General features: G+C 41.5%; 2 protein-coding genes and 1 long non-coding RNA gene across 4 annotated transcripts; all 3 read right to left on the reverse strand.

The window, feature by feature from the left end:
* Positions 1–20,836: 20,836 nt before the first annotated feature.
* chrnd (cholinergic receptor, nicotinic, delta (muscle)) lies at positions 20,837–35,139 on the reverse strand. The gene is made up of 12 exons (XM_020508982.2): positions 34,985–35,139; positions 34,124–34,269; positions 27,807–27,851; positions 27,571–27,680; positions 26,824–26,979; positions 26,593–26,702; positions 26,261–26,461; positions 26,043–26,154; positions 25,759–25,873; positions 25,374–25,584; positions 25,136–25,254; positions 20,837–24,885 (listed from the first exon to the last, which is right to left on the reverse strand). Exons 1-12 carry the CDS (start codon positions 35,040–35,042, stop codon positions 24,703–24,705), a joined length of 1,566 nt encoding a protein of 521 aa, XP_020364571.1. The 5' UTR covers positions 35,043–35,139; the 3' UTR covers positions 20,837–24,702.
* A 6,428-nt stretch (positions 35,140–41,567) lies between these two features.
* LOC109909903 (uncharacterized) lies at positions 41,568–44,775 on the reverse strand. Its single transcript, XR_004204036.1, has 4 exons — positions 44,311–44,775; positions 43,949–44,032; positions 42,697–43,317; positions 41,568–42,024 (listed from the first exon to the last, which is right to left on the reverse strand). It is a non-coding gene; the product is annotated as an uncharacterized LOC109909903 (long non-coding RNA).
* A 6,947-nt stretch (positions 44,776–51,722) lies between these two features.
* si:ch73-264p11.1 (SH2 domain-containing protein 1B) lies at positions 51,723–60,659 on the reverse strand. Of its 2 annotated transcripts, none has more exons than XR_004204037.1 (4): positions 60,131–60,639; positions 53,374–53,926; positions 53,060–53,228; positions 51,723–52,910 (listed from the first exon to the last, which is right to left on the reverse strand). XR_004204037.1 is itself a non-coding variant. In XM_020507410.2 (4 exons), the coding sequence occupies exons 1-4, from the start codon at positions 60,268–60,270 to the stop codon at positions 52,870–52,872; spliced, it is 414 nt and encodes a 137-aa protein (XP_020362999.1). In that variant the 5' UTR covers positions 60,271–60,659; the 3' UTR covers positions 51,723–52,869. The 2 variants fall into 2 exon arrangements, 1 of the variants encoding a protein (XP_020362999.1); XM_020507410.2 differs by having other exon boundaries at positions 53,374–53,437; positions 60,131–60,659.
* Between the last annotated feature and the right edge of the window lie 11,430 nt (positions 60,660–72,089).

The following is a 72,089-nucleotide window of genomic DNA, read 5'->3' on the forward strand; positions in this document are numbered from 1 at the left end:
ACCATACCTACTGTGAAGCATGGGGGTGGAAACATCATGCTTTGGGGCTGTTTTTCTGCAAAGGGACCAGGATGACTGATCCGTGTAAAGGAAAGAATTAATGGGGCCATGTATCGTGAGATTTTGAGTGAAAACCTCCTTCCATCAGCAAGGGCATTGAAGATGAAACGTGGCTGGGTCTTTCAGCATGACAATGATCCCAAACACACCGCCCGGGCAATGAAGGAGTGGCTTCGTAAGAAGCATTTCAAGGTCCTGGAGTGGCCTAGCCAGTCACCAGATCTCAACCCCATAGAAAATCTTTGGAGGGAGTTGAAAGTCCGTGTTGCCCAGCAACAGCCCCAAAACATCAATGCTCTAGAGGAGATCTGCATGGAGGAATGGGCCAAAATACCAGCAACAGTGTGTGAGAACCTTGTGAAGACTTACAGAAAACGTTTGACCTCTGTCATTGCCAACAAAGGGTATATAACAAAGTATTGAGATAAACTTTTGTTATTGACCAAATACTTATTTTCCACCATAATTTGCAAATAAATTCATAAAAAATCCTACAATGTGATTTTCTGGATTTTTTCTCTCATTTTGTCTGTCATAGTTGAAGTGTACCTATGATGAAAATTACAGGCCTCTCTCATCTTTTTAAGTGGGAGAACTTGCACAATTGGTGGCTGACTAAATACTTTTTTGCCCCACTGTATATCCAAAATTTGATCCAGAAAAACACTGCTTCCAACTTACGCAACATCGCTACAAAATATCTCAAACGTTGCCTGTAAACTTTGCCAAAACATTTCAAACTACTTTTGTAATACAACTTTAGGTATTTCTAAATGTATATAATCGATCAAATTGAAGACGGGATAATCTGTGTTCAATGCAGGAGCAAAACTAACTGACGCTACTTTTCTGGTTACGCGCCTCTATCAAAAGGTACACATGAAGTGTCGTTCGTTCTGAGCTATAGTACTTCTTCATTACACAAAGGAAAAACCTCAACCATTTTCTACAATCTGGTGACAACCAGTGGAAGCAGTAGGAACTGCAGGAAAGTCGATTCGAATTCTGGATTCCCCATCAAAAAATATTGAAAAGACAGTGACTTAAAAAAAAAGGATCTGAATGGTTTGTTCTCGGGGTTTCGCCTGCTAAATAAGTTCTGTTATACTCACAGACATGATCTAAACAGTTTTAGAAACTTCAGAGTGTTTTCTATCCAATACTAATAATAATATGATGCATATATTAGGATCTGGGACAGAGTAGGAGGCAGTTCAGTTTGGGCACGCTATTTATCCAGAAGTGAAAATGCTGCCCCTACCCTAAACAGGTTTTAACAAACTATAGTTTTGGCAAGTCGGTTAGGACATCTACTTTGTGTATGACACACGTAGTTGTTCCAACAATTGATTACATACAGATTATTTCACTTATAATTCATTGTATCATAATTCCAGTGGGTCAGAAGTTTACATACACTATGTGTAGACACGTCTAAAGAAACATATGCAAGTATAAACACCATGGGACCACGCAGCCGTCACACCGCTCAGGAAGGAGATGCGTTCTGTCTCCTAGAGATGAACGTACTTTCGTGCGAAAAGTGCAAATCAATCCCAGAACAACAACAAAGGACCTTGTGAAGATGCTGGAGGAAACCGGTATAAAAGTATCTATATCCACAGTAAAACGAGTCCTATATCGACATAACCTGAAAGGCCGCTCAACAAGGAAGAAGCCACTGCTCCAAAACCGCCATAAAGAAGCCAGACTACGATTTGCATCTGCACATGGGGACAATTGATCTGTTTGCATTGATGTCAGAGATGATACTTTTTGGAGAAATGTCCTCTGGTCTGATGAAAAAAACTGTTTGGCCATAATGACCATCATTGTGTTTGGAGGAAAAAGGGGGAGGCTTGCAAGCCAAAGAACACCATCCCAACTGTGATGCACGGGGGTGGCAGCATCATGTTGTGAGGGGGCTTTGCTGCAGGAGGGACTGGTGCACTTCACAAAATAGATGGAATCATGAGGAAAGGAAAATTATGTGGATATATTGAAGCAACATCTCAAGACATCAGTCAGGAAGTTAAAGCTTGGTCGCAAGTGGGTCTTCCAAATGGACAATGACCCCAAGCATACTTCCAAAGTTGTGGCAAAATGGCTTAAGGACAACAAAGTCAAGATATTGGAGAGGCCATCACAAAGCCCTGACCTCAATCCCATAGAAAACATTTGGGCTGAACTGAAAAGCGTGTGTGAGCAAGGAGGCCTACAAACCTGACTCAGTTACACCAGCTCTGTCAGGTGGAATGGGCCAAAATTCACCCACCCTATTGTGGGAAGCTTGTGGAAGGCTACCTGAAATGTTTGACCCAAGTTAAACAATTTAAAGGCAATGCTACCAAATACTAATTGAGTGTATGTAAACTTCTGACCCACGGGGAATGCGATGAAAGAAATAAAAACTTAAATAAATCATTCTTTCTAGTATTATTCTGACATTTCACAATCTTAAAATAAAGTGGTGATCCTGACCTAAGACAGGGAATTTTTACTAGGATTAAATATCAGGAATTGTGAAAAAACGGAGTTTAAATGTATTTGGCTAAGGTGTATGTATACTTCCGACTTCAACTGTAGGCCTATGGGCTAGGCTACATGAGGTGTGCGACAAAGATTCGAAAAAGTCAAGAAAAAGTGTAATTGTTTCTTGCCTTATGCTGGGCATCATTCACAAGTGATAATATATCATTCACAAGTGATAGGCTAATATTGTGACCCAAATATATGTGTCATTTGTTTTTTGTAGAATGGACCATTATCATGGACCTGTCTCGAAACAGGGGATGGGGGGAATAGCAGAGAACGCTTTTCTCGTGGTTCATTTTCATGTCAGCCAGGTAGGCTATACTCCTGTTGTAAAGCAAAGCAATGTGCTTAATATTAGGAAAGTTGATAGATACATTTAGTAGGCCTAGCCTATAGAAAGCTGATTGGATCCTTCTCTTTTTAATAGAGGCTATCACTCTGTTTTCTCTCGCAATTGCATAGCCTATAGAAATGTTACGATAACATCAGCTCACATGTTAGGCCTACTCATCTTGAAGGGTCAGTTGTACAACTGAATGCCTTCAACTGAAACGTGTCTTCCGTGTTTAACCCAACCCCTCTGAATCAGAGAGGTGCGGGGGGCTGCCTTAATCAACATCCACATCTTTCCACATCCACATCCAGATTTTTGTCACGTCCTGACCTTAGTTCCTTTTTTATGTTTCTATTTTGGTTTGGTTAGGGTATGAGTTGAGGTGGGCATTCTATGTTTTGTTCTAGGTTTTGTACTTCTATGTGTTTGGCCTGGTATGGTTCCCAATCAGAGGCAGCTGTCAATCGTTTTCTCTGATTGAGAACCATACTTAGGTAGCCTGTTCGCACCTGTGTTTGTGAGTAGTTGTTTTGTGTGTCTTCACCTGTCAGAACTGTTTCGTTTCGGTCACGCTCTCGCTTTGTTGTTTTTTGGTTATTGCAGTGTTCCGTTTATTTATTAAAATCAACATGGACACGTACCACGCTGCGTTTTGGTCTGATCCTTCCTATTCCTCATCAGATGAAAAGGAGATTTGTTACAGATCTTTAACTTGTCAGCTCAGAGATTCAATCCAGCAACCTTTCGGTTACTGGCCCAACGCTGTCGCACCTAAGTGTTAGATTAGATTTTCAATTACATTTGCATTGATGTCAGAATGATTAAAGGGACAACAGAGTGCTGAGTACCAGGCAGTTAGCAAGTTTGGTAGGCTACTAATGATCAAATCAAATGTTATTTGTTACATACACATGTTTAGCAGATGTTATTGCGGGTGTAGTGAAATGCTTGTGCTTCTAGTTGATTTATTTTACCTTTATTTAACTAGGCAAGTCAGTTTAGAACAAATTCTTATTTTCAATGACGGCCTAGGAACAGTGGGTTAACTGCCTTGTTCAGGGGCAGAACGACAGATTTTTACCTTGTCAGCTCAGGGATGCAACCTTTCGGTTACTAGTCCAACGCTCTAACCACTAGGCTACCTGCCACCCCTAGTTCTGACAGTGCAGCAATAGCTAACAAGTAATATGTAATAATTTCACAACAAATACCTAATACACATAAATCTAAGTAAAGGAATGCAATTAAGAATATATAAATATATGGAGGAGCAATGTCAGAGTGACAGACTAAGATACAGTAGATAGAATACACTATATACATATGAGATGAGTAATGCAAGATATGTAAACATTATTAAAGTGACAAGTGTTCCATTCATTAAAGTCTTGATGATTTCAAGTATGTGTATGTAGGCTGCAGCCTCTCTGTGCTAGTGATTGCTATTTAACAGCCTGATGACCTTGAGGTAGAAGCAGTTTTTCAGTCTCTCGGTCCCAGCTTTGATGCACCTGTACTGACCTCGCCTTTTTCATGATAGCGGGGTGAACAGGCCGTGGCTCAGGTGGTTGATGTCCTTGAAGATCTTTTTGGCCTTCCTGTGACATTGGGTGCTGTAGGTGTCCTGGAGGGCAGGTAGTTTGCCCCCAGTGATGCGTTGTGCAGACCGCACCACCCTCTGGATAGCCCTGCGGGTTGTGTGCGGTGCAATTGCAGTACCAGGTGGTGATACAGCCTGACAGGATGCTCTCAATTGTGCATCTGCAAAAGCCACATTTCTTCTACCTCCTGAGGTTGAAGAGGCGCTGTTGCACCTTCTTCACCACACTGTCTGTGTGGGTGTACCATTTCAGTTTGTTGGTGATATGGACGCCGAGGAGCTTAAAACGTTCAACCTTCTCCACTGGTGTCCCGTCAATGTGGATCGGGGAGTGCTCCCTCTGCTGTTTCCTTAAGTCCCCGATCATCTTCTTTGATTTGTTGACGTTGACTGAGATGATATTTTCCTGACACCACACTCCCAGAGCCCTCACCTCCTCCCTGTAGGCTGTCTTGTCGTTGTTGGTAATCAAAGCCTACTACTGTTGTGTCATCTGATGATTGAGTTGGAGACATGCATGGCCACACAGTCATAGGTGAACAGGGAATACAGGAGGGGGCTGAGCACGCACCCTTGCGGGGCCCTAGTGTTGAGGGTCAACAAAGTGTAGGTGTTGTTTCCTACCTTCACCACCTGGGGTGGCCCGTCAGGATGTCCAGGACCCAATTGCACAGGGCGGGGTTCAGACCCAGGGCCCTGAGCTTAATAAGCTTGGAGGGTACTATGGTGTTGAATGCTGAGCTGTAGTCAATGAACAGCATTCTTACATAGGAATTCTTCTTGTCCAGATGGGCTAGGGCAGTGTGCAGTGTGATGGCGATTGCATCGTCTGTGGACCTATTGGGGCGGTAAGCAAATTGGAGTGGGCCTAGGGTGACAGGTAAGGTGGAGGTGATATGATCCTTGACAAGTCTCTCAAAGCACTTCATGATGACTGAAGCGAGTGCTACTGGGCGATAGTCATTTAGTTTACTTACCTTTGCATTCTTGTGAACAGGAACAATGGTGGCCATCTTGAAGCATGTGGGGACAGTAGACTGGGATAGGGAGAGTTTGAATATGTCCTTAAACACACCAGTCAGCTGGTCTGCGCACACGTATTTAGCTTGTCTGGAAGCAAGGCGTCAGTGTCTGCGACATAGCTGGTTTTCATTTTGTAGTCCGTGACCATCAGCAGCATCAGAGCTTGGAGAAGTCTAATTAACGTGACTAAACGGTCCCGTGGAATTTGACTGCCTTCATGACTCGTGACCGCAGGTGTGGCGGTAATAAGGTCACCGCGACAGCCCTAGCATATGCACACTAGGCCAATTCAGGACACAGATTGTAGTTTTAATGCCCTGATATAAGGAGGTGGTGGTGAAAAGTTAGATTGAACAATTCAGAAACTGAAATTAATATATCAGATGTCAAATATTTAAGGACAGCGAATCGATTTACAATCCAGAAATCAACTAAGTGTGAACAGTAAAACAAAGCTTAAAATGGACGTTTGCGTGAACCTGAATCCAGAAAATGAATGGTGAAGTAGTTTCCGGACCAGGTAGACTCCTCTCCCTCACCACTCTATAGTATATACTACAGTTTTCTTTTACTACAGTGTTTATACTATAGTTAATATTACTACAGCGCTTATACTATAGTAAATATCACTGCACACTACAGTGAATACTACAGTAAAGTCAACAAATACACTACAGTATACATGTGGGTCTGCTTGTTCCACTCTGCTTCAGATGCCCATTTAACTTGTGTGTGTATGTTTCTGTTTACAGACGTCTCTGTAACCTGTGTGTTCTCTGAGGATTGTGTCATGCCCTGCAGCTTTATGCCTGGGAGTGAGGAAGTCATCCACTGGCTGAAACCAGTTGCGGACCTGACTGTCCACTCCTACTACTACAGTACAGATCAGCTCCAACAGCAGAGCCTGCATTACAGAAGGAGAACAGCCCTGTTCAATGACCAGATACACAAAGGAAACGCATCACTACTGCTGAACGCGATCACTCTCCAGGACCAGGGTACATACAAGTGTTACACCAGCACTGTTAAAGGCAACAAGGAGTCCTTCATTAACATATCAGTGGAGGGTAAGGAATGTCTATCTGTCTGTCTGTGATGATCACTTTATGGCTGCTCCATGTGTAATGTCTACTTTGTTGCAGCTCCAGTCCACTTTGTGAACATACAGTTATCAGATGACATCATCACCTGCAGCTCCAAAGATATCTACCCCGAGCCTAAACTCACCTGGTCCACTAACATTCCCTCGGATATGCCCTTGGACCCCGGAACCATCCAGACCAGCACCAAGGTAGATGACCGGGGCCTTTATGACATCACAAGTAGGAAACAGTTCAGCAGAGACCGAACCAACATCTGTACCGTGACCTCTGGGACACGAGGGGAGACAGCAACCCTGAGACAGCAAGGTAATCAATCAATCAATCAACTAATTAATTAAACAATTTATCAATCAACAAAATAATTCCATAAATGTATCTGTCTGCAAACTGTACAAAAACCAGTGGTGGAAAAAGTACCCAACTGTCATACTTGAGTAAAAGTAAAGATACCTTATTAGAAAAATGTTCAAGTAAAAGTGAAAGTCACCCAGTAAAATACTACTTGAGTAAAAGTCTAAAAGTATTTGGTTTTAAATATACTTAAGTATCAAAAGTAAAGTATAAATCAATTAAAAAACCTTATATTAAGTAAACCAGATGACACCATTTTCTTGATTTTTTAAATTAACAGATAGCCAGGGGCACACTCCAACACTCAGACATATTTACAAATGAAGCATTTGTGCTTAGAGAGTCCGCCAGATCAGAGGCAGTAGGGATGACCAGGGTCGTTCTCTTGATAAGTGTGTGAATTTAACCCTTTTTTTGTCCTGCTAAGCAACGAGTACTTTAGGGTGTCAGGGAAAATGTATGGAGTAAAAAGTACATTATTTTCTTTAGGAATGTAGTGAAGTAAAAGTTGTCAAAAATATAAATAGTAAAGTAAAGTATGGATACTCCAAAAAACGACTTAAGTAATACTTTAAAGTATTTTTACTTAAGTACTTTAGACCACTGACAAAAACACAGTGAGACAGTATACACAAAGAACATGCTAAAAAGGTACTTTCTCATGACATCATTTCAGATCCGGTGCAGTGTTCTCCTAGCAGTGAGGTGTCTATCCCCTGCAGGATCCCTCAGTCTGACCTCCTGACCTTCAACCTCACCTGGAGGTTTAACCAGATAGTCAATATCCTCACCGCTACCTACACCAAGGGCACACCTCAGATGTACATTAATGACCAGTGGAAGGAGCAGGTTCAAGACATGTCAGAGTCCGGCAGCCTTCAGCTCCACAGGCTAACCGTGATTCACCAGGGGAGCTACAGCTGTGAACTCTATACTTCGAGAGACACACACCTGTTCCTCACTTACCTAGAGATCACACCGGATAAACTATCTGCTGGTAATATACTGTAAACATAAGATTCATTTAGACCAGATATCTGCTTACAGTTCTGCCCTGATATCATCTTGATTTATTTAAGGGCTAGATTCGAACCAGACCACAGAAGATTTGCGTTACAGTTTGATTGGCATTTAAAGGTCATTTCCGATTGAGCCGACATATGCAGCATTTACTGTGAATGTGGTCTCTGCGAACGCAGGAACATTGCTGTTAAAAGGTGCATAGCCGAAAAGGGGCGATCGGATTGAATCTAGCCCTAAATACTCATGCTTATGGTTGTCATCGGTATACATTGGCACTGACAGAATCATTGGTAATAAAGTGATAGACATTCTCTCTCTTGTCACTGTCTCAGGCACCATCGTTGCTGTAGTGTTTGTAGTCACTATAGCAGCAGTAGCAACAGCAGCAGGGGTATACATGTATCTTAAAAAAAGAGGTAAGATGGACATCATAATCAGCCTCTACTGATCCATTTAACACCATAATGTCGTGTTTGTACTAGTCAAGGAGATGACAGTGATTGTTGAATTTGATTGTATTATGCAGGCCGGGAAGATACTTTATAAGAAGAGGGCATTTCAGGTACAGTAGGATTGACTATTATGTGTATTTGCATCAAGTGATAGTTTAAAGTGGCAATGTGTAACTTTTTGGGCGACCCGACCACATTCACATAGTAATGTGAGTTATAGATGTATCATTCTACTTGAAAGCAAGTCTAAGAACAAGTATATATGTTCTATGTGTGCTATTTCTATGCTTCCCATTCTTAAGTTTTGTTTTTGCTTCTTTAACTTTCAGTTTTGTACACCAGCTTCAAACAGCTTAAACAAAAGTATTTTGGGTTATGAAAGATATATTTCATAGCGGTTTGGGTGATCTATTAGAGTTTTAGAAACCAGGAAATGGCAGAGCAATTTATGTATAGTGAAACTTTAAGATCTGTTTGGGTGATATATTAGACCATGTTCATGTAACTGACTAACAATCCCTCTTGTGTAGTTAATCATCTCAACAAGCCCCTGATTAAACGAGGGGAGGAGAGGAAGACAGAAGGACAACAAGTAGCGTAGGTTGATGCAGTGACAGAAAATGGAGAATGACTGGGGAGGAAGTGTCTCAGTGTTCTACAGGAAGCGGTTACACTCATTTACTTGGCTTATAACCTTTTGCTCTTTGGGCAGCATATGTCACTCACCAACTTCTTCCATCAGATTTGGTGTTGAGAGGACGTAGGAGGTGATGAAATCTAATTGATAATACACTGATAGCGAGTTTATCTACTGTACCATCACATCTTGATGAGAGAGATGAGAGAGAGAGAGAGAGAAGGTCAGAGGCTGGAGTAGGGCTGTTATGGTGACCATATTTCCGGCACACCAGCGGTCCCGAGTCATGACCGCAGTCAAATTCCACGTGGCCGTTTAGTCCAGGTGTTTAGGGTTCTCCAAGCTCTGATGCTGTTGGTCATTAGTAGTCTACCAAACTTGCTAACTGCCTGCTACTCAGCACTCTATTGTCCCTCTAATCACTCTGACATCAATGCAAACATTTTTGAAAATCAAATCAAACACTTCATGAGAGCCCATGTTGCACAACCTTTCTATAAGCTATGCAACTTCGTGAGGATCCCATCAGCTTCCTATAAATATATATATTGTTTTTTTAACTGTTGATGCAATATGAAAAAAATGGGTGGAGGAGATTAATCATAAACCCAAATTGAGAACCTTTTGTTTATGGGTGAATTCGTGTGTGAGATATGTATAACCTACCTAAAAGCAAGAGATCGCTATGTGCACAGGTAAGATCAGGGATATTGTCTCTGCATATTGAAACAGGTAAGATCAGGGATATTGCCCCTGCATATTAAAACAGGTAAGATCAGGGATATTGCCCCTGCATATTAAAACAGGTAAGATCAGGGATATTGTCTCTACATATTAAAACAGTTAAGATCAGGGATATTGTCTCTGCATATTAAAACAGGTAAGATCAGGGATATTGTCTCTACATATTAAAACAGGTAAGATCAGGGATATTGCCCCTGCATATTAAAACAGGTAAGATCAGGGATATTGCCCCTGCATATTAAAACAGGTAAGATCAGGGATATTGCCCCTGCATATTAAAACAGGTAAGATCAGGGATTTTGCCCCTGCATATTAAAACAGGTAAGATCAGGGATTTTGCCTCTGCATATTGAAAGACAATGTAACTATTGTGACCTCGAAGAAATAGAGAATGAAACAAATTTTATTCTCTATTGCCCTTTGTACCACGATATACTCTTGATCTTATTCCAGAAAGCACACCAGACATACCCTGGCATTATGTGGCTGATCCATGAGGAGAAACTGCATTTTTTTTGTTGTCCATTGTATATTTCCCTTTGCAGAATATTTAGACAAAGCCTGGAATAAAAGGAAAAATGTCTGTCTATAATTAAAATATTAAAATATTTAGCTTCTATGTGGTAAATGGCACGTGTGAATATAGATTGTGTATAGGCTTGTCTCCCACATGAATCTTCTCTTCGTGCCTGACTGCATTCAAACGCCTTCTGTTTCCTTTTTCTGTATTTGTTATGTATGTATGTATGTATGTGTTGATATACAGTGTATATGTATGTATGTATGTATGTATGTATGTATGTATGTATGTATGTATGTATGTATGTATGTATGTATGTATGTATGTATGTATGTGTTGATATACAGTGTATATGTATGTATGTATGTATGTATGTATGTATGTATGTATGTATGTATGTATGTATGTATGTATGTATGTATGTATGTATGTATGTATGTATGTATGTATGTATGTATGTATGTATGTATGTATGTATGTATGTATGTATGTATGTGTTGATATACAGTGTATATGTATGTATGTATGTATGTATGTATGTATGTATGTATGTATGTATGTATGTATGTATGTATGTATGTATGTATGTGTTGATATACAGTGTATATGTATGTATGTATGTATGTATGTATGTATGTATGTATGTATGTATGTATGTATGTATGTATGTATGTATGTATGTATGTATGTATGTATGTATGTATGTATGTATGTATGTATGTATGTATGTATGTATGTATGTGTTGATATACAGTGTGTATGTATGTATGTATGTATGTATGTATGTATGTATGTATGTATGTATGTATGTATGTATGTATGTATGTATGTATGTATGTGTTGATATACAGTGTATATGTATGTATGTATGTATGTATGTATGTATGTATGTATGTATGTATGTATGTATGTATGTATGTATGTATGTATGTATGTATGTATGTGTTGATATACAGTGTATATGTATGTATGTATGTATGTATGTATGTATGTATGTATGTATGTTATGTATGTATGTATGTATGTATGTATGTATGTATGTATGTATGTATGTATGTATGTATGTATGTGTTGATATACAGTGTATATGTATGTATGTATGTATGTATGTATGTATGTATGTATGTATGTATGTATGTGTTGATATACAGTGTGTATGTATGTATGTATGTGTTGATATACAGTGTGTGTGTATGTATGTATGTATGTATGTATGTATGTATGTATGTATGTATGTATGTATGTATGTATGTATGTATGTATGTATGTATGTATGTGTTGATATACAGTGTATATGTATGTATGTATGTATGTATGTATGTATGTATGTATGTATGTATGTATGTATGTATGTATGTATGTATGTATGTATGTATGTATGTATGTATGTATGTGTTGATATACAGTGTGTATGTATGTATGTATGTATGTATGTATGTATGTATGTATGTATGTATGTATGTATGTATGTATGTATGTATGTATGTATGTATGTATGTATGTATGTATGTGTTGATATACAGTGTGTATGTATGTATGTATGTATGTATGTATGTATGTATGTATGTATGTATGTATGTATGTATGTATGTATGTATGTATGTATGTATGTATGTATGTGTTGATATACAGTGTATATGTATGTATGTATGTATGTATGTATGTATGTATGTATGTATGTATGTATGTATGTATGTATGTATGTATGTATGTATGTATGTGTTGATATACAGTGTATATGTATGTATGTATGTATGTATGTATGTATGTATGTATGTATGTATGTATGTATGTATGTATGTATGTATGTATGTATGTATGTATGTATGTATGTATGTATGTATGTATGTATGTATGTATGTATGTATGTATGTATGTATGTATGTGTTGATATACAGTGTATATGTATGTATGTATGTATGTATGTATGTATGTATGTATGTATGTATGTATGTATGTATGTATGTATGTATGTATGTATGTATGTATGTATGTATGTATGTATGTATGTATGTATGTATGTATGTATGTATGTGTCTATATACAGTGTGTAAGTATGTATGTATGTATGTGTATATATGTATATGTATGAATGTACAATATATTTATTACTGCTCTAGGGATATAATTATTGTTTGGATAACCTTATTTACTATTATGTATTGATTTCTATCTTACATTTTTTCACTCTTTATGCAATGACCACTGATTATCACTGAATTATCTCAGTGAATTATTGTAATGTTTGTGTCAATTAATCCAATAAGGGATTGGTTGCCAACTGACGATTTGACACTAAAATAAAATGTAATCCATTCATGTCCTTAATTCCTGTCATTCATTCATTCAGTATTCAGACCCTTTGCTATGAGACTCAATTGAGCTCAGGTGCATGCTGTTTCCATTGATCATCCTTGAGATGTTTCTACAACTTGATTGGAGTCCACCTGAGGTCAATTCAATTGATTGGACATGATTTGGAAAGGCACACACCTGTCTATATAAGGTCCCACAGTTGACAGTGCATGTCAGATCCAAAACCAAGCCATGAGATCGAAGGAATAATCTGTAGAGTGCCGAGACAGGATTGTGTCAAGGCACAGATCTGGGGAAGGGTATAAAAAGATGTCTGCCGCATTGAAGGTCCCCAAGAACACAGTGGGCTCCATTATTCTTAAATGGGAGTTTGGAACCACCAATACTCTTCCTAGAGCTGGCCGCCCGGCCAAACTGAGCAATCGGGGGAGAAGGGCCTTGGTCAAGGAGGTGACCAAGAACCCAATGGTCACTCTGATAGATCTCCAGAGTACCTCTGTGGAGATGGGAGAACCTTCCAGGAGAACAGCCATCTCTGCAACACTCTACCAATCAGGCCTTTATGGTAGTGGCCAAACAGAATCCACTCCTCAGTAAAAGGCACATGACCGCCTACTTAGAGTTTGCCAAAAGGCACTTAAAGGACTCTCAGACCATGAGAAACAAGATTCTCTGGTCTGATGAAACCAAGATTGAACTCTTTGGCATGAATGCCAAGCGTCAGGTCTGACGGAAAACTGGCGCAATCCCTACGACGAAGCATTGTGGTGGCAGAGACTGGGAGACTAGTCAGGATCGAGGGAAAGATGAACGCGATCCTTGATGAAAACCTATCTGGCCGGCCGGACCTACTAAATTAACTACTGTAGCCCACAGCCATATGGCATAGCCTAACATAAGGACAACTCAGAGTATGCTATTCTGTTCTTCTGAAATAGACTACATTTTCTTCATATCATGTTTCTTTCCTGTTTAAAATAAATCATTGATTTGTCATGGTGCAGCCTATATTAAATGGATTCATTACACTTTTTAAAATGTAGATGTTCCAAAGGTCTGCGTCAGTGCCTTGTAGGCTAGGTACAGTTGAAGTCAGAAGTTTACATACACTTAGGTTGGAGTCAATAAAACTCGTTTTTCAACCACTCCACAAATTTCTTGTTAGCAAACTATATATATATATTTATTTTGTATTTTTTAATTATTTATTACAAAAAACACAAGGAAGGGGTAACATTAAAGTATTAGAACATGAAGGATAAACAATACAGCATCAAGTCTTTCCGCAACAGAGCCACCCTTATGTGTGAGGGTGCGTGTGCATGATAGTGATATAAAATATATGTCATAGTTTCCTCTTTCATGATCACAATCTTGTGAAACCCGAACCCCCCAAGATCCCCCCCACAGTTCCCCAATAGCTGTCCCTCAACCCCCCCCCCCCCCCCCCCCGGAAAAAAGACATACAGTTAATTCCAATCCCCCAAGAACCCCCGATGCACCAACAACCAAGAGAATGAACTAAAGAGAAAAAAAGGAAAAGACAGAAGGAAACAGCAAACAACAATGCAACAATAATAATAATAATCAATTTAAACAAAGGACATCAAGGACAACTGGAATCATAACAGCAATGCCAACTTTATATGTTTGTGTGCATATCTGGCACTATTACATGTATGTGTGTGTTCTTGTATGTGTTTATTTGAATGAGAGTGTGTGTATATGCATGTGTACAAACACCTGCATGGCATCAGCCTCAGGCAAACCGGCATTAGTTGTAAAAACACTGCCACTTAGTGTCATTCAAATGTACTTTCATTATGTTTCATTTGGACTTTTCCCCCCCTTTATCTTAGACTCTGTGTCATGTACCATATGAGTACAAGGTACATGGAGTGGAATGCAGCTGAACTGAGGGTAGCAAACAAGCTATCAGTTCTTGTCCAAGAGTTTGAAATGGCAGTCCTGGCATGACTCTTGACACACTGGATGGGCAACATTCTTTTACTTGGTAAACACCCAGATGAAAAAATACTATAGTATACTATGGTATAAATACAATAGTGTTCACTGTAGTGTTTTTGCGAACTTTACTGTCCTATTCAATGTGGTGTTTTTACGCACTAAATTCGGACAGGACTCACGCTGGCCAGCCACACTGAGCTGAAGAAAGACTACTGCACCTTATTCCTCCCTCTTACTCACTCCCCTACTCACAGCCCCACCTATTCCAGGAAACTCAAGCTGTATTTACTTATACTGGATAGTAAATAGCTGTGCTAAGTTCCCTGGCTATGAAGTGAATGTGACCATTCAGACTGTGCACTCACTCAGTATAACGGGTTCCTTTACCATGCTCCTTTTCCGAACGTCACAAACATTTTCACAATAATTAGAATAATGCAGTCTCCACCACACTGATTCAACTTACAATTGTAAGGATACACACACATACACACCTAATCCTACTGTATAAAGGTCATGTTACAGCCAATCAAAAACACTTGTTTTTCCTATGAAGATCAGTCACTCTGGGTGGATGGTCTGGCTTTGATATGTGTGATGTTCAGTCTCTTGATAATTTAGGCTAACTACTGATTTCTGACATTTACATCTATACGTTTGTGTTTTTAATAAATATTTACAACTGACACACTTGTGTGTTTGAATACAGATACCATAGGCAAATCCTGTGGTGTGTTTGAAATCAGATACTAAAGGCAAATCCATTTTTTTGTGTGTGGTACTGTCATGATGAGAAAGATGGGGCCACTAGAGGGTGATGTTCAATTGTCTTTGACCAGCGACATCTTTGGGTAGGAGTTCCCTTTAGACACAGATCTAGGGTCAGCACTGGTTTCCTTACCTAAAGTATATTCTAAACCATGAAGGAGATACAAAACTGACCTCAGATTATTGTCTAGCAGAACCTTCATCCTACTCTAACGCCAAATTTAGTACACATGGCCCATAAGGATGCAAGCCCCCTCCCAGAATTCAGGTTTCACTGACCAGTCTCAAGCAGGACAAATGGTATTAGATTAGTCACCAGTGGTTACTGGTTACTGGCAGGTTGCTATGGACCCAAGAGATCAGGAGAAGACTGCATTCACCTTGCCCCGTGGGCTCTGTAGGCTGGTGCAGTGGTCAATTGATTGTTTCAAGGACAAAATTACATGATATTTAACTGTCATTGTTAGTATTCTCAAAAAAGTATACTTTAGGAAAATGTTTTAATATATTTTTATGTTCAGTTCACATACTATAATTTAATACTATGCATTAAGGTGTCTGTAATATAACATTTCTCTACAGCTTTACAATGGTGTAGGAGTATAAAAAAGGCTTCACAACAGCGCCTCTTATCTGTCATCTAGGGTATATTATACACATCACATTTTAGTTATTTAGAAGACATCTTTTCACTCCAATATAATAAAATCCTGTAAAAACTTCCTGTAAACATCCACAGATAATAAATACATCTAGAAAGTAAAACACAAGCGTTTAATATAGATCAGTTAAAATGAAGGCTATTAAAGTACCTATTTCTTTTACTTATATTTGTATTCGTTTTCAAGCATAGGTTTATAGTTCAGTAATTCATCATAGAGGTAGTGGAAAAATCATGATCAACATCGTCATTATGATTGTCCAGCTCCCCTACCCATTCCCAACCACTGCGGAATGAATGTCAATACTATGTGTCTGTGCTATGTGCAGTCCACAAACCAGTATACTATAAACCAGAAACTATACAATTAAGCAACAAAAGGAAATAAAATAATTTGAAAAAATAAATACACAGTCATCAAATGTATCATATGTATAGGTTGCTTCGAGACTAATGAATCTTACAGTATGTCTACACAATATTTCTTACTAGGAACAGTTCCCATTTTTTTCACATCTGTTAGCGGTTTTATTTTAGGCCCACACAGACGCTATTGAATTAAATATAATTATATGATTAGGCCCCACAGCCAGCCCCACAGCCGGCCCAGCCATCAGGATAACATGCTGATCACACTGCCCACTTGAGCCCACGAGCGTTGCAAAATAAATGTACGCATACATGTTATTCAAATAATTTCATCCAAACTGCTTGCGCTAGTCAATGAGCGTCTGTGTAGCCAGGTACTAAAATAGAACATGGATCAGAACATGCAGGTTGAAATATAAAAACAAACCTGGAGGGCGGGCTGGCCACACCTAGCTGGTCGCGTCGGCCGGCTGGCCAGATAGGCAGGCCTGCCAGATAGCTAGGTCGGCCTGCCACATAGCTAGGCCGGAACTACCTGTCTGTCCAGCCGGACAAGACCAATCTGGCCAGCCGGACAAGACCTATCTGGCCTCCCGAACCGGACAAGACCTATCTGAACAAGACCCCCCCCCCCTATCTGAACAAGACCTATCTGGCCGCCCATAACTACCTATCTGGCCAGGCCGGCTGGATCTACCTATCTGGCTAGATAGCTAAGTCCGGTTGGCCAGTCGGCCAGATAGCTTAGTTTGGCATGCCAGATGGGTTGGCCGCACCTACCTATCTGGCCGACCGGACCAAGCCATCTGACCAGACCTACATATCTGGCCGGCTGGGCCTACCTATCTGGCCGGCCGGACCTACTTATCTGACCAGCCGGCCGCACCTACCTGGTCTGGTCGGCCAGGTAGGTCTGACAGGCCAGATAGGTAGATCCGGCCAGACAGCTGGGTCCAGACTTAGCTATCTGGCCGGCCAGTTAGCCAGACAATACCAATCTGTCTCTGTGCAGGCAAGTCAAGTTCTTCCAAACCGATCTCGGCAAACCATTTCTGTATAGACCTCGCTTTGTGCACAGGGGCATTGTCATGCTGAAACAGGAAAGGACATACCTATCTGGCCGGCCAGACCGAACCTATCTGGCCACTGGGCCCACTGGTGTAACTACTAAACTGCTTGCTAACAGTACACTGTACTGCATGATTGTAGCGGGTTTACTAACGCATCGGTTCTAGTAGCTATTTTGCCTTGACGTTAGCTAATATGGTGACAATGATGTAGGCTGTGTGTAGCAGTAAGCTGTTATATGATATTAAAGTTTGGCTTGGAAAGGTTTTTTACCTGGTCACTGACAGCAGATGTGTTGTACACTGAAGTCCACTAGCGAAGGGAAAAGGTGAGAGAAGGAGGGCGCGTAGATATGAGAAAGAATTATCCAACAATCAAAGGGATCATGCTGTTTTTATGTGGCTGCTTTGCAAGTGAACTGTGCTTGCGTGTGATCAGGGGTGTATTTATTGAATGTGTCACTCTCTGTCACCTTGACTACTCAAATGTCTTCTGGATGATAGCGGGGTGAACCGGCCGGTTGATGCCCTTGATGATCTTTTTGGCCTTCCTGTGACATCGGGTGGTGTAGGTGTCTTGGAGGGCAGGTAGTTTGCCCTCGATGATGCGTTGTGCAGACCTCACTACCCTCTGGAGAACCCTGCGGTTGTGGGCGGAGCAGTTACCGTACCAGGTGGTGATACAGCCCGACATGATGCTCTCAATTGTACATCTGTAAAAGTTTGTGAGCGTTTTAGGGGTCAATCCAAATTTCTTCAGCCTCCTGAGGTTGGGTGGACCATTTCAGATTGTCAGCGATGTGTACACTGAGGAACTTGAAGCATTCCACCTTCTCCACTGCGGTCCCGTCGATGTGGATAGGGGCGTGCTCACCTCTGCTGTTTCCTGAAGTCCACGATCAGCTTTTTTGTTTTGTTGACGTTGAGTGAGATTATCTTCCTGGCAAAACTCTCCCAGGGCCCTCATCTCCTCCCTGTAGACTGTCTCGTCATTGTTGGTAATCAGGCCTACTACTGTTGTGTCGTCTACAAACTTGGTGATTGAGTTGGAGGCGTGCATGGCCACGCAGTCATGGGTGAACAGGGAGTACAGGAGGGGGCTGGGCACGCACTCTTGTGGAGCCCCTGTGTTGAGGATCGGAGAAGTGGAGGTGTTGTTTCCTACCTTCACCACCTGGGGGCGGCCATTCAAAGTCCAGGACCCAGGTGCACAGGGCGGAGTTCAGACCCAGGGCACCGAGCTGAATGATCGTGGAGGGTACTATGGTGTTGAATGTTTAGCTATAGTCAATGACCAGCATTCTTACATAGGTATTCCTCTTATCCAGATGGGATAGGGCCGTGTACAATGCGATGATGATTGCATCGTCTGTGCATCTTTTGGGGCGGTAAGCAAATTTAAATGGGTCTAGGGTGTCAGGTAGAGTAGAGTTGATATGATCCTTAACTAGCCTTTCAAAGCACTTCATGATGACAGAAGTGAGTGCTCAGGGGTGATAGTCATTTAGTTCACTTACCTTTGCTTTCTACGGGAACAATGGTGGACATCTTGAAGCAAATGGGGACAGCAGACTGGGAAAGGGAGAGATTGAATATGTCTGTAAACACCCCAGCCAGCTGGTCTGCGCATGCTGAGGAAACAGCTAGGGATGTCCTTTGGGCTGGCAGCCTTGCGAGGGTTAGCACTCTTAAATGTCTTACGTCAGTCATGGAGGAGAGCCCACAGTTCTTGGTAGAGGGCTGCATTGGTGGCAGGCACTGTGTTATCCCTAAAGCGGGAGAAAGAAGGTGTTTAGCTTGTCCGGAAGCAAGACGTCGGTGTCTGTGTGGCTGTAGACCCTGCCACATACGTGTGTTGAGGCGTTCAATTGCGACTCCACATTGTCTTTGTACTAACGTTTTAACTGTTTGATTGCCTTACGGAGGGAATATTTGTTGGTATTTGGCCATATTCCCAGTCTCCTTGCCATGGTTAAATGCGGTGGTTTGCGTTTTCAGTTTTGCGCCGATGCTGCCATCTATCCACAGTTTCTGGTTTGGGTAAGATGAATAGTCACAGTGGGTACAACATCTCCTATACACTTCCTGATGAACTCAGTCACCGTATCCGTGTATTCGTCGATGTTATTCTCAGAGGCTACCCGGAACATATCCCAGTCCGCGTGATCAAAATCTTGAAGCATGGACTCCAATTGGTCAGACCAGCATTGAATAGACCTTAGCATGGGTACTTCCTGTTTGAGTTTCTGCCTATAGGAAGAGAGGAGCAAAATGGAGTTCTAATCAGATTTGCCAAAGGGAGGGTGGGGGAGGGCCTTGTAGGTATTTTGAAAAGTTGAGTAGCAGTGGACCAATGTTTTACCAGCGTGAGTATTACAGTCAATGTGTTGATAGAACTTTGGTAACATTTTCCTCAAATTTGCTTTGTTAAAATGCCCAGCTATAATAAATGTGTCCTCAGGATATGTGATTTCTAGTTTGCACAAAGTCCAGTGTAGTTCCTTCAGGGTTGTCATGGTATCGGCTTGAGGGGGAATATACACGGCTGTGGCTATACCCGAAGAGAATTCTCTTGGGAGGTAATATGGTCGGCATTGGATTGTGAGGTATTCTAGGTCAGGTGAACAAAAGGACTTGAATTTCTGTGTCATCACAATCACACCATGAGGGGTTAATAATGAAACCTACACCCCCGCCTTTCTTCTTCTTCCCAGAGAGTTCTTTATTCCTGTCTGCATGATGTACCGAGAACCCAGATGGCTGTATGGACGGGGACAGTATGTTTCCGTGAAACAGAGCATGTTACAATCCCCGATGTCTTTCTGGAAGGAGATCCTCGTCCTGACCTCGTCTACTTTATTATCCAGAGACTGAACATTAACGAGTAATATACTCGGAAGCGGTGGATGGTGTGCATGCCTCCTGAGTCGGACTAGAAGTCCACTCTGAATACCTCTTCTCCACCGGTGGTATTTAGGAGCTGCCTCTGGAATGAGTTCAATTGCTCTGGGGGTACGAACAAAGGATCCAATTTGGGAAAGTCGTATTCCTTGTCGTAATGCTGGTAAGTTACTGCCACTCTGATATCCCAAAGTAATTTCTGTCTGTATGTAATAACATAAAACAATTATTGGCTAATAATGTAAGAAATAACACACAAAAAACGAAATACCACAAAGTTGCTTAGGAGCTAGAAGCAGAGCTGCCATATCTATCGGCGCCATCTGTGAGACCCGTCTTTCACCCGTCTTTTTACAACCTCTTCACATGATAATACCACACCGAACACAGATACAATAGGCAAATTGCTTTTTTAAACACACCTGTTGTAAATATTTATTAAAAACGCACACATATATTAGTCATAAACAGTCAAGTTAATCCAAATTGCCAAGACACTACCCAGGGGAAGTTTTAAGTAAAAAAAAAAGTCTAGGCACCTAGGCAGTTAAAGATTACACATTGAAAGCAGGCCGTCAACCCAGAGTGACTTAGCCTTATAGGAAAGACAACAAATGTTTTTGATTGGCTGTAGCATGGCCTTTAAGCCTTTAAGTGTCTTGCGTGTGTGTGTGTGTGTGTGTGTGTGTGTGTGTGTGTGTGTGTGTGTGTGTGTGTGTGTGTGTGTGTGTGTGTGTGTGTGTGTGTGTGTGTGTGTGTGTGTGTGTGTGTGTGTTTGTGTGTGTGTGTGTGTGTGTGTGTGTGTTTGAGTGTTTGCGTGTTTGCGTGTTAGCGTGCGTGTGTTAGTGATGCACGGTTGACTCAACCTGTATATATATATACGCGGATCGGGCGGGATTAGGGTCATGAAATATTGTGTGGTTGGCGGGTTGAATAAAGAGGAAACAATGCATTAACATTCATATCTATAGGCCACATTGTTTTCTATTTCAGAATTTGTATCTGCTGTTAGTGTGTAGCATCCCCTGTATATAGCCTCCTTATTGTCATGTCATTTTGTATCTGCTGTTAGTGTGTAGCATCCCCTGTATATAGCCTCCTTATTGTCATGTCATTTTGTATCTGCTGTTAGTGTGTAGCATCCCCTGTATATAGCCTCCTTATTGTCATGTCATTTTGTATCTGCTGTTAGTGTGTAGCATCCCCTGTATATAGCCTCCTTATTGTCATGTCATTTTGTATCTGCTGTTAGGGTGTAGCATCCCCTGTATATAGCCTCCTTATTGTCATGTCATTTTGTGTCTGCTGTTAGTGTGTAGCATCCCCTGTATATAGCCTCCTTATTGTCATGCATTTTGTATCTGCTGTTAGTGTGTAGCATCCCCTGTATATAGCCTCCTTATTGTCATGTCATTTTGTAGAGTTACTTTTTTATCAAATTTTTTTACTTTAGTTTATTTAGTAAATAGTTTCTTAACTCTATTTCTTGAACTGCATTGTTGGTTAAGGGCTTGTAAGTAAACATTTCACAGTAAGGTAATACCTGTTGTATTTGGCGCATGTGCAAATAACATTTGATTTGAAGCCTAAACATTAGGGCCCAACTGTAGCGCTCCAAATTGTCCAACACGCCAATAGCGAACTTCTTTTAAAAAGTTAACGTCAATCCACTGAGGCAAAAAGGACAATGTCAGAGTTAATTCAATAAGAGAAAAGCTGCGAAATAGAGAGTTGAAAATAAATAGATGGAGGGCCAGAACAGTAGTCTAATGTTTGGGAAAGATTAGGTGAAGTGGTAAAAGAAGATGATTGCAGTGGTAACTATGTTATGTGTGATGATTGTGAGGCGCTATACAAATTCAACAGTCACAGGACGGGGACTTCAAAATGGCACGTCAAGAGAATTGTACTGTTCAGATGGGTTCAATGGAATAGTAGCCTGACTGAAATCTGGACACTGACTGTAGGTCTATAACCTCCCACTTAGCCTAATATAATATGAACTCCTGCAGAGTAAAGAATTGCATGCAGTAAAATGATACACAACATTTTGACTCAGGAACAGAATTAGAAAAATGGTATTTACAGTGCATTCGGAAAGTATTCAGACTTTTTGTTACGTTACAGCCTTATTCTAAAATTGATAAAATAATTATTTTCTGTCAACAATCTACACATAATACCTCATAATTACAAAGTGAAAATATATATATTTTTAAATGTTCGCTAACTAAAAAACCATACCTTATTGATATAATATTCTGACGCTTTGCTATGAGACTCGATTAGTGTCCACCTATGGCAAATTCAATTGATTGGACATGATTTGGAAAGGCACACACATCAATATAAGGTCCCACAGTTGACAGTGCATGTCAGAGTAAAAACCAAGCCATGAGGAATTCGAAGGAACTGTCTGTAGAGCTCCGAGACAGGATTGTGTCGAGGCACAGATCTGGGTAAGGGTACCAAACATTTCTGCAAGATTGAAAGTCCCAAAGAACACAGTGGCCTCCATCATTCTTAAATGGAAGAAGCTATGAACCACCAAGACTCTTCCTAGAGCTGGCCGCCCAGCCAAACTGAGCAATAGGGGGAGAAGGGCCTTGGTCAGGTAGGTGACCAAGAACCTGATGGTCACTCTGACAGAGCTCCAGAGTTCCTCTGTGGAGATGGGAGAACCTTACAGAAGGACAAACATCTCTGCAGTACTCTACCAATCAGGACTTTATCGTAGAGTGGCCAGACGGAAGCCACACCTCAGTAAAAGGCACATAACAGCTCACTTGGAGTTTGCCAAAAGGCACCTAAAGGACTCTCAGACCATGAGAAACAAGATTCTCTGGTCTGATGAAACCAAGATTGAAATCTTTGGCCTGAATGCCAAGCGTCACATCTGTAGGAAACTTGGCACCACCCCTACGGTGTGTGAAGCATGGCGGTGGCATTATCATGCTGTGGGGATGTTTTTCAGAGGCAGGGTTTGGGAGACTAGTCAGGATCGAGGCAAAGATGTACGGAGCAAAGTACAGACAGATCCTTGATGAAAACCTGATCCAGAGCTCTCAGGATCTCAGACTGGGGTGAAGGTTCACCTTCCAACAGGACCACGACCCTAAGCACATAGCCATGACAATGCAGGAGTGGCTTTGGGACAAGTCTCTGAATGTCTTTGAGTGGCTTATCCGAGCCCGGACCTGAACCTCTGGAGAGACCGTAAAATAGCTGTCCAGCAACGCGCCCCATCCAACCTGACAGAGCTTGAGAGGATCTGCAGAGAATAATGGGAGAAACTCTCCAAGTACAGGTGTGACAAGCTTGTACCGTCATACCCAAGAAGACTCATGGCTGTAATCGCTGCCAAAGGTGCTTCAACAAAGTACTGAGTAAAGGGTCTGTATACTTATGTAAATGTAATATTTCATAATCATTTTTTTTATGGAGTATTGTGTGTGTAGATTGATGAGGGAAAAAACTATTTAAGTAATTTTAGAATAAGGCTGTAATGTAACAAAATGTGGAAAAGGTGAAGGCGTCAGAATACTTTCTGAATGTACTGTATTTCTTTCAGGATCTTGAGAGAATGAATGCACGGTTAGGGAACGTCTGTGAAGGTGGCGGTGCTATCTTTATCAGCATCATAAAAGCTGATAGCATTTCAATCACATAAAATATGCATCCAAGCCGAACTGAAATCTTATCAAAAACATGTTGGGTCTTTTTAATAGCTTTTACATTTCTAAAAACCGGTCAAACTGATGTCATTTGGAAATTTCGCAAAAAATCTTTCACGTTTTTTTTGATTGTTATAGAATTTTCTCCCGGGTCCTACATGTCTTTACTGCAAAAGAAGCAGAGATGAACGAGAAAACAAACTTTACCGATGTCAAGTAGACTGAAACATTAATTCTATGGATTAATTACATTTTGGTTCAAGGGTTTACTTAGTCTTCTAGGTCAACTAGTAATGACAGTAGAGGAGCTACATTTAGGCCTATCTAATTACAAACAAGTTGACTAACAAATAACCTACCAAAATGTTGGAAATGATAAGCAGAAACATAGGCCTATATAAAAAGGCCTGTCCAAAAATAGTTCTGCCATCTGACTGTAGGCCCACAGTGCATTCTTTATATTTGTGGGTTAGGGTCGGGGGCAGGCCTCATATTTTATATTTGGGCGGTTGCGGATGTGTTAGTGAAGGTGAAGGTGAACAAACAGCAGAACCACACTTCACATGTGTGCGAACGTGTGTAAGCGTTGGTGTGTATCAGACGTAGCGCTTGTTCTCCTCCAGGTAGTTGTAGGGGTCTCCCTCGAAGGGCAGGGGCGGAGGGTGGTTGTAGATACCCATGAGGAAGATGACGATGGTGCCTGCTGTCATGACTGGGGTGACCAGGAACAGACACAGACGGTCCACCGTACGAGCTATACCAATCCAGTTATCCTTCTCCTATGGGGGGAGCAGAGAGAAGACGAGAGGAGGGGGGGTCAGAAAGCATTACATTCACGTATGTCATGATCACCTTTGTTGAGCCGTAATGACACACACTAGTGACTGAAGCCTTTGTTACAGATCCAAGTTCCACTGGGGAGTTTAACATGAATAGGATAATGTATTGTATTATATCTAATGTTCTGTGCCTCCCTCCTTTCCCCCTGCCCCTCCCCCTCTTTCTCTCCATCTCCCCCTCCTCTCTTACCTCGTTGTAGTCATTCTTGTCATGCATGTGTTTGACAATGTAGTTGGCTCCATCCACACCAGGCTTCATCTCAGAGTACAGCTGCTCTGTCACCTCTCCATCTGACTGGGGCTTCACAGCTACACGCACACAAAGTAAGGAATCATATACCTTCCCGTACATAACATTCACTATAGAAGATTGTGCATGTTCATGTGTCTGTTCTCTGTGCCTATATATGTGTGTCTGCTCTGTGTACCTGCCGCAGGTGTAGCCCGTGTGGCCAGTCCATGTCTCTCAGACTGTTTCTCAAACATCAGCTCGCTGCGTGACTTCACACTGTAGTACTCTTCCGCCTTAGCAATGTAACCAACGGAGCTAGATCGCCTTGGCAACGCCCCCTCCCAGCTAGACTCTGACTCTGCAGGGCGGGACATCCGCAGCAGGCGGGGCAACCTCTCCAGGAAGAACTAGTGGAGGAGAGGACACAGACACACACAGAGACACAAACACAGAGACACACACACACAGAGACACACACACACAGACACACAAAACCATGTCACATTTTAGTTTAAATTGCAGTTGCAGGTATCCATGGAGTAACAATTAGGCCTGCTCTACTCCTTGTGTAGTCTGTGTACCTCTCTAGTCCACTCTGTCATGATGTGTGTACTGGGGCTCCTGAAGTGCAGGTTGAGGACCACCACACAGTGCAACACCACCACCGTAACCAGAACCATGATGAACATCAGATACCTACACGCATGTATGCACACACAGACAAAAGACACACACACAAACACCATGATCATCATGGGGATTCTTCTCAAAATCAAACAACTGGTAACTGACAGTCTGCAACACAAACACACAAACAGTGTGTCTATGAAACACAAACACATACAAAAGGGTGTGTGTGTCCTACTTGACAATAAGTGGTATAGCCATGGAGGTCTCCGGCAGTCTCTGTGAGATCAGCAGCAGGAACACAGACTGAGCCAGCAGCACCGAGATGGACAGAGTCATCTTCTCCCCACCTAGACACACACACACAGTAATCACTGTGGACGTAGTGTGGTAGTTAGGTAGTAAGGTCAGGGTTCATGGTAGAGGTAAGGGATAAGAGGTTAAGGGTATACTTACTGTCAGCTGGTAAGTAGTAGACCAGTGTAGCCATGAAGGAGATGAGGACAGAGGGGATTATGATGTTGACGATATAGAACAGAGGTTTGCGTTTGATGATGAGATAGAAGGTGATGTCCTGGTGCTTGTTGCTCTCTATAGGGATATTCTTATAGGTGTTCCTACGGGCCGGTTTATGAATGATCTCCCACTCTCCATTCTCTATAGGGGGAGGGAGAGATGAAAGTGAGCGATGACTGAAAGAGTGGTTTATATACTCGCACTTCTATGGGCTGGCTTATGGATGATTCAGCAGAGAGAGAGTGTGTGTGTGTGTGTGTGTGTGTGTGTACCTGTGAACCCTGCAGGGTCTATGATGATCCACTCCACCTTGTAGGACTTGTCATCTTCCAGCTCCTCTTTCAGCTGCATGGTGATCTCCTTAGCATTGTAGGTCAGGGAGCTGCATCATGGGAAACAGAGTTTTACGTGTGTGTGTGTGTGTGTGTGTGTGTGTGTGTGTGTGTGTATGCCTGCGTTTGTGTGTATGTGTGTTGGGGGGGGGGGGTCAGACCCTTCCTTACGTGAACTTGAGAGTGCAGTTCTGCCAGTCGAAGGGGAAGTAGTTGACGTTGATAGCACAGGAGGATCTGAAGATGGCTGGCGGCAGCCAGTACACATAGCCTTCCGGATTGATCAATACGTTACAGTAGTACGCCACCTGGAACTGGGCATCGTTACTGACACACACCCACAGCAATATATTAGCGTAGGAAACAGTCTGGAACTGGGCATCGTTACTGACACACACCCACAGCAATATATTAGAGTAGGAAACAGCCTGGAACTGGGCATCGTTACTGACACACACCCACAGCAATATATTAGAGTAGGAAACAGTCTCGAACTGGGCATCGTTACTGACACACACCCACAGCAATATATTAGAGTAGGAAACAGTCTCGAACTGGGCATCGTTACTGACACACACCCACAGCAATATATTACAGTAGGAAACAGTCTCGAACTGGGCATCGTTACTGACATACACCCACAGCAATATATTAGAGTAGGAAACAGTCTCGAACTGGGCATCGTTACTGACACATACCCACAGCAATATATTAGAGTAGGAAACAGTCTCGAACTGGGCATCGTTACTGACACACACCCACAGCAATATATTAGAGTAGGAAACAGTCTCGAACTGGGCATCGTTACTGACACACACCCACAGCAATATATTAGAGTAGGAAACAGTCTGGAACTGGGCATCGTAAGACAGAGGAGAAAAGGATAACAGACCCAGAGAAGATGAGGGTGTGTGTTACTTGTTCTCTAGGACGATCTCCGGCAGCCACACCATGCTGGGCGGGAGGCGCAGGACATCGATATCATCAAACTCAGTGGTGTTCCAAGACAGCCTGGTGTCATACCAGCCCTGGACACACACAGTGAATAATGTGAGCGTGTATGTGAATAGGAAACTGTTATAGATGTATTATATTTATAAAGATACACAGTGATAAGACCAACTGGTTGAAATAAAGCAGAAGAATATACTCACATGTTCCATCCACACATTGGTCAGCAGAGTCTCGGTTACCTCTTTCTACAGAGAGAGAGAGAGAGAGAAGGCAGTGTCTGTTTTTCTACATTCTCCAGGTTGTTCAGGCTGACTGGATCGTGGTCCTCTTTGTGACATACAGTACCAGTCAAAAGTTTGGACACACACAGGGTTTTTCTTTATTTTCAGTATTTTCTACATTGTAGAATAATAGTGAAGACATCAAAACTGTGAAATAACACATATGGAATCATGTAGTAACCAAGAAAGTGTTAAACAAATCCAAATATATTTTATATTTGAGATTCCTCAAAGTAGCCACCCTTTGCCTTGATGACAGCTTTGGCATTCTCTCAACCAGCTTCAACCAGCTTCTCAACCAGTCACCTGGAATGTATTTCAAATAAAAGATGTGCCTTGTTAAAAGTTCATTTGTGGAATTTATTTCCTTCTCAATGCGTTCGAGCCAATCAATTGTGTTGTGACAAGGTAGGGGTAGTATACAGAAGATAGCCCTAATAGGTAAAAGACCAAGTCCATATTATGGCAAGAACAGCTCAAATAGGCAAAGAGAAACGACAGTCTATCATTACTTTAAGACATAAAGGTTAGTCAATCCAGAAAATGTCAAGAACTTTGAAAGTTTCTTCAAGTGCAGTCGCAACAACCATCAAGCGCTATGATGAAACTGGCTCTCATGAAGACCGCCACAGGAAAGGAAGACCCAGAGTTATCTCTGATGCAGAGGATACGTTCATTAGAGATACCAGCCTCAGAAACTGTAGCCAAAATAAAAGTAACAGACATCTCAACATCAACTGTCCAGAGAAGACTGTGTGAATCAGGCCTTCATGGTCAAATTTCTGCAAAGAAACCACTACTAAAGGACACCAAGAAACACGAGCAATGGACATTAGACCGGTGGAAATCTCTCCTTTGGTCTGATGAGTCCAAATGAGAGATTTTTGGTTCAAACCGCTGTGTCTTTGTGAGACGCAGAGTAGGTGAACGGATGATCTCCGTACTTGTGGTTCCCACCGTGAAGCATGGAGGAGGTGGTGTGATGGTGTGGGGGTGCTTTGCTGGTGACACTGTGTGTGGTTTATTTAGAATTACTGAACTAGCATGGCGACCACAGCATTCTGCAGCGATAGGCCATCCCATCTTTTATTTATTTATTTTTATTTAACCTTTATTTAACCAGGTAGGCTAGTTGAGAACAAGTTCTCATTTGCAACTGCGACCTGGCCAAGATAAAGCGTAGCAATTCGACACATACAACAACACCGAGTTACACATGGAATAAACAAAACATACAGTCAATAATACAGTAGAACAAAAGAAAACAAAAAGTCTAAATACAGTGAGTGCAAATGAGGTAAGTTAAGGAAATAAACAGGCCATGGTGGCGAAGTAATTACAATATAGCAATTAAACACTGGAATGGTAAGATCGTCAGAAGATGAATGTGCAGGTAGAGATACTGGGGTGCAAAGGAGCAAAATAAATAAATAAATACCAGTATGGGGATGAGGTAGGTAGATGGGCTGTTTACAGATAGGCTAAGTACAGGTGCAGTGATCTGTAAACTGCTCTGACAGCTGGTGCTTAAAGCTAGTGAGGGAGATGTGAGTCTCCAGCTTCAGAGATTTTTGCAATTCGTTCCAGTCATGGGCAGCAGAGAACTGGAAGGAAAGACGACCAAAGGAGGAATTGGGTTTGGGGGTGACCAGTGAGATATACCTGCTGGAGCGTGTGCTACGAGTGGGTGCTGCTATGGTGACCAGTGAGCTGAGATAAGGCGGGGCTTTACCTAGCAGAGACTTGTAGATAACCTGTAGCCAGTGGGTTTAGCGACGAGTATGAAGCGAGGGCCAACCAACGAGAGCGTACAGGTCGCAATGGTGGGTAGTGTATGTGGCTTTGGTGACAAAACGGATGGCACTGTGATAGACTGCATCCAGTTTGTTGAGTAGAGTGTTGGAGGCTATTTTATAGATGACATCACCGAAGTCGAGGATCGGTAGGATGGTCAGTTTTACGAGGTTATGTTTGGCAGCATGAGTGAAGGATGCTTTGTTGCGATATAGGAAGCCGATTCTAGATTTAATTTTGGATTGGAGATGTGAGTCTGGAAGGAGAGTTTACAGTCTAACCAGACACCCAGGTATTTGTAGTGGTCCACGTATTCTAAGTCAGAGCCGTCCAGAGTAGTGATGCTGGACAGGCGAGCAGGTGCGGGCAGCGATCGATTGAAAAGCATGCATTTAGTTTTACTTGCGTTTAAGAGCAGTTGGAGGCCACGGAAGGAGAGTTGTATGGCATTGAAGCTCATCTGGAGGTTAGTTAACACAGTGTCCAAGGATTCATTTTATGTATACATCATTGATGTATACATAAAAGCCTGTGGCACACCCATAGAGACTGTCAGAGGCAGTCAGGCCCTCCGATTTGACACACTGAACTCTATCAGAGAAGTAGTTGGTGAAACAGGCAAGGCAATCATTTGAGAAAACAAGGCTGTCGAGTCTGCCAATAAGAATGTTGTGATTGACAGAGTCGAAAGCCTTGGCCAGGTCGATGAATACGGCTGCACAGTAATGTTTCTTATCGATGGCGGTTATGATGTCGTTTAGAACCTTGAGCGTGGCTGAGGTGCACCCATGACCAGCTCTGAAACCAGATTGCATAGCGGAGAAGGTATAGTGGGATTCGAAATGGTCAGTTATCTGTTTGTTAACTTGGCTTTCGAAGACCTTAGAAAGACAGGGTAGGATAGATATAGGTCTGTAGCAGTTTGGGTCTAGAGTGTCACCCCCTTTGAAGAGGGGGATGACCGCGGCAGCTTTCCAATCTTTGGGAATCTCAGACGATATGAAAGAGAGGTTGAACAGGCTAGTAATAGGGGTTGCAACAATTTCGGCAGATAATTTTAGAAAGAGAGGGTCCAGATTGTCTAGCCCGGCTGATTTGTAGGGGTCCAGATTTTGCAGCTCTTTCAGAACATTGGCTATCTGAATTTGGGTAAAGGAGAAATGGTGGGGACTTTGGCGGGTTGCTGTGGAGGGTGCCGGGCAGTTGACCGGGGTAGGGGTAGCCATGTGGAAAGCATGGCCAGCCGTAGAGAAATGCTTATTGAAATTCTCAATTATAGTGGATTTATCAGTGGTGACAATGTTTCCTAGCCTCAGAGCAGTGGGCAGCTGGGAGAAGGTGCTCTTATTCTCCATGGACTTTACAGTGTCCCAGAACTTTTTTGAGTTAGTATTACAGGATGCAAATTTCTGTTTGAAAAAGCTTGCCTTAGCTTTTCTAACTGCCTGTGTATATTTGTTCCTAACTTCCCTGAAAAGTTTCATATCACGGGGACTATTCGATGCTAATGCAGAACGCCACAGGATGTTTTTGTGCTGGTCAAGGGCAGACAGGTCTGGCGTGAACCAAGGACTAACTATATCTATTCCTAGTTCTACATTTTTTGAGAGGGGCATGCTTATTTAAGATGGTGAGGAAGGCACTTTTAAAGAATAGCCAGGCATCATCTACTGACGGGATGAGGTCAATGTCATTCCAGGATAGGAATGCTCACAGAAGTGTTTCAGGGAGCGTTTGACAGTGATGAGGGGTGTTAGTTTGGTCGCAGACCCATTACAGATGCAGGCAATGAGGCAGTGATCACTGAGATCTTGATTGAAAACAGCAGAGATGTATTTGGAGGGTGAATTAGTTAGGATGACATCTATGAGGGTGCCCCTGTTTACTGATTTCAGGTTGTACCTGGTAGGTTCATTGATAATTTGTGTGAGATTGAGGGCATCAAGCTTAGTTTGTAGGATGGCCGGGGTGTTAAACATATCCCAGTTTAGGTCATCTAGTAGCACGAGCTCAGAAGATAGATGGGGGGCAATCAGTTCACATATAGTATCGAGGGCACAGCTGGGGGCAGAGGGAGGTCTATAGCAAGCGGCAACAGTGAGAGACTTGTTTCTGGAAAGGTGAATTTTTAGAAGTAGAAGCTCAAATTGTTTGGGTACAGACTTAGAAAGTAATACAGAACTCTGCAGGCTATCTTTGCAGTAGATTGCAACACCGCCCCCTTTGGCAGTTCTATCTTGGCGGAAAACGTTATAGTTAGCAATGGAGATTTCAGGGTTTTTGGTGGTTTTCCTAAGCCAGGATTCAGACACGGCTAAGACATCTGGGTTGGCAGAGTGTGCTAAGAGTAAAACAAACTTAGGGAGTAGGCTTCTAATGTTAACATGCATGAAACCAAGGCTTTTACGTTTATAGAAGTCAACAAATGAGAGCACCTGGGGGGTGGGAGTGGAGCTAAGCACTGCAGGACCTGGATTAACCTCCACATCACCAGAGGAACAGAGGAGAAGTAGGATAAGGGTACGGCTAAAGACTATACGAACTGGCCGTCTAGCACGTTCAGAACAGAGAGTAAAAGGAGCAGGGTTCTGGGCACGATAGCATAGATTCAAGGCATAGTGTACAGACAAAGGTAAGGTAGGATGTAAGTACATTGGAGGTAAACCTAGGCATTGAGTAATGAAGAGAGAGATATTGTCTCTAGAGATGTTTAAACCAGGTGATGTCATCGCATATGTAGGAGGTGGAACAACATGGTTGCCTTGAGCAGGGCTAGAGGCTCTACAGTGAAATAAGACAGTAATCACTAACCAGGACAGTTCCAAGTAGCTCTAGGTAGCTAGCAGGCCGATATTGTAGCCCAGGAGTATGCTTCGGTGGTAGCACAGGAGCCCTGGCCGGGCTATCTTCAAGCTAAATTGGTGCTTGCTCTGGGATGGAAACGCTAGCCAAGAGTAGTCATCCGGGATTGCGGTTAGCTAGTTGTGAAGATCCAGATGAAAATGTTCAGTTTGCGGTAGGAATCCGTGGATAAAAATAACAGGTCCGTTATGCTCTGGTTAGAGTCACGTTGTTCGAACTGGCGAGAGCTTTCCGAGCTAAAGGTTAGCTGATGACCGCTGGCAATGGTTTGCTGACTGATATCTGGTAGTTAGCTGGCTAGCTTCAGTTGAGAGATTCCAGATCCGAAGTAAATATAAATACTTTAGGGAAAAAAAGCAGATCCACGCCACATTGGGTGAGGCGGGTTGCAGGAGAGTATTTAGATGATGAGGTTTAGCAAAATATTTTAAAGGATATGCATGAAAAATATGTAAAACGATATATACAAGGGACACGACAGGACATGGACGTCTGACTGCTACGCCATCTTGGATCATAAGTTGGGTTGCACTTAGTGGTGTAATGAATGTCTTTGGGAGAAGGAGAGGAGGACCAAAGTGCAGCGTGGTATGTATCCATTATACTTTTAATCCAGAATGAATACACGAACAAAAACAACAAAACGATAAACGAACAGTTCTGAAAGTTGCAACAAACACTAACCAGAAAATAACTACCCACCACCCATAGTGGAAAAACAGGCTGCCTAAGTATGGTTCTCATTGAGAGACAACGATCGACAGCTGCCTCTGATTGGGAACCATACCAGGCCAAACACAGAAATACAAAACCTAGACTACACAACATAGAATGCCCACCCCAACTCAAGCCCTGACCAAACTCAAATAGAGACATACAAAAGGAACTAAGGTCAGGAGTGGGACTAGCATTTGTTTTTCAACAGGACAATGACCCAACACACCTCCATGCAGTGTAAGGGCTATTTGACCAAGAAGGAGAGTGATGGAGTGCGGAGGCAGATGACCTGACGTCCGCAATCGCCCAAGCTCAACCCAATTGAGATGGTTGGGATGAGTTCGACCGCAGGGTGAAGGAAAAGCAACCAAAAAGTGCTCAGCATAACTGGAACTCCTTCAAGGCTGTTGGAAAAGCATTCTGGGTGTAGCTGGTTGAGAGAATGCCAAGAGTGTGCAAAGCTGTGTCAAAGGGTGGCTATTAGAAAATATATTTAGATTTGTTTAACACTTTATTGGTTACTACATGATTCCATATGTGTTATTTCATAGTTGTGATGTAGAAAATGTAGAATACAATGTAGAAAATAGTAAAATAAAGAAAAAACCCTTGAATGAGTCGGTGTGTCTAAACTTTTGACTGGTACTGTACATCCATGAGGATCAGACTGGGCTATTAATAACACACACACACACACACACACACACACACACACACACACACACACACACACACACACACACACACACACACACACACACACACACACACACACACACAGGAGCAGAGGACCCATAAACACCACAGAAACGCATACCAGTCACAAACACATTGACACACACACACACACAGAGTGGTCATACCAGAGAGATGAGGTTAGAGAGTGTGAGGGCGATGTACACAACGACAGCTTCGCCCTGTTTTTCTACGGGCCGGAGGTCCTTGTTGTAAGCCTTCTCCTTGAACAGATGTTGAATCAACCGCTCTTCCTCATTCCTGGCCAAACACTCTGACACACACACACAGAAGTCAATGCACAGATACATTCATTATAGGCTTCGAGCAGCAATATTCATAGGATTGAATAATAGGGTACTTGTATTAAATAGCCCAGATAGTAGCCTCAATCCAATGGAGAGTAGCCCTTTGCTGCAGTCAAATGACCTAGTGGTATCATGGGTTGAATATTATTCATACTTTTCATATTTAATAAACATAAATAAATCAAATAAACAATGAAAATCCAGTGTTTCTATGTCAGTTTTGTTATATTTCAGTCTTATGTGACATATAGTATATAAAGTGTAATATTGGGATGCAAACTCAAAATGTAATACCTTTCAACTTTATATGTGACATGGTTCAGGCGTCTTCTTTCTTTAAGCCCATAACCATGTGTGTGAGGTATATACTTTTGTTTCATGGTAGATTTGTTTAAGACTTCCAAGAAATACTGTGACTCTGATTTAGCCCACTGCAGTAAAAGGTTTTAAGAAGTCTTGGACATTGAACCAGTGTGTGTAGTAAATCACAGGCCTAATACTGGTCATAACTCACTTTTAGGCTACAGTTAGGCATCGGCTACAGAAAATATAGTCCACTTTCAATAGAACATGTTGAAGGATAAACGTTATTTTGGGAATAAATAGTTCTAATTGAACAAAAACAATATATCCAAAATGCTCACAAGGAAAAAATAAAACGTTACACTTCAACGGACTTACCTGTTACAAGGACCGCGAACAGAACCAGGGCTCCCGGTCCCAATAAACGGCAGTTCATGGCTGTTCGGCACCGGACAGACTCTGTAACTTAAAAAAAGTTATCCATTCTCTCCTTGTGCTCGTGATGTGACCCCCGGAGCCGTGAGTGGCGGGAACAGGTGGAGACAGGCCGGGGTAGGCATGCAATCCCCCACTTCCGCCACAGAGATACAGGATAGGGGGTAGGGTGTGTGAGAGACAGAAAGTATGTAAGGGGACACAGTACACGTATGAGCTTTGCTTCACTAATGTGCGGCCTTCCAGGCAATGAATTTACAGAAATGGTTCCTGCATTACAGATACATTCATTGAGGACTGCAGAATATAAAGAGCAATTACAGGCCTACTGGGTCCCTATACAGTACTGTAGGTTTTGGATGGGTAAGTTGGATGTGTTTAAAACTCCTTCATTTTAATGTGCCTCCCTGTTGAGCTTTGTCTACTACAGAGGTCTGGACTTGTATAACAGGTCAGGTTCTGGTTGCTGGTTCAAACCCCACTCCAGTTGTTCCCACTACAGGAGAAATGTAGGAGTTTTGATCAAACAATGAATACACTGATCATCTGACCAGTCAATATGTATTTCAATATCAATACAGTGGACAGTAAAACAGCGACAGCCCACTGGGCACACACTGGTTGAATCAATGTTATTTCCATGTAATTCCAATGCAATTACATTGAACCAAAGTGGACTAGACATAGAAGTTATGTCCGTGCCCAGTGGGAGGACTTGACATTAACTTCTTTAGACGCTTGTCCCTCTGACATGCAGAACAGACTTTTTACTTGGCCGAAAGCTGAAGTCACTTGTCCCAGAAAGCTGAAGTCACTTGTCCCTGAAAGCTGAAGTTACTTGTCCCAACAAGAACAAAACGTATGTAACACCATTGGCTAAAAGGGTGACTGTAAATGAGTGAAGTACATAGGAGGGATCTGAAAAGAAATCTGTGCCCATAGACAATGTTAAAATAGTTTTAAATAAATAAATACAAATAAAGCTACACATTTGGGGAGGGATGAGAGGAATCATGACATTGAACAAAGATATTCAGGGAGTGGTTGACATTTACACAATTGTTACCCAGAGGAAAATGTATGTTTTTTAAATTTCAGTCAGGGGAGGGTTTAGTATTTTTTATTTAGTCCACAGGAGGGTCATGTAATTTGTAATCGATTAACAAACCTAACGCAATGGTAAATCTAAGCTCTGGCAGTAGCACTAGGGGTGTGTCAGAAATATGTTTATCTATTTTCACAACCAATAATGATCAGCTGGTGTAACCGGTGTTGCACTGCGGGAGCTCCTCTTTGTGTGTGATTGATACCAAAAGACGTGGACTTTGGAGATCAGGTTGTTTTAACGTATCAGAGTTCTCTCTAAAGCCTCCAAATGAAATTACGAAACATTTGCAGAGCACAAATATATTCTGCCAATATCATCCTAAAAAGTACAATAACAATCTTGACAATACCATCCCATGAAATTCACAAAGTATTTCAAAAACTGTTACACTGGGTGGCACGAAAGGACTGGGTTTTGATGAAGAAGCAAGTTGTGGGTGTGTCGAGGGTTGGTCCCTCACATGCCAATCAGAACGTGCTCCATAGCTATACAGTACATGTGGATGCTTGAAGTTGTGTATTTATGGTCTTTTATTATTGCCTTGGAAAAAACTCAAATTCCAATGTTATTCTGTTATAGTTTTTAAAATATCTAGACCCATCCCATCTTTGCTAAATATGTTAAATGTAACCTGTTCGCAGTCATCATTGTTCGTATTTGCACTGGTTTCAGTGTAGAAATATATACATAGCATTAGCACTGATATAGGGGATGTGCCTACTGTAAATTACATTATGGCTGAGCATGGACATGCCAAACACTGTCAATAAGCAAGATAAAGAGATAATAATTCTAATCAAATTCTAAACACCACAACTTGTTTTAAATAGGCTATGCCTAAATACACTTCCAGGCACCATAATTGCTCCCTGTGGGCAATCATGGAGGATTTTAAACACATCTAAACTTGTCACAGTAGCTGGACAGATCCAATATAAAGCGAAAGGGAGAATGTCCACTCACCTTTGTACTGCTCCCAAATAAAAACAATGATATATTGGAACCAGAGATCGCATTGCCACTTCTCCAGAAGTTGCATTGCATGTGTACCATGAATGTTCTCACCATAAAACCAGGACAGTGTGGATCATTCTAATTAGTTTGGTTTTATTTTTATTAATATACGAAAAAAAAGCTATCTGTTATTTTTTTCCATCAAATACAACAATAAATAAATACATGTAAAATGTAATGATATAATAAAATCGCCAGGATAAAAAGACATGACGTATTGCTGTTGAACTAGAATTCATTATAGTAGGCCGAGTGTAAGGGAAGCCTATGGAGGCATTTGGGTTTTAAAAATGTGAAAGGAGAAACAAGCAATTGTTACAGGGAAAATAACATTTATATATATGAGATTTACCTGTATTCACCGAGGTTCTCATCTAATGTCATCTTTTTTTTATTTTTATGGGCATATGTAGACTACAGGAGTACACCACATCAGTCACTGGCTTCATCAAAAAGTGCATTGACGACGTCGTCCCCACAGTGACACTACGTACCCCCACCAGAAGCCATGGATTACAGGCAACATCCGCAATGAGCTAAAGGGTAGAGCTGCCACTTTCAATGAGCGGGACCCAGAAGCTTAAAAGAAGTCCCGCTATGCCCGCCCGACGAACCATCAAGCTTGGCATCCAACCGCAAGGCGCTACAGAGGTTAGTGGACGGACAGACCACTACATCACTGAGACCGAGCTCCTTGCCTTCTAGGAGTTATATACCAGGTGGTGTCAGAGGGAGACCCTCAAAATTGTCAGACTCCAGCCACCTGTTCTCTCTTCTACCGCACAGCAAGTAGTACCAATGGACCAAATCTGGAACCAACAGGACCCTGAACAGCTTCTACCCCCAAGCCCTAAGACTGCTAAATAGTTTGTTTAATAGTTAGCAAAATAGCTACCAGGACAATCTGCATGGATCCTTTTTGCACAAACTTTGACTCGTCACATACACTTCTGCTAATGTTTACTTTCTGTCACTTTATTCCTAGGTTTATGTACATATCTACCTCAATGACCTCGTACCCCTGCACATCGACTAGGTACAGTGTGAAAAACGGCACACTTCCGCATTGTTGTGCTGCTTGTTGCGACTTGACTACCTACCAAACTTTTCATTTTTTAAACTTTAAATAACCTTTTAAATCAAAACTCTGCATTTTACACATCTTCCAACATCTTAGTTTTTTCCTCGCTTAACTTTTTCACCCCAGCGGATGCTTTAGTACCTGGACACCGACAACCGAACCAGGCTACCAAGAGCTCAACATACAACGCTCTCTATAGAACTACTAAAGGAAATGGCTTTTTTCCAGTGTGTGAGTGTGACTCCAGTTGTTGGACAGTACATGCTGTAACTGTATGTTGTGTATTCCCCAGGACTACAGACACTGGGGATACGCCCGACACAGCTCTGAGGCTACATCACCCGCCTCCCTTCTCTCTCGCTCTTCACATTCAACTAGACAGACAACACAATTGTGCGAGGCGCTGGTAGGGGCGGCCATGGAGGGTGCATCTAAGTCCCCGGCGGCGTAGCAAATGTTTGTTCCCTTGGACTGTCAGCTTTCAGCAGTGAAAACTCCTTTGAATCTGATGGGCACTCGTGGACTATTAAGTGTATAATCTGTGACATGTTCGCAGTAGTCACCGGGAAAGGTCAGATGGATACCTTCATTTGTGAAAAAAGGAACTTGATGCAGCTAAAGAAATGATTATTATTCTTCATGAAGAAACACCTGGCCATGCTGCTTCTCCAGTTTCAACTGTTCTGCCTGGCTATGGAATCCTGACCTGTTCACCGGACGTGCTACCTGTCCCAGATCTGCTGTTTTAAACTCTCTAGAGACAGCAGGAGTGGTAGAGATACTCTTAATGATCGGCTATGAAAAGCCAACTGACATTTACTCCTGAGGTGCTGAGCTGTTGCACCCTCGACAACTACAGTGATTATTATTATTTGACCATGCTGGTCATTCATTAACATTTGAACATCTTGGCCATGTTCTGTTATAATCTCCACCCGGCACAGCCAGAAGAGGCCACCCCTCATAGCCTGGTTCCTCTCTAGGTTTCTTCCTAGGTTTTGGCCTTTCTAGGGAGTTTTTCCTTGCCACCGTGCGTCTACACCTGCATTACTTGCAGTTTGGGGTTTTAGGCTGGGTTTCTGTACAGCACTTTGAGATATCAGCTGATGTACGAAGGACTATATAAATACATTTGATTTGATTTGAAATACAAACTTTGACCAAGCGCCTTGAACTGAATAAGGATCGGCATCTTTAAATGATTCCTATCAAAACATCCAAGAGGATCATAATGGGGCTTTCCTTGACTATTATCAGTTTCTGCCTCTGCACCCCTCTACTAGCTTGAACCAGAAAATGGCTGCTCATTGTTGGACTCCAGGTGAGCGTAAATGGCTGCTCATTGTTGGACTCCAGGTGAGCGTAAATGGCTGCTCATTGTTGGACTCCAGGTGAGCGTAAATGGATGTGTGTCGGAACCAGAAATAAGAAGAATCATTCTCGGCGCATCTGCCTTCTTCCCCCGATTCATGAAATCCATAATTTGCTAGATGACAGATGACATTCATATTCGGACAATTTCTGAAACTCACTTAGATAATACCTTTGATGATACAGTGGTAGCAATACATGGTTATAAGATCTACAGTAAAGACAGAAATGCCCAAGGTGGAGGTGTGGCTGTTTATATTCAGAACCACATTTCTGTAAAGCTTAAGAGGATCTCGTGTTAAATGCTATTGAAGTAATATGGCTCCAGGTTAATCTGCCTCACCTAAAGCCCATTCTTGTTGGAAGCTACTATAGATCACCAAGTGCTAACAGTCAGTATCTGGATAAAGTGTGAAATTCTTGATAATGTATGTGATATAAACAGAGAGGTACATTTTCTGGGTGATTCAAATTTTGACTGGCTTTCATCAGGCTGCCCACTCAAGAGAAAGCTTCAAACTGTAACTAATGCCTGCAAGCTGGTTCAGGTTATCAATCAACCTACCAGGGTAGTTACAAACAGCACAGGAATGAAATCATCAATTGATCACATCTTTACTAATGCTGCAGACATTTGTTTGAAAGCAGTATCCAGATCCATCAGATGTAGTGATCACAATATAGTAGCCATATCTAGGAAAACCAAAGATCTGAAGGATGGGCCTAATATAGTGTATAAGAGGTCATACAATAATTTTTGCAGTGATTCCCATTGTTGATGTAAAGAATTGTTGGTCTGTGGTGTGTAATGAGGAGCAACCATACGCTGCACTTACCACATTTATGGAATTGCTTACCCCAGTTACTAATAAGCAGGCACACATTGAGATTATTGTAGAAACTTAAATCCCTGTGGATTGACGAGGAATTTAAAAATGGTATGGTTGAGAGGGATGACCCGAAAGAAATGGCAAATAGGTCTGGCTGTACAGCCGATTGGCAAACGTACTGCAAATTCAGAAATCATGTGACTAAACTGAATAAGAGGAAGATGAACCTACACTATGAAACAAAGATAAATTACTAAGAATGATAGTAAAAAGCTTTGGAGCAGCTTAAATGAAATTATGGGCAAAAAGGCAAACTCCATCCGCTCCATCATTCATTGAATCAGATTGCTCATTCATCACAAAACCCACTGTTATTGCCAACTACTTTAATGATTTTTTGGCAAGATTAGCAAACTTAGGCATGACATGCCAGCAACAAACGCTGACACTACACATCCAAGTATATCTGACCAAATTATGAATGACAAGCAATTGTAATTTTGAATTCTGTAAAGTAGGTGTGGAAGAGGTGAAAAAATTGTTGTCTATCAACAATGACAAACCACCGGAGTCTGACAACTTGGATGGAAAATTACTGAGGATAATAGTGGACGATATTGCCAATCCTATTTGCCACATCTTCAATTTAAATCTACTAGAAAGTATGTGCCCTCAGGCCTGGAAGGAAGCAAAAGTTATTCCCCTCTTTACTGGCTCAAATAGCCAACCAATCAGCCTGTTACCAACCCTTTGTAAACTTTTGGAAAGAATTGTGTTTTACCAGATACAATGCTATTTTACAGTAAACAAGTTGACAACAGACAGCACGCTTATAGGGAAGGACATTCAACAAGCACAGCACTTACATTTTGTTAGACTTCAGTGCGGCTTTTGACATTATCGATCATAGTCTTGAGTAAAGCCAGTGTGTCTATGTATGCGGATGACTCAACTCTATACACGTCAGCTAACACTTAACAAAGAGCTGCAGTTAGTTTCAGAATGGGTGGCAAGGAATAAGTTAGTGCGTACACATGGATTTTTGTGTTGTAGATATGTGGTAGTAGAGTAGAGGCCTTGGCAGCAGCTAATGGTGATCCATAATAAATACAAATAGCCAAGTTATTTATTATTACTTTTATCATTACATGTTATTACTTTTCTATATTTTCTTTCTCTCTACATTGTTGGGAAGGGCCCGTAAGTAAGCATTTCACTGTTAGTCTACACCTGTTGTTTACAAAGCATGTGACAAATAACATTTGATTTAATTTGTGCTTGTTTATGTTTGTGTTCAGTCCCTCACGCTAGTGAAGGAAAGTCTGGGAGAGGCGTGGCCTCAAACAGTAGACGAAGCCCGGTCTGAACATGTTCTTAGTGATTGAACGTGAGAGCCAGAGAGAGGAATGTGACCATCCTCTGGTCCTACAGGGAGAGAGATTTAACGTGTCAATCATTTAGCTCAGCTCCACAGGTGTGTGTGTACCTGTAGTATTCTGTAGAAGCTGGTCTCCATGTCTTTCACCTTCTGTCTCAGTTTACTCATCAAGTCTTCAACACCGCCTCACCACACACTTAACTGAAACACACACACACATAATTTTGAGTCCATCTCTTTGGTATGAGAACGCTTGATGCCTGTGTTGATGCATTTGCAGTCGTGGCTGGTGAGGGGGTCATTGTTATGGCAACAGGAGAGCAGTATTTGAACCTGAGAGAGACAGACCTGGGAGCTCACCTGACAAGACACCATGCTACACACAATCCTCATTACACAGCAGTGGAAGAATTAAGGCTGATCACGCACACACACACACACACACACACACACACACACACACACACACACACACACACACACACACACACACACACACACACACACACACACACACACACACACACACACACACACACACACACACACACACACACACACACACACACACACACAGACCAACACACAGACCAACACACAGACCAACACACAGACCAACACACAGACCAACACACAGACCAGTCCCCCCATGTAATTGATATTTAGTAGCAAGCTGGTGGTGTGTGTGGTGCGTATGCAGTGTGTTCTGAGCTGGCTGTCTGGTGCGGCTGGGTCCCGTCCCTGTTGTAGACCCAACACCATTGGAATCAACAACTCAACGAAGCCCAACACATGCACACAACCTCAACCCAACCCCTCCTGAAGAGAAACACATAAGAAAGGACAAAGAAAAATCACTTTGGATGTACGTACAGGAGTTATCAACGATTTAGACTGGATGATGAAGCTATGTAGATACAGGCTTCCACTTTTAGTTCTGTACGTCCACGTTGGGTTGCCGTGCCTCCAGTAGTTCAGTCAGCAGCTGCAGCGCCTGTGGACAGCATGACTCCTCCCCGTCAGCCAGAGAGCTGTAGCCATTGGATGAGACCTAAGCCCGGCTCTGTTTTCTGGCCTGCATCTAGGCCCGCCCCCTGTCTGCGACTTGCAGCTCGGAGCCGTGGGGCGGCGGGACGGAACACGACCTCACACAGCAGAGACCTTAGGCCTAACCAACCACACAGAGCCAGGAGCAGCTCCAACACCTTGGCAGCTGAGTCCAGGTCTTTGATGTGTAGCAGACCCAACACCTGGGACACGCACACTGAGAAGTGTTCATACCTACAGAGAGGAAGACATCACTTGTATTGTTTTATTAAAGTGTGTGAGTGTGTGTTTGTGTGTGTACCTGGTCAGGTAGTCAGCTATCTTGGGGTTCCTCAGTAGGTCCACCAGTAGGTCAACAGAGTGGTTCCTGGTTAGGGTTCCGTCGCCATTGACGATGATGTTGAAGATCAGCTGGAATGTCAGGTGGATGTTCTTAGCATGGAATAGCTGACACACACACACACAAACCAGAGAGATAGTAATCATAACCAGAACCAAAGATAGAGAAAAGATTGGTGTGTATGTGTGTGTTTCCTACTCCCCCACCTCCTCATTGAGAGTGAGGCTGACCAGTATGGAGAAAGCTAACACCACCACCGTCGTCAAAACTGTTGTCGGCCAGGAAGGTTACGGTTACGGTAGAACGCCTTGACATTACTCCGTAGGAACCCACCCACACACAGGTTAATCAACGTACAGTAGAACTCCTTCACATTACAACAACCTGTTACATCAAAGAGTAGCGAGAAAAAGAAAAGGAAGAAGAGAGGATGAGTACGACAAAAAAAGAGAGAAAGGGTGGACAGACAGTGGTAGAGAAGATGAAGAATGTTCCTCGCCAGAGCTTTGATGTGAGTCTGTACCGACAGGTTGTAGTGACACAGGTTAGCCATCAGACCCAGGCACAGCATGGTGATGTGATCATTGTGCAACGGGCTGGAAGGGGGGGGAGACTAAATGAATAGGAGACTAAATGAATACTTTCATGTACACATTCATATCTGCTATACTGTAGAGTGGAAAAAGAGAGGAGGGGGAGGAGGAGGGAAAAGAGGAGAGGAGTCGAGAGGTGTCTCACATGTTGGTCATGAGAAAGTCTGCGTTCATAGATTTAGTTGGCACAGTGGATTATCCGGGTGTTGTACGTGAGCCTCTGTAGCACCTGTACACGCACACACTCACACACACACACACACACACACACACACACACACACACACACACACACACACACACACACACACACACACACACACACACACACACACACACACACACACACACACACACAGAGTTACTACAGCAAAATCTGAACACATTACATCCTACAGCCATGTTCCTCACCAGAGCTTTAGCTTTGTCATTCCATCATTCTCCAAGACCAGGGTTCATGACCACTGGTTTAGTCTCTTTATGTCATTTCGGTGACTGTTGTCTTACCTGTAGTACCAACAGCTCCCTGGGGGTGCCACTGTGGATGATGGAGGCCAGAGTGCTGGTCAGGTTATAACTGCTCTGCTTTCATCAACACAGGCTGGGAGAGAGAACACACACACATCATAGTATAGCTGTAAGACAAGGTCAATCACTTGTCAAGACATTATAGGACAGAAATGCATTGGGAACTCATCAGAACCAAGTTGGACCAGTAGAGAGATGATGGTTCCTGTGAGTGCAGGGATAGTGTTGGGGTCTTCTGCCAGCTCCACTGACACACTCACTGGGCAGCACCTGGCCCGATGACAACAGACAACCGCGCTGCAGTCCTGACAGCTCCTACACACCTTGATTCATATCTTCCATTTTGTGTGCTTCGCCACAGTGTAGACATGTTGAAACTGACCTCCACTTGTTTCTGCAATAGGGCAGTGTTATGGGCCGTCCTATTGTCTCTGTACTGGTGGAGGGCCAGCAGGAGAGACTTCAGACATGTTGTTATTTATTTTTTATTTAACTAGGCAAGTCAGTTAAGAACAAATTCTTATTTACAATGACGGCCTACCGGTGAACAGTGGGTTAACTGCCTTGTTCAGGGGCAGAACGATAGATTTACCTTGTCAGCTGGGGATTCCATCCAGCAACCTTTCGGTTACTGACCCAACGCTCTAACCACTAGGCTACCAGCAGCCCCAAAACAACAATCCTGACCTCAGTAGTAGCTAGGATCAACTGGCTGTATGATACTGTTCATCAGCTTAGCCAAAAGGTATAGCTAGCTACATTTTTTTTTATCTAAGTGACTGAACTACAGCTGATAGCTAGCTTGACAACTTGTTAGCTGACGTTAGCAAAAGGACTTTAGCTAGGAAAGGAACACACATTTTTCAGACAAGACGAGGCAAATTATAACATTAGCTAGCTAACATTGTGACCATTATTTAAGTAACTTAAACACACATACACCCATATATTCACTAATTTGCTAAGAAATTATATCGTACATTCAGTTTATTTAACTCTGTTCACTTCTACTTCCTCCCGCTTTTAATTTTGAATAGCGGAACAGTCCATGAGGTACAACTCTGTTTGCTTTTACTTCCTCCCGCTTTTAATTTTGAATAGCGGAACAGTCCATGCGGTACAACTCTGTTTGCTTCTACTTCCTCCCGCTTTTAATTTTGAATAGCGGAACAGCCCATGAGGTACTGAAGATGGATCACAGCCCATTCGTGCAACCAAATGGTAATTGTCTAAACAAATTACACAAATGTATGTATTCTGCTACTAATAGAATGATATCAAACCAAAGTGAAGGGTTGTTTAAAAATAATTCAGATAACAATTTAAATAATTGCTGTAAAAAAGAAACCAGCCTTAGAACTATCATCACCCCCTAGTTTAGCACACACTTTCAAGATTCTAAGTATTACGTAGGCAGGTGCCATGCAAGACATGACCGAAATGCGCAAACAAGACAAGTCGGTGCCACGCTGTGCTGCTCGGTTTCCTTAATTAACTATAATAAGGATAAATCTATTTGTGGTAATGGAAAAATTCACTAATAAAAAAACACTTCCGTGTTTTCTATAAGGAATTCGAGCAGTACATTCTTTGTCACGTTCTGACCTTAGTTCTTTTATTATGTCTTTGTTTTAGTATGGTCAGGGCGTGAGTTGGGTAGGTTGTCTATGTTCCTTTTTCTATGTTTTGGGATTTCTGTGTTTGGCCTGGTATGGTTCTCAATCACAGGCAGCTGTTTATCGTTGTCCCTGATTGAGAACCATATCGGTTGTTTCTCTTTGTTATTTTGTTATCTCCGTGTTCATTTGAATAAATATGGACATGTACCACGCTGCACCTTGGTCCTCACCTTCTTCCACCCACTACGGCGGTTATATTCTTCTAATAAGAAAGCTGTTAAAACAATCTATATGTGTGTATCTTTTAAGGTCATTGTATAATCTGTCATTTTTTTCGTGTTATCCAATTGTTAGTAGTTACTATCTTGTCTCATCGCTACAACTCCCGTACGTCTACTTCTTGCATGTTTACCGTTTTTTCTGTTTTTTTTCTGAATTAAAAAAAAAAGAAAAATTTAATAAAAAAATTATAAAAATAAAGTTGGTGCCACGCACTTCTATAGACCCCTTTCAATCAGCCAGTAAAATGCCACTTTGGCTAGCTTTTGCTACAGCCTTATTCAATGAGCGTTAGCATTCTAGCTAACAATTGCTGCATCCAAAATAATTATTTTGCAAATATCACAACCAAATATAATATTAGAGACTGTTCAAGCAAGAATCAAAACATAATTGTAAGTGTATGAGAACCCTAAAGGGTTATGTTTAGAAGTAATATAAATGTAAATCTAGGCTATGTTGAATGGGCGAAGATGGCGATGGCTTTCTTACTGTCGCCAATAGTCTGCTAGCATCTGATCATGAAGTCAGTGTGTTGTATACTGGAAAGGGGTCTATAGAGTGCCACATGAGTCATAATACCCATAAAACCTACCGGTCAATCAGGGAAATAGTTCCAATAATTTTTCCCATAGGGGACTTTAGAAACACTTCAAACAAGGGCTGGGTTTCGTGTAGGCTTACCCTGATATGACATTTTGATAACTGTGTAAATCTCTCTAGGACAAGGTGACTTTTATCAATATTATAATGAAACAGCAGGGAGCAGATCTCGAACCCTCGACCTTCTAGCCCGAGGTCCGGCGCGATATCGACTGCATGCTTGTGCGGCAGAGTCGATTTCCGCGCTTATAAACCTAGGGTCGTTACACTATATTTGACTATATTTAACCCCCAAAAATGAAACGCTAATTATCTGCAGCCCTTCGATATCATTTTTTGACAAAAATGAACACTGTCATAATTGTTTTCTTTTCTTTTTTTTTTTTTATCATGAAAGCTGTGATGGAAACAGGTATCCATAATAATTTCATTATGTATACTAGCCTACCAATACAGCCCACCTGCATTGTATCCGCAAGCTGTTGGCTAGAGCGCATGTGCCAGAGTAGACACATTTGCTATTCAATTACAGTTTTTTTGACAAATCTATAGGTAGAGTTGAAAATGTGATGGAAACACATTGAACTTTAGAACTGTATTCGGTACATGAAAACTTAAGTGAAAAGGTACATTTTGTGTGCACTATGTCATCGCACACTGACTTTTATCTGCAACAAGCGTGTTGGGTGGAAACACACCACTGGTGGAAAAATGTGCATATATTCTTTATGCAGATATTAGAATATTTGCATGAAAATCTGTCGCCAATTGGATGAAAACCTAGCTAGTTTGTCACTTTCACGAAGTTGGAGTAATAACATATTCAACTACTTATGACGATAGCTATGTTAACATGAATGTGCACAGAGAATTTTAGGTCAACATTTCGAAAGTTCGCATTGAAAATAGATGCAACAATTGCTTGCTAGGGTACGTCTCCATTGAACTGTATTGTGCCAATAAATACAGCTGAAAGTCATGTCACTTATATAAAAAAAAAATTAAATCTCAAAAACCTACAGAGGCAATAAAACATGTAGTGATTGAAGTGTTTCCATTACCCATTTAAACAAATTGCACATGAATAAATTGGCGACAGCCTGATACGCCCTTCCACCGATCTGTTTTATGTCTCATGTAGCCCACAAAAGCCAGCATGGATGGAATGCAATAATTGACTAATATTTGCCATATTCAAATAATTCTTTAACGTATTGCTAAGGTCCATGGTGAAACTTTCACTCCTGTTGATCTGAAATAATTGGAAGATGAAACTTGCTAGCCAACCAGAACAGCAAGGCAAAGCAATTCAGGCATTCTTGAAAGTTAGGACAATCCTTGTCCTGTAAAGAAACATAATTTTTATAGTTTAACAATGTTATTTTGCAAGCACTAGGCATTTAGAATTAAATATGGAGTGGAGCTTATAGTTACGCGATAACATTAAGTGTCCCCCGTGTACCTTCAAAAGAATTTGGCAATCAGAATTTATTCCCAAAACAAAACACAGTTTCCATCATAATTTGTCGCAATAACGGAAGTTAGACAAAAGAAAATCCACCCCTGTCTAACGGATATCATTTTTGTCGAGCTATAGAAAATATATCCTACAGTGCCTTCAGGTCTCTCCAGAGATGTTTGATCGGTTTCAAGTCTGGGCTCTGGCTGGGCCACTCAAGGACATTCAGTGACCACTCCTGCATCGTCTTGGCTGTGTGATTAGGGTTGTTGTCCTGTTGGAAGGTGAACCTTCACCCCAGTCTGAGATCCTGAGCACTCTTGAGCAGGTTTTCATCAAGGATCTCTCTGTACTTTGCTCCGTTCATCTTTGCCTCGATCCTGACTAGTCTCCCAGTCCCTACCGCTGAAAAACATCCCCACAACATGATGCTGCCACCACCATCCTTCACCGTAGGGATGGTGCCAGGTTTCCTCCAAACATGACGCTTGGCATTCAGGCCAAAGAGTTCAATCTTGGTTTCATCAGACCAGAGAATCTGGTTTCTCATGGTCTAAGAGTTCTTTGGGTGCCTTTTGGCAAACTCCAAGCGGGCTGTCATTTGCCTTTTACCGAGGAGTGGCTTCTGTCTGGCCACTACCATAAAGAACTGATTGGTGGAGTGCTGCAGAGATGGTTGTCCTTTTGGAAGGTTCTCCCATCTCCACAGAGGAGTTCTAGAGCTCTGTCAGAATGACCATCGGTTTCTTGGTCACCTCTCTGACCAAGGCCCTTCTCCACCGATTGCTCAGTTTGGCTGGGCGACGAGCTCTAGGAAGAGTATTGGTGGTTCCAAACTTCTTCCATTTAAGAATGATGGAGGCCACTGTGTTCTTGTGGACCTTCAATGCAATGACATTTTTTGGTACCCTTCCCCAGATCTGTCCCTCGACACAATCCTCTCTAGGAGCGCTACGGACAAATCCTTCGACCTCATGGCCTGGTTTTTGCTCTGACATGCACTGTCAACTGTGGGACATTATATAGACAGGGGAGTGCCTTTCCAAATCATGTCCAATCAATTGAATTTACCACAGGTGAACTCCAATCAAGTTGTAGAAACAGCTCAAGGATGATCAATGGAAACAGGATGCACCTGAGCTCAATTTCGAGTCTCATAGTAAAGGGTCAGAATACTTATGTAAATAAGATATTTCTAAAAACCTGTTTCCGCCATGTCATTATGGGGTATCGTGCGTAGATTGCTGAGGGAAATGATTTATTTAATACATTTACAGTAAGGCTGTAACGTAACAAAATGTGGAAAAAGTAAAGGGGTCTGAATACTTTCTGAAGGCACTGTATATCTGCTGTTTCCATTATCGCAATGAATTTTTTTGCTACATTGCTTTTGTCGAACAAACCTGGGTCAATGGAAACTTGCTTAATGGCTTGAATCTAGGTTGTGCCTTTAGAAAAAGGAACAACTAAGGAAGAATTCTTCACTTCTTTCATTGACTTCTCAAACCCCAAACCATTTGGTCTTTTTGCATGCATTCCCGGAAGTCTTGTGATGTTGCATACTTAGAAGCTCTGTGGTTTGTGCATTTCAGTTGGTCATGACATGGGTGGACTGATTTGCCTACAGGGGGGTGGAAACTGTGGTTGGACAGCATTGGAGTATTGTCGCGTCAGTAAACCCAGAAAAGTCAGCAGGCCTATAAATATCACTTATTTGGTCAACCACATGCAGCCATTTTCTTCTAATGCTGTTTTAATGTTTCCATTCTCTGTAGATAAATTCAGACAAGAAACATTATTAGTGAGACATTTTATCTTTCACACAAAATGTTCCTATTGGCTTGGCAATATTTACACATAAGTAGATGGTAATTTCCATTAAGAAAAATTGGTGGGACTTGCTTCAACTCTTTACAAGTATTTTTGTGTTAGTGGAAGAAGTTTAAACTGTTTTACTTAAGCCAAGCAGTTAAATATAGTCAAAGTTCAATTTAATAAAATAATTGGTCTGATTACTTTGATACACTACCCTATCAACCTTATTACTTTGGATTGTGGGGCAGTTTGAGCACATATTTCATCACAAATGACAACACTTTGACTACTACACTTTCAGACAGTCTCCTGCTAGAATACCACAGTATAGGCAAACTGCGGTAGTAGAGGACAGAAAACAAGGAGGCATTGTTGAAGTTTCAAAGAAATGAATAAACTTTATCTCAAGCATTTATCCCTTACTTCAAACATATGTTAATTATTAATCAAATGATAAATCTGTTAAAAGATAGTTATTACTGGATAGATAAATAAATGGATAGATAAATAAATAAAGTAAGGATAATGGGATGGAAGACCTAATGGATGGAGGGTTGAAGAGATGAAAGGAGGTTAAGTTGGACTGATTGGTATGATAAAGGAATGAATGTATGGTTGAAGGTGAGGATGGTGTGTGTGTCTGTCTGTTTTTATCACACATTGTTGGGAAAAAGTGTTTAAGGTAATTGATTATTCATGTCAAAAGTCACAATATTTACTCATTGTCTCATGCTTAGAATGTGGTCTCCCATTGTTATCATTTGAAAGTTCCATGGAAGTTAGCTAAATTAGTTAGAAGTAGACCAAGATGTCATACCCTCAAATTTTTTGTCTAACTAATGGGGACATTGATCAAAGTAGCTGATTTGTGTCAAAAGCTACATTGTTTACAGTGAATATTGAAGTCATGAGTTTTAGAATGTTGAGGAAATGCCATGGAAGTGGATGGAGGACAAAAAGAAGCCCAAAAAGTTCAATAGTTTAAAAAGTATAAAATATTTTATAAAGTCAAATAATGTAAGCAACTCAATGCAGACAAGTCCGCATGTTTTAAAGTTTGAACGGCGTTTCTAGCTAAAACGGTGTAAGAGGAGTAGCGTGCAGAAGAATTATAAGAAGAAGGGAGTCGCAAGTCCCACCTATTTCATTAATAGATATTTGGTTATCAGGGGTGTATTCATTACGCATATTCTGTTGCAAAATGTTTTGAAATAGAAACTGTTTCTCGACACAGAAACCATTTTGCAACGATAAAAGACGATATTGGACAAATTCAGGTAGGTCTATTCCCATTTCGTTCCGTTTGCTCCGTTTGCTTCCATTAAGTTTTTAGACGGTAAACGGTTTCCATTGCAAGACGTAATGATTACACCCCAGTGTCCTCTGGTTCAGGGAAGGCTGAAAGTGAAACACACTGTCTACAGCAGGGGACCTTGCAGAGAGGTGAGAAAACAAGTGTGACAAAAACAAGTGGATGTGTGTAGGCATGAGTGTGTATGTCTATGTAGCCCAGACTGAGTATGGTGTATGGGGGGGGGGGGGGGGGTGGTTTATGTTACAACAATTGTGTGGTTACATAACAGCATTTTAATTTAGTTAGGGGAAAAGTAGATAAATACTGGTGTTTACAAACTTTTTATTTAAGCTAGGAACATTTACACATTACAGCTTAGTCTTATCCAGAGTAGGCCTAAATCTTTACAAGTAAATAAACTCTATTCGGAATGCCATAGTGACAAAAATATATTAATGTTTCTATGGGATGTTTCTATGGAGTGTACGTGCACTGATACTATTCACTCACAGGATGATATACATATTATACATACACTGACTCTCTCACAAACCCACATACATTTAGATACACTACATTCGCACAACACATACACGCATACTGACGCCACACACACACATATGCTGCTCTGTTCTTTATTTCACTCTTATTATTATTATCTATCCCGATGCCTAGTCACTTTACGCTGCCTTTATGTACATATCTACCTCAAAAACCTTGTACTTCTACACATTGATATGGTACTGATACTGGTATTCCCTGTTACCCCACTCTCCGAAGGTGTCTCCGGGAGAGTGGATTATGCAAAAAACGAATTTCCAATTCACACATGCGTATTAATACACACCTGTAGATGTGTAAGACAGGACAAATATAAGCACCCACCAAAATATTATTTTTATGATATAGCTTCATTCTTGTTTTTTTCTTCCTCTTGTGTTACTATATATTTTATAGTATATAAATATATATATTTTTTTTTTGACTCAGCATAGTAGGAAAGGGCTCGTAAGCAAGCATTTCGCAGTAAGTCTACACACGTTGTATTCCATGCATGTGACAAATAAAATTTGATTTTAACTTCCACTTCAACAACCAGACAAACACTATTCTCTCTGACAATCTCAGTATCCCTAGCACACAGAACAGCACACAACACATTGCAAAAGGAAGGGGCGGACTGAGACCAAAAATCAGCCCTGGCATTTCTAACACACCAGCACATTTTTTTCCTTAGAGGCCCCAATTACAGTATTAGCCAGATAATGATAATTTAGCTTTAAAAAAAAAGAATTAGACTGGCCCTATGGGCTAACATTTGACCAGCTCATTTGGCATTTCGAGCAAATGGCAGATAACCAATCCGCCCCTGGCATCAGGATTAAAAAAAAAAAAAAACCTGCCTGCAGGCACCACACCTAGATATTTACAGGCTCATAGATGATGTAGGTCAGGGGTGTGCTGCTGAATCAGGAGGGCAGAACAACAACGTAGTCTGATGCATCCACATCTAGACAAGAGAGGGACAGAGAAAGGACAAGTAGTGAGTGTGTATTTAAGGATGATAACGATCTGGACATCTGATAAAGGTCTGAAAAAAAGTCAGTGACAGATGGAAGTGAAACTAACAGACAGACAGACAGACAGAGTGTTACTTACTTTCATAATCAGGCACCTCGTCGATGACATTGGGGGCGGGAAGTTGTAGCAGTGTCTTCCGCTTGACTGAGTGGCGCAGATGCTGAGCCAATCCCTGCCCCCGACGCTTATAATGGCGGACCAGCTCCTCTAACGTCTTAAAGAATTTCTCCTCTACACCAGACGCTGTCTACACACAGACAGACAGACCATCAGAAACACATACAAATGCAAGCGCGCACACACACACACACACACACACACACACACACACACACACACACACACACACACACACACACACACACACACACACACACACACACAGGGTGTACCTGCAGGGTGTAGCTTCCAGTGTGGGTCTGGAGGATTCTGTAGGTATACACCACCTTCTTTTTACTGCAGAAACACAACACACAAATACAGCAGCAGTCAAATGTTTGAAAACCTCCTCATTCAAGGGTTTTTCTTTATTTTTACTATTTTCTACATTGCAGAATAATGGTGAAGACATAAACTATGAAATAACACATATGGAATCATATAGTAACCAAAAAAGTGCTAAACAAATCAAAATATATTTTATATTTGAGATTCTTCAAAATAGCCACCCTTTGCCTTGATGACAGCTTTGCACACTCTTGGCATTCTAACAACCAGCTTCATCTGGAATGCTTTTCCAACAGTCTTGAAGGAGTTCCCAAATATGCTGAGCACTTGTTGGCTGCTTTTCCTTCACTCTGTGGTCCAACTCATCCCAAACCATCTCAATTGGTTTGAGATCGGGTGATTGATTGTGGAGGCCAGGTCATCTGATGCAGCACTCCATCGCTCTCTTTCTTGGTCAAATAGCCCTTACACAGCCTGGAGGTGTGTTGGGTCAATGTCCTGTTGAAAAACAAATGATAGTCCCACTAAGTGCAAACCAGATGGGATGGCGTATCGCTGCAGAACGTGCCTTGAATTCTAAATAAATCACAGACAGTGTCACCAGCAAAGCACCTTCCTACTACATGCTTCATGGTGAGAACCACACATGCGGAGATCATCTGTTCAAGAACTATGCGTCTCAAAGACACGGTGGTTGGAACCAAAAATCTCAAATTTTGTCACGCCCTGACCTTAGAGAGCCGTTTTATTTCTCTATTTGGTTAGGTCAGGGTGTGATTTGGGTGGGCATTCTATGTTTTCTATTTCTTTGTTTTTGGCCGAGTGTGGTTCCCAATCAGAGGCAGCTATCGTTGTCTCTGATTGGGAATCATACTTAGGCAGCCTTTTTCCCACCTAATGTTGTGGGTAATTATTTATTTTCTGTGTGTGTTTGTGTGCGCCACGGTTGCATCACGTTCGGGTTTCTGTATACCTGTTTTTTTTGTGAAAGTTTCACTTTATTAAAAGATGTGGAATTACATGCACGCTGCGCCTTGGCTCATCTATGACAGGGAGTTTGAAGACAGTGAACGTGACCAATTTGGACTCATCAGACCAAAGGACAGATTTAATGTCCATTGCTCGTGTTTCTTGGCCCAAGCAAGTCTCTTCTTCTTATTGGTGTCCTTTAGTAGTGGTTTCTTTGCAGCAATTCGACCATGAAGGCCTGATTCACGTTGTCTCCTCTGAACAGTTGATGTTGAGATTGTCTGTTACTTGAACTCTGTGAAGCATTTATTTGGACTGCAATTTCTGAGGCTGGTAAATCTAATGAACTTTTCCTCTGCAGCAGAAGTACCTCTGGGCCTTCCTTTCCTGTGGCGGTCCTCATTAGAGCCAGTTTCATCATAGCGCTTGATGGTTTTTGCGTAATGACTGACCATGTCTTAAAGTAATGATGGACTGTCATTTCTCTTTGCTTATTTGAGCTGTTCTTGCCATAATATGGACTTGGTGTAGCGATGTGCGCTGAGAGTCGGGAAGCAAGTACAGTGAGTGAATATTTAATAAAGAAACGGAACATAATACAAAACAAGAAACACTAACAGCATACAGACATGAAACAGAAACAACATCTGGGGAATGAACCAAAGGGAGTGACACAAATAGGGCAGGTAATTAAGGAGGTGATGGAGTCCAGGTGAGTGTCATTAGGCGCTGATGCACGTGACAGGTGTGCAAACAGCAGCCTGGTGACCTAGAGGCCAGAGAGGGAGCACACGTGACACTTGGTCTTTTACCAAATAGAGCTATCTTCTGTATACAAACTCTGACTTGTCACAACACAACTGATTGGCTCAAATGCATTAATAAGGAAGGAAATTCCATAAATTAGCTTTTAATAAGGCACACCTGATAATTGAAATGCATTCCAGCTGACTACCTCATGAAGCTGGCTGAGAGAATGCTAAGAGTGTGCAACGCTGTCATCAAGGCAAAGGGTGGCTACATTGAAGAATCTCAAATATAAAATATTTTTTGATTTGTTTAACACTTTTTTGGTTAGTAGATGATTCCATATTTGTTATTTCATAGTTCTGATGTCTTCACTATTATTCTACAATGTAGAAAATAGTACAAATATCGGGGCACCATCAGTACAGTGCTTGCTCAGGATTGGCAGTAGGCAGGTGTGAGTGCATCTGCACGCACAGTGAGGCAAAGACTTTTCGAGGATGGCCTTGTGTCAAGAAGGGCAGCAAAGAAGTTACTTCTCTCCAGGAAAAACATTGGGGACAGACTGATATTCTGCAAAAGGTACAGCGATTGGACTGCTGAGGACTGGGGTAAAGTTATTTTCTCTGATGAATCCCCTTTCCGATTGTTTGGTGCATCCGGAGAAGACAGTCCTGTCCAGTCCTGTGTGGGCTTGCTTCTCAGCCAAGGGAGTGGGCTCACTCACAATGTTTCCTAAGAACACAGCCATGAATAAAGAATGGTACCAACACATCCTCTGAGAGCAACTTCTCCCAACCTTCCAGGAACAGTTTGGTGACAAACAATACCTTTTTATTTAACTAGGCAAGTTAGTTAAGAACAAATTCTTATTTTCAATGACTGCAGTAGGTTAACTGCCTGTTCAGAGGCAGAACTACAGATTTTTACCTTGTCCGCTCGGGATTTGAACTTGCAACCATCCGGTTACTAGTCCAACGCTCTAACCACTAGACTACCCTGCTGCCCCTGTTCCAGCATGATGGACCACCTTGCCATAAGGCAAAAGTTAGAGGAAAAACTAAAAGAACTGGAGGAAGTTATTCAAGAAAGAAGATATTATAACAAAGCGAACTGGATGGAATATGGGGAAAAATGCACCAAATTATTTTTTAAATCTTCAACATAGAAATACTCACACAAATAATTGACTGAAACGTGTTACAAATGACGGAGTCACCCATGTTCACCAAATTACATATTGAAAGAAGCAAAGTAAGCAAAGTACTTTAAGCATATGTTTTCCTTTCATCTCCACTAGTCAAAGTTAATTGTAAAGATTTTTTTAAATAATGTAAAATTAACAGCTATACAGAATGAATCATGTGAATGCCAAATTACAGTGGAGGAACTTATTGATACAATTAAAGTATTTAAGTCTGGGAAAAGTCTAAGGCTGGATGGCATACCAGTTGAGGGATACCAAACCTTTTTTTGATGTACTCAGAGGACCATTATTAGCATGTTTTAACCATTCCTATAAAAATTGTATATTATTAGATACTCAACTAGGTCCGATTTCATTATTACTGAAACAGGACCCAAGTGGTAAATATAAAGATCCAGTCCATTTAAACAATTGAAGGCCCCTTACACTTCAATGTAGTGATGCAAAAAAATCTAGAAACATTTATAGTACAAAGAATTAAAAAGGTATTGTCGTATATTATTCATCCTAATCAGACAGGTTTTTTACATGGACAATAAATTGGAGATAATATAAAACAAGTACTGGAAACAATAGAACACTATGAAAAATCTGTGAAACATTGCCTGGTATTCATAGCTGACTTTAAAAAGGCTTTTGATAAAGTACGACTGGAATTTATATATGAATTCCTGGAATATTTCAATTTTGGAAAATCTCTTATACAATGGGATAAAGTTATATAGTAACCCTAGGTGTAAAATAGTAAATAATGTATATTTCTCAGAAAGTATTAAACTGTCAAGAGGAGTAAAACAAGGTTGTCTACTATCGGCATATCTATTTATTATGGCATCAAAATGTTATCTATTAAAATCAGATCCAATAATACTATCAAGGGCCTAGAAATCCAGTGCTTAAAAAAAGGTGTTTTCTTTTAAATCCACAATTTGGATCCCTCCACAGCCTCATAGAGGATCTAAATACATTTTCTAACCTATCTGGATTACAATCAAATTATAATAAATGTACCATATTACGTATTGGATCAATAAAAAATATCTAACTTTTACATTACCGTATAGTTTATATAATAAATACATGGTGTGATGGTGAAATGCACATACTCAGTGTTCATACCCCGAAAGAAAAAAATGCTCTCACTACAATACATTTTTATAGTAAGTTAGCAAAATAAATAAGATCTTGCTACCGTGGAAAGGAAAATACCTGCCCATTTGTGGACAAATCACCCTGATAACTCTTTAGTCATATCACAGTTTACCTATTTGCTTATGGCCTTGCCTACACCTAGCAAACTGTTTTTTGAATTATATGAGCAAAACATTTTCCATTTTTATTTGGAATGGCAAGGCAGACAAAATTAAACGGGACTATTGATATAATATGTCACACTTGTAGCTAACAAAAAATAGATGTAAATATATGCTCTATTGTAAATATATGTATCTATGTCTATGTAAATATATGCTCTATTAAAAATTACAACCAACTAATTGCAGCATTACTGCAAAAATGGAAGAGGCAAGTGGAAGGGGGAGAAAGTAAGGCAGTTGTCTGTCTGCCCTGCATTAAAGAGCAAAATTGGCTAAAGAAAATTGTGATAAATAAAAAAAATGATACCAGTTTCATTTAAGGTCCAAAACATTTACAGCTGTGCCATATAGATTGCATAATAGTTGGGAAGAGCTTTTCAATGTACTGATTCCATGGCACATGGTTTATGGACTGATACACAAAACAACTCTGGATTCAAAACTTAAGAGTTTTTCCATTTAAATTATTATACAAAATTATTGCAACCAATAGAATGTTATATATATGGGGGATACAACCATGCCAGTTCTGCAGATTTAGCTGCGAAGAGACAGAATCATTAGATTATTTTCAGTTTTTGGTCGCAGGTTCAGGAATGGCTGAAGAATTGCAACATTTACCTGGAGCTAACTCTGCAAATAACACTGCTGGGTGATTTTAAAAGTCATAGTCAATCGATCAATACTATAATAGTACTCTTAGCAAAAATGTTTATCTTTAATTTAAAATATATAGAATCTGTAAGATTAGAAAGGTTCAGATCTTTTGTGAAACATCATAGCACAGTTGAAAATGTATGGCAAATAGAACCTGGATGGTGTTCAGAGATAGATGGGAGGGGTTGAGTGGGAGGGAGGATGGGACTAAAAACAAACAAAAGATAACTATTGTAATATATACTGTATCCGTAAAATGTATAATGTATGTATAAGCTGGAAGTAGAAGCCTAAGTGTTGTTGTCCACTAGTTTACTCCAATTAGGGGAGGGGTGGCAGGGTTTTGTCTTTACATTTTTATTTTTTATATATTTACAGAAAAAATATATGGGAGATTGGAAATGAAGGAGACAATTACAATTACATACATTGTGGAAGCCACAATCTATATGCAACAAAATAAAATAAAATAATAAAACATAGAATGACTTTCAACATGGCACCGTTATAGGATGCCACCTTTCCTACAAGTCAGTTCATCAAATTTCTGCCCTGCTTGAGCTGCCTGGTCAACTGTAAGTGCTGTTATTGTGAAGTGGAAACGTGTAGGAGTAACAACGTCTCAGTCACGACGTGGTAAGCCACACAAGCTCACAAAATGGGACCGCCCAGAGTGCTGACGCGCATAGCTCGTAAAAATTGTCTGTCCTCAGTTGCAACACTCAATACAGAGTTCCAAACTGCCTCTGGAAGCAATGTCAGCACAATAACTGTTCATCGGGAGTTTCATGAAATGGGTTTCCTGGCCAATCAGCCACACACAAGCCTAAGATCCCCATGAGCAATGCGAAGCGTCGGCTGGAGTGGTGTAAAGCTCACCGCCATTGGGATCTGGAGCAATGGAAACGCATTCTTTGGAGTGATGAATCATGCTTCACCATCTGGCAGTCAGGTGGATGAATCTTTGTTTGGCAGATGCCAGGAGAACACTACCTGCCCGAATCCATAGTGACAACTATAAAGTTTGATGGAGGAAGAATAATGGTCTGGGGCTGTTTTTCATGGTTTAGGGTAGGCCCCTTAGTTCCAATGCAGGGAAATCTTAATGCTACAGAATACAATGACCTTCTAGACAATTATGTGCTTCCAACTCTGTGGCAACAGTTTGGGAAAGGTTCTTTCCTGTTTCAGCATGACAATGCACCCATACACAAAGTGAGGTCCATACAGAAACGGTTTGTTGAGATCGATGCGGAAGAACTTGACTGACCTGCACAGATCCCTGACCTCAACTCCATTGAACACCTTTGGGATGAATTGGAATGCTGACTGTGAGACAGGCCTAAACACCCAACATTAGTGCCCAACCTCACTAATGCTCTTCTGGATGAATGGAAGCAAGTCCCTGCAGCAATGTTTCAACATCTAGTGGAAAGCCTTCCAAGAAGAGTGGACGCTGTTATAGCAGCAAAGGGGGGAACAACTCCATATTAATGCCCATGTTTGACGAGCAGGTGTCCACATACAATTAGCCATGGAGGGTATGGGGCTGTACTGATCATCGAGTGTGTAATGTGTAAGGTTAATTGTTACCCTTCTTCCTCACTCATTCTTTTTATAGATGTCACAGGGGTTCCTGGCTTTCTCCAATGAGTACTGACTAGTGTTCCCTAAAGCACCAAACCACCCTGCAATATTAAAACTAGGATGGATTCTATAAAGCATTTATAAAATGCTTGGATGATGGATTGGTGTACATTAAACGTCCTACATTTCTGTAAAAAGAACAAGGAGTGTAATACTCACTAGACACACAAACACATGACTCCTTGGATTGTTTCGCTGTCTCTGATGAGGTAGGCTCCATCCTTCCCCTTCTTCCCCAGCAGATCCTCACAGTCCAGTTTACTGATTGCCCCGTGGTACATCAATGGAGGCGATGCCATTGTAACTATCCCAACAGCGGGGCAACAGGGGGTCAACACCCTCCCTCTCTACCACTCTTCCTGTATCAGACCACTCAGAGGCCTGGTCCTCCCACTCTCCTCAGTCAGTCCTCACTTCTTCTTTTGATACTCTTCCCTGCTTTTTCACTCCACTCTTCTCTTTCTCCCCTGTCCTCTCCTCTCCCTGTGTTCTCTGTCTCCTCACCCCAGAGAGAAGCTAGCAGAGGTAGCGTTGGTAAAGTTACTCTCTGATAATCAATCAACCAATCTCTCCATAATCTGCAGTGAGAGCAGAGACAGACACAGACAGAGAACACTCTTCAAAGGTTCAATATCTCACAGACCCTCTTTCAAACACGCCTCTGCGGCCACAAGATCACAGGAAGTGTGTGCAAGAGAGAGAGAGAGAGAGAGAGAGAGCGAGACAAGAAAAGGGGAACCAGTGAAGAACCAACACCATTGTGAATAAAACCATATTTATGTTTATTTATTTTCCCTTTTGTACTTGAACTATTTGCACATAATATGACATTTGAAATGTCTTTATTGTTTTGGAAATGTTTACTGTAATGTTTACTGTTCATTTTGATTGTTTATTCCACTTTTGTTTATTATTTACTTCACTTGCTTTGGCAATGTTAACATATGTTTAAAATGCTAATAAAGCCCCTTGAATTGAATTCAAAACTGAATTGAGAAAGAGAGAGACATACCCTAACCCTCTTCCTCACCTTAACTTAATTATTCTAACCTGTTATGTTAATTCTCCTAACCTACCACCAGGTTAGATAATCAGTGTTGCTGCTAGTCACTCTCGAGATAACTCAGTTGCTGGACAGTAGCTCATACTTCGTTTTCCAATGTTTACAGACTGGTTAACCTACTTCTATTCAACCAGAGTCAGAATGCCCCGTAACCAGTGTTGGGGGTAACACGTTACTTTTATGAGTAACAGAGTAATGTAACAAGTAACATTATTACAGTAACTTTTTCAAACAACTTGTGCGGAAAAGGATACTGATAGCCGAAAAGTTCAACTGGCACAATCATCAGGTAGTGTGTGTGTGTGTGTGTGTGTGTGTGTGTGTGTGTGTGTGTGTGTGTGTGTGTGTGTGTGTGTGTGTGTGTGTGTGTGTGTGTGTGTGTGTGTTTACAAAAAAAAATGTAACCAATTGCATTACCAGCAAAAATATTGTAATCAGATTACATATACTTTACATATACTTACTGTTTTCTCAATGACATTCAATTTTGCATTAAAAAAAGCACAAGTTTAAGTTTATTCCACCTGAGCTAGTCTGACCACAAGTCAGAGACCACTATATGATGACACCCCAAATGCGTTTGATGGATCCTTTGGTTAATTGGTTAATCCAAAAGTTACATGACTGATTCCAATTTTGTGCAGGTAAAGGTGTGTGTGTGTTGGGGGGGATTCATAAACATGGGCTGAATACAACAGGTGAAACACTTACTTACAAGCCCTTAACCAAAGATGCAATTTTAAGAAAAATACCCCCAAAAATAAAAATAAAAGTAACAAATAATTAAAGAGCAGCAGTAAAATAACAATAGTGAGACTATATACAGGGGGTACTGGTACAGAGTCAATGTGCACGGGCACTGGTTAGTCGGGGTAATTGGGGTAATATGTACATGTAGGTAGAGTTATTAAAGTGACTATGCATAGATACTAAACAGAGTAGCAGCAGCGTAAAAGAGGGGGGTGCAAATAGTCTGGGTAGCCATTTGATTAGATGTTCAGGAGTCTAATGGCTTAGGGGTAGAAGCTGTTGAGAAGCCTCTTGGACCTAGACTTGGCGCTCCGGTACCACTTGCCATACGGTAGCAGAGAGAATCAATCAATCAATCAAATGAATTTATAAAGCCCTTTATACATCCGCCGATGTCACAAAGTGCTATACAGAAACCCAGCCTAAAACCCCAAACTGTCACATGGGATGACGCTGGAGAGACGAAGCAGGTACGGGGAGTCAAACATTTAGTATAGAACGGACATGGAACGAGACAGGAACAGCATCAGCAAACGAGTAACACAGAAGAAAAAAAACAATTAATGCAGCAGCAGGGAACAGAGCAGGGGAACTGACAAATATAGGGGTGGTAATAAACAGGTGATGAGTGAGTCCAGGGGAGTTCAATACCGCTGATGCGTGTGACGAGGGAAGGCAGGTGTGCATAATAGATGGCAGGAGTGCGTGATGTAGGGCAGCCTGGCGCCCTCAAGTGCCAGGCGGGGGAAGAGCGGGAGTAGACGTGACTGTACCCCCCCCCTCTAGGGGCACCACCCGGCATCCCACCTGGGCGAACCGGCCGAGACATGGGCGCTGGGCAAGCCGGTTGGGGCATAGAAGCCCAACGAACCGGCAGGAGCGTGGGAGCCTGGCGAGCCGACTAGAGGGATATCTTCAAACCACCGATTTACTACCCTGAGACAAGGCTGAGCATAGCCCATGAAGATCTTCCCCACGGCACGAACCTGAGGGGGCGCCAACACAGTCAGGAAGATCACGTCAGTGACTCAACCCATTTAAGTGACGCCTTCACACGTCTGGGCCAGACTACACTCAATTATAGGACCTACTGAAGAGATGAGTCTTCAATAAAGACTTAAAGGTTGAGACCGAGTCTGTGTCTCTCACATAGATAGGCAGACCATTCCATAAAAATGGAGCTCTATGGGAGAAAGCCCTGCCTCCAGCTGTTTGCTTAGAAATTTTAGGGACAGTAAGGAGGCCTGCGTCTTGTGACAGTAGCGTACTTGTAGGTATGTATGGCAGGACCAAATCGGAGAGATAGGGAAAAGCAAGCCCATGTTATTCTTTATAGGTTAGCAGTAAAACCTTGATATCATCCCTTAACAGGAAGCCAGTGTAGAGAGGCTAGCACTGGAATAATATGATCACATTGTTTGGCTCTAGTCAAGATTCTAGCAGCAGTGTTTAGCACTAACTGAAGTTTATTTAGTGCTTTATCCGGGTAGCCGGAAAGTAAATCATTGCAGTAGTCTAATCTAGAAGTGACAAAAGCATGGTTTAACTTTCTTGTATCATTTTATGACAGAAAGTTTCAGATTTTTGCAATATTACATAAATGGGAAAAAAGCTATCCTTGAAACAGTCTTGATATGTTAGTCAAAAGAGAGATCAGGGTCTAGAGTAACAACGAGGTTCTTCACAGTTTATTTGAGATGACTGTACAACCATCAAGATTAATTGTCAGATCCAACAGAAGATATCTTTGTTTCTTTGGACCTAGAACATACATCTCTGTTTTGTCCGAGTTTAAAAGTAAAACATTTGCCGCCATCCACTTCCTTATGTCTGAAACACAGGCTTCCAGGGAGGGCAATTTTGGGGCTTCACCATGTTTCATCGAAATGTACAGCTGTGTATCGTCCGCATAGCAGTGAAAGTTAACATTACGTTTCTGAATGACATCACCAAGAGGTAAAATATATAGTGAAAACAATAGTGGTCCTAAAACAGAACCTTGAGGAACACCGAAATTTACTGTTGATTTGTCAGAGGACAAACATCCGCAGAGACAAACTGGTATCTTTCAGGCAGATAAGATCTAAACCAGGCCAGAACTTGTCTGTGTGGACCAATTTGGGTTTCCAATCTCTCCAAAATAATTTTGTGATCGATTGTGTCAAAAGCAGCACTAAGGCCTAGGAGCACGAGGACATATGCAGAGCCTTGGTTTGACGCCACTAAAAGGCAATTTACCACCTTCATGAGTGCTATGATGGGGTCTAAAAACCAGAATGAAGTGTTTCATATACATTGTTTGTCTTCAGGAAGGCAGTGAGTTGCTGCGCAACAACTTTTTCTAACAGTTATGAGAGGAATGGGAGATTCAATATAGGCCGATAGTATTTTTATTTTTTCTGTGTCAAGGTTTGGCTTTTTCAAGAGAGGCTTTATTACTACCACTTTTAGTGAGTTTGGTACACAGCCGGTGGATAGAGAGCCGTTTATTAAGTTCAACATAGGAGGACCAAGCAGCTCTTTCAGTAGTTTAGTAGGAATAAGGTCCAGTATGCAGCTTGAAGGTTTAGAGGCGATGACTATTTTCATCAATGTGTCAAGAGATATAGTATTAAAAAACTTGAGTGTCTCCCTTGATCCTAGATCCTGGCAGTGTTATGCAGACTCAGGACAACCGAGCTTTGGAAAAATATGCCGATTTAAAGAGGAGTCCATCATTTGCTTTCTAATGATCATAATCTTTTCTTCAGAGGTACATGAATTCATCACTGCTGAAGTGAAAGCCATCCTCTCTTGGGGAATGCTGCTTTTTAGTTAGCTTTGCGACAGTATCAAAAATATATTTCAGATTTTTCTTATTCTCCTCTATTAAGCTGGAAAAATAGGATGATCGAGCAGCAGGCTCTTCGATACTGCACGGTACTGTCTTTCCAAACTAGTCGGAAGACTTCCAGTTTGGTGTGGCGCCATTTCCGTTCCAATTATCTGGAAGCTTGTGTCAGGGCTTGAGTATTTTCTGTATACCAGGGAGCTAGTTTCGTATGACAAATGTTTTTTGTTTTTAGGGGTGTGACTGCATCTAGGGTATTACGCAAGGTCACATTTATTTCCCCAGTTAGGTGGTTAACCGATTTTTGTACTCTGACGTCCTTGGGTAGGTGGAGGGAGTCTGGAAGGGCATCTACAGTAGGAATCTTTGGGTTATCCGAGAATTTCTAGCACAGCTTTTGATGATCCTTGGTTGGGGTCTAATCAGATTGTTTGTTGCGATTGCAAACGTAATAAAATGGTGGTCCGATAGTCCAGGATCATAAGGAAAAACATTAAGATCCACAATATTTATTCCACGAGACAAAACTAGGTCCAGAGTATGAGTGTGGCAGTGACTAGGTCCGGAGACATATTGGACAAAACCGACTGAGTCGATGATGGCTCCGAAAGCCTTTTGGAGTGGGTCTGTGGACTTTTCCATGTGAATAGTAAAGTCACCAAAAATGTGAATTTTATCCGTCATGACTCCAAGGTCAGATAGGAATTCAGGGAACTCAGTGAGAAACGCTGTATATGGCCTAGGAGGCCTGTAAACAGTAGCTATAAAAAGTGATTGAGTAGGCTGCATAGATTTCATCTGTCACGATGTGGCCCTTTGGGGTATATACCGTGGCTCTCTCACTCTCTCTCTCCCATCACATATTTTATGACTTTACGACAGGTCATAAGTTCCTGGCAGGGACTCTCTCCCCCTGTTCATGCAGAAAGAGAGGGGAAATAAACATATGGAACAAAGAGCTTCTCTTTGTGGGAATGGTCCGTGGGTATTTAAAGAATAATCCTGTCGAAGTTGTTTTATTTTGTGACATCAGGAAGGAGGGTAGCACAGAATAACGGTAGCTTTGGAAGTGTACATTTATCAGTTAGTAGTTTTCTATCTGAATGTTGTGTAAAATACATGATTGAATATGAAACTATTTGTGAGAAGATGTAATGTTATGTTGACCTTCTAAATGAGATACTTGTTTAGTTATAAAGTTTTAACTAGTCAGTGGCCACGCCCACATGAGACCAGACATTGCATCAGGCGTCATGGATTGCCCCTCTTCCACAGAGTATAAAGCACACTTCATACAAAATATAGATTAAGTCAGAGAACGCCGAGTCCCCACGTTGGAATAGCTACAATTCTATAGACCATTAGACCATACAGTTCTAGTTTTGGCTACATGGCTGGAAATGGTTCAACTCTGAGACTATTGATCACTACAGAATAAGAGCAAATCTTAGACATATAATTACTAGTCTGCAGCTAGAAATTACGTGAATCTAGTACGAGAATACTGACAACCGTGGAAGCATCTACAGTCGTATGAAAACGTTTGGGCACCCCTGACAATTTTCATGATTTCCATTTATAAATAATTGGGTGTTTGAATCAGCAATTTCATTTTGATCTATCAAATAACTGATGGACACAGTAATATTTCAGTAGTGAAATGAGGTTTATTGGATTAACAGAAAATGTGCAATATGCATCAAAACAAAATTAGACAGGTGCAGAAATTTGGGCACCCCAATTGAAAAATCACATCAATATTTAGTAGAGCCTCCTTTTGCTAAAATAACAGCCTCTAGATGCTTCCCATAGCCTCTAATGAGTGTCTGGATTCTGGATTAAGGTATTTTGGACCATTCCTCATTCCTCCTTACAAAACATCTCCAGTTCAGTTAGAGTTAGGGACTGGGATGGCCATTCCACAACATTGTACTTGTTCCTCTGCATAAATGCCCAGGTAGAATTTGAGCAGTGTTTTGGGTCGTTGTCTTGTTGAAATATCCAGCCCTGGCGTAACTTCAACTTTGTGACTGATTCTTCAACATTATTCCCAAGAATCTGCTGATATTGAGTGGAATCCATGCGACCCTCAACTTTAACAAGATTCCCAGTACCGGCACTGGCCACACAGCCCCACAGCATGATGGAACCCCCACCAAATTTTACTGTGGGTAGCAAGTGTTTTTCTTGGAACGCTGTGTTCTTTTGCCACCATACATAACGTCCCTTGTTATGACTAAATAACTCAATCTTTGTTTCATCAGTCCACAGCACCTTATTCCAAAATGAAGCTGGCTTGTCCAAATGTGCGTTTGCATACCTCAAGCAACTCTGTTTGTGGCGTGTGTGCAGAAAAGACTTCTTCCGCATCCCTCTCCCATACAGCTTCTCCTTGTGCAAAGTGCTCTGAATTGTTGAACGATGCACAGTGACACCAACTGCAGCAAGATGATGTTGTAGGTCTTTGGAGGTGGTCTGTGGGCTGTTTTTGACCGTTCTCACCATCCTTCGCCTTTGCCTCTCCAATATTTTACTTGCCGTTGTATGCAACGACCATCTGTAGGCCTGACGTATCCATTACAACAGACACTATCCAGAGCCGCGAAGAAAGCTACAACCGCGAAGGACATTGTGACTTCTGGGGAAGTCAACCAGAGACTCTCTGATGAACTGACTCTCCAGCAGACGGACCGGCGATTCCAACAGAGAAGACAACATTGACATACAGTACGGGCGTAAATATATACATTGCAATTATTTTCGAATGTGCGTCACCAACACTGTCGTGAAGAGGGCAAGACAACGCCTCTTCTCCCTCAGGAGGCTGAAAAGATTTGGCATGGACCATCAGATCCTCAAACAGTTCCACAGCTGCACCATCGATAGCATCTTGACTGACTGCATCACCACTTGGTATGGCAAATGCTTGGCATCCCACCTCAGGGCGCTACAGAGGGTAGTGCGTACGGCCCAGTACATCAAAGGGGCCGAGCTCTCTGCCATCCAGGACCTATGCCAGGCGGTGTCTTAGGAAGGCCCAAAAAATTGTAAAACACTACAACCACCCAAGCCACAGATTGTTTTCTCTGATACCACACCACAAGTAGTACCAATGCACAAATTCTGAAACAAACAGGACCCTGAACAGCTTCTACCCCAAAGCCTTAAGACTTCTATACAAGACTGGTAAATAGCTAAACAAATGGTTACCCGGAATACTTGCATTGATCCTTTTTTTCTCTGACTCTATGCACACACACTGGACTCTACCCACAAACTCACACATACTTACACTGAAACCCAACACACACATACACACACACACACTACATATGCCCACACAAACATAACATGCACACACATGCATACTGACGCCGCACACTCACACAAACTTTCACAATCACCACATACATTGCTGCTACTGTCTATTATCTATCCTGTTGCCTAGTCACTTTATTCCTACCTATATGTACAGTACATAGCTACCTCAATTACCTCGAACCTCTGCACATCGACCCGGTGCTGGTACTCTCTGTATGTAGCCATGTTATTTCTACTTGTTATTTTTTATTAGTTATTCACTGTGTATTCATTCCTCTTGTCAGTATTTCTATTTTTTATTGTATTTTATCTTTAACTTGTTGTCTACAAAGCATGTGACAAATCAAATTTGATTTGAAATGTGCTCCTATCTACTGTACCACAAATTGATGATCTGTCCTGTAAGTCTGTTCTTTGTGATTCCATGGTTAGACGTCATCCAAGGAGTCGACCTGAGAATCACCTCCTTTGGCATCCCTCCACAAGAGGTCAGTTTCGGGGGCTTTGTGTTATCCTCCCTCTCTCTTTTGCTGCCTTGCTGTATGTATCTGATATAAAGGTGTCTGGTGCCCTTTTTAATAGAAAATACTGCACCAAACATCTTAGTTAGATGCAAAAATGTCAACATTTCTTTCTCTCCCTCTCTCATGCTCTCTCACCAGGTAATAACATCAGACTAGGTCCCGTTAAGGGTGGATACAGTCAGGGATGGACTAAATACAATTATAAAATACAATTCAAAATACCATAAAGATCAATGTATCAAAATAAACTACTAAATACTTATTTTTAAAGTTATTTAATTAAAAAACACATAGGCTATTTTGGATTTTAAAATAAAGAAATACATTTGCAAATCAAATCAAATCAAAATTTATTTGGCACATGTGCCGAATACAACAGGTGTAGATCTTACAGGGAAATGCTTACTTACAAGCCATTAACCAACAATGCAGTTGTAAGAAGATTACCAAAAAAATAACAAATAAAGCAGCAAATAATTAAGGAGCAGCATTAAAATAATAATAGCGAGGCTATATACAGGGGGTACCGATACAGAGTCAATGTGTGGGGACACCGGTTAGTCCAGGTAATATATACATGTGGGTAGAGTTATTAAAGTGACTTGTGCATAGATAATAATAGAGAGTAGCAGCAGCATAAAAGCGAGGGGGGCAATGCAAGTAGTCTGGGTAGCCATTTGATTAGATGTTCAGTAGTCTTATAGCTTGGAGGTAGAAGCTGTTAAGAAGCCTCTTGGACCTAGACTTGACGCTCCGGTACTGCTTGCCATGCGGTAGCAGAGAGAACAGTCTATGACTAGGCTGGTGTCTTTGACAATTTTCTGGGCCTTCCTCTTTCACCGCCTGGTATACAGGTCTTGGATGGCAGGAAGCTTGACCCCAGTGATGTACTGGGCCGTACTCAATACCCTCTGTAGTGCCTTGCTGTTGGAGGCCGAGCAGGTGCCATACCAGGCAGGATGCTCTCGATGGTGCAGCTGTAGAACCTTTTGAGGATCTGAGGACTCCTAAGGGGGGAATAGGTTTTGTCGTGCCCTCTTCACGACTGTCTTGGTGTGCTTGGACCATGATAGTTTGTTGGGGATGTGGACACCAAGGAACTTGAAGCTCTCAACCTGTTCCACTACAGCCCCGTCGATGAGAATGGGGACGTGCTCAGTCCTCCTTTTCCTGTAGTCCACAATCATCTCCTTTGTCTTGATCACGTAGTGGCCCGAACAGCAACAACATGCTCAGTAACGGTTACAGAAATGTTTTACTTGATATGACTGTTATATGTTGCTGTTTATCTACCTTAGTTGAATGCTCTGATGTCACTCTGAAAAAGAGTCTGCCAAACAGGCATGTGCACACAGGGTTGGTGAGTAACAGATTACATGTCATATGTTACATGTAATGGATTACAAAAAACTGTCACTTTAATCCGTTATGTTACCAGCAAACATATTGTAATCAGATTACCGATACTTTAGAAAAACTAGATGAATACTCCTAGGATTACTTTTAAATTCAGAAAGGATGTTTGCGAAACAATTATTCGACACCTTTCTGTTTTTTCAATGACATTCAAATCAGCATAGAAAAAAGTTGCAAATGTAAATATATTCTGCCTGAGGGAGTCTGACCACAGGTCAGAGACCATTATAATGACACACACCAAATGCGTATGATGGTTCACAGAGTACTTTATATTGAAAAATATGCACAGACACATGAGGACAAACAATATAGCATAGTTATAGAAATAATGAAGTGTCTTACTATTCTCCATGGCTGGCCCTCTTTCCTATTCGTTGAAGGTGGAAGGAGCCACAGTTATACACCTGAGCATTCTTACTGCACAACACAATCCATCAATCAGATTGATACATGTGTGTAGGTGTGGGTTATAGGGTGTCTAATTGTTCCTACATTTGTTCTATATGGATGACAAACAAAATAGCCGGTTTTGTTTTTGTACAGACATCACACCCTTACCTAAACAGGACCCTCTCAAGGGGAGAGTAGCTGGGAATTGAATAACTGCATTTGACATAGCTAAGTAAATGGAAGAATATTCTTATTGCAATGTGGATGGCTCTTAACTTAGGGCTAGGTTGTCCGCTAACGGGACACCTGGCGACAACATCTGGTGAAATTGCAGGGTGTGCAATTCAAATAAATATTCGTAATATTAAACATTCATGAACATACAAGTGTCTTATATAATCCAACTGCGTTGTCAGATTTCAAAAAGGCTTTACAGCGAAAGCATACCATGAGATTATTTGAGGACAGCACAGGCATCACAAATAGCGATTTAAATAAATCACTTACCTTTGAAGATCTTCCTCTGTTTGCAATCCCAAGGGTCCCAGCTACAACATGAATGGTCGTTTTGTTCGATAAAATCATTCTTTATATCCCAAAAATGATGTTTAGTTGGCGCCATTGATTTCAGTAATCCACTTGTTCAATATGCAGACAACGGGGTCTAAAAAGCTACCGGTAAACTTCGTCCAAACAAGTCAAACGACATGTCTATTTAATCCTCAGGTACTCTAAAATGTAAATAAACTATAATATTTCACACGGAAAGTACTATGTTCAATAGGAAAGGTGTCACGTTCTGACCTTAATTCTTTTGTTTTGTCTTTGTTTTAGTATGGTCAGGGCGTGAGTTGGGTGGGTTGTCTATGTTAGTTTTTCTATGATTTGCTATTTCTGTGTTTGGCCTGGTATGGTTCTCAATCAGAGGCAGCTGTCAATCGTTGTCCCTGATTGAGAACCATATTTAGGTAGCCTGTTTTCTATTGTGTTTTGTGGGTGATTGTTTTCTGTTGTGTGTCTGCACCAGCCAGAACTGTTTTCGGTCATTTCCCTTTGCTATTTTTGTTATTTCTGTGTTCATTTGAATAAATATGGACACATTCCACGCTGCACCTTGGTCCTCTTCTTTCTTCCACCAACATCAGCCGTTACAAAAGGAAAATTCATAAGCTTGCGCTGAAAGATCACAAAAACTCCAAATACTTGTTCGTTTTTCAAAAAAGAAGCCTGAAACTTTGAATAAAGACTGTTGACATCTAGTGGAAGCCAAATTAATTGAAATTTGGGTGACAGATATATAGAGCAATAGGTTTCCATAATAAGAGCCTAGGAGCTGAAAATCAAATGTCTGGTCAGATTTTCGCCTGCCAAATCAATTCTGTTATAGTCTCAGACATAATTTTTTTTAAGTTTTAGAAACTTCAGAGTGTTTTATATCCAATGTTACCAATTATATGCTTATCCTGGCTTCTGGGCCTGAGTAACAGACAGTTTACTTTTTTGAAAATGTTGCAAACATGGGTTAGACCACTAGGCTACAGCCTAGTCTTCAAATCTGAGACCAGCACCACCTTGGTCTTCCCATTCACCAAAGGTCTGGATCAGCTCACTGAGATTATTATTTCAAAAATGACATTAGAAAATGTTGTACATATATAATATAATCATGTTGATAGATTTTGCATGTTGTTATGTAGTGCAGAGATGGGCAACTTTGATGGAGTCAGAACTGATCAGAACTGATCATGATGGGCTGCAGTGGCTCGCAGGTCTGCGTACCCACATCCACACATGCAATCAGAGCTGGGTCTTTCGGGGGTC

This window comes from Oncorhynchus kisutch, linkage group LG18, assembly GCF_002021735.2.
Source record: "Oncorhynchus kisutch isolate 150728-3 linkage group LG18, Okis_V2, whole genome shotgun sequence".
Taxonomy (NCBI): Eukaryota; Metazoa; Chordata; class Actinopteri; order Salmoniformes; family Salmonidae; genus Oncorhynchus; species Oncorhynchus kisutch.

Bases quoted from the DNA above. Each gene is read 5' to 3' on its own strand.
- chrnd (XM_020508982.2), bottom strand. From the start codon at position 35,042: ATGAACTGCCGTTTATTGGGACCGGGAGCCCTGGTTCTGTTCGCGGTC. The intron at 25,874-26,042 runs GTAGGACACACA...ACATGCGTGTAG, and splicing joins GCTATACCACTTATTGTCAA to GTATCTGATGTTCATCATGG. The intron at 25,255-25,373 runs GTACACAGAGCA...GTGTGCGTGTAG, and splicing joins ACGGGCTACACCTGCGGCAG to CTGTGAAGCCCCAGTCAGAT.
- si:ch73-264p11.1 (XM_020507410.2), bottom strand. From the start codon at position 60,270: ATGGCATCGCCTCCATTGATGTACCACGGGGCAATCAGTAAACTGGAC. The intron at 53,438-60,130 runs GTGAGTATTACA...GTGTTTCTGCAG, and splicing joins GTCATGTGTTTGTGTGTCTA to TAAAAAGAAGGTGGTGTATA. The intron at 52,911-53,059 runs GTAAGTAACACT...TCTCTTGTCTAG, and splicing joins CGAGGTGCCTGATTATGAAA to ATGTGGATGCATCAGACTAC.